At 40.1% G+C, this 72,089-nt stretch overlaps 1 protein-coding gene across 1 annotated transcript; it reads right to left on the minus strand.

Moving 5' to 3' along the window:
* Window positions 1-25,294: 25,294 nt before the first annotated feature.
* Window positions 25,295-41,772, minus strand: LOC119005684 (piggyBac transposable element-derived protein 4-like). The gene is made up of 3 exons (XM_037073544.1): window positions 41,706-41,772; window positions 26,206-27,455; window positions 25,295-25,955 (listed from the first exon to the last, which is right to left on the minus strand). The coding sequence occupies exons 1-3, from the start codon at window positions 41,770-41,772 to the stop codon at window positions 25,533-25,535; spliced, it is 1,740 nt and encodes a 579-aa protein (XP_036929439.1). The 3' UTR covers window positions 25,295-25,532.
* Window positions 41,773-72,089: the final 30,317 nt, after the last annotated feature.

Consider the following 72,089-nt stretch of genomic DNA (forward strand, 5'->3'; position numbering starts at 1 on the left):
TAAAAGGTGAACCCAAAAGCAGACACACAGGAGGCCAGATAGAGGAGAACAAAGAGCGAGCTTTAATTTTTATGAGTTTACCATGTTTCAGCATATTTTTTGAGCATGCAGTACCTCTGAGGTTATTCTTGAGAATAGCATGGACAGTATCTGTCATTGGTTTTGATTGTTGCAATAATAAACATACATTTGCATAAAGAAATCATATTTGTCCTCTCCCATGTGTGATTAATTTATGAAAATTCACAACGATTAAATGTTTTAATTGATTAACAGTGCTACTTTAGATATTAATTTAAATTGTACTCATTACTCAGTGGTGCTTAAAGGGGTCTAACAGTGAGTGGACAAACTTTGTTGGTTAATGTTTGATGGCATCCTCTCGTCCATAAACTGCATGATTAAGTAGAGTTTGGGCTATTTTGGGTAGTTATTGCTATATTATCCTGATTGATTGATTGATTGATTGATTGATTGATTGATTGATTGATTGATTGATTTATTGATTGATTGATTTTTGGAGACAGAAAACATAATCCAAAGGACATCATGTTAAAGTGATAACACTTATTTCCAACAAATTTCCAACACATTTCCAAGAAATAAGTGTTATCACTTTAACATGATGTCCTTTGGATTATGTTTTCTGTCTTCAAATCCAAAATCAACCAGTCAATCAATCAATCAATCAAGCAATCAATCAGGATAATATAGCAATAACTACCCAAAATAGCCCAAATTCTTGTAAGACACGTAAGACGAAAAAGACGCCGAAACACACTGACATACTATCAGACACAATCCAAAGAAAAAAACACATTTCTAAAAGTTATGAAAAAATAAAATACATATCAAGTAAAAACATAAATAGGGCAAGGATAGACATGACTTAACATGCAGGTGCAGGGAAGGTTTCACTGTTTCAGTTGGTAATATTTTGCACTGCAACAAATATAAAATCACAAAAAAAAAAAAAAAAAAAACAGAACATTCTGCGATTAATCATTCAAATCCACTGATTAGCATGATTGCATATGCTACCTTTCCAGAGCTGCAGCTCTCAGCTGTAGCTGGGAGACTTCTTTTTTATGCTGTTGTAATTTGCTTCAAGCTGACTCTTAACTGTTGACTAGCTTTTTAACAGTCCAGATCAACTCTGCCATAAAGAATACAGAAAGAAGCCGTAGTAACAGTAAATGAATGACATTAAATCATGATGTTTTTGACCAAGTAGGCTACTAAGTCTTCAGTTAATTATTAAGTTGACTTTCGTCTTGTAACAAACAGCTTTGACAAACACTAGTTTGGTTGGCAGTAACAATTCCTGGGCTGAACAATATGTTTCCTCTCAACAGTGCAAACCATTTTGCAGCATATGTTTGAAGGAATAAAAACCCCTTAAGAGCAGCAACTGAATATGCACACTACAGTGCTCCAATCATCCATCGGTGCGCTGATGTGCAACACACACCCCAAAATTCTGAACTTTAACCTTTCATTGATCTCTTGAGAATTACTAGAGAATGACACTCCTTTCACAAAAAAAACATACAACAGCACATACTGTATAGGAAATGATCCACTAACTGTGTCCAGTTCGTTTGGAATAAGCATGAAAAATAAAAGAAGTGCTTATACACTATGAGCAGAGACAAGAAAAGAGTGGCACCCACAGAAACTCAAACCTTATTGACACACCAACAGATCATTACAGAAGTGATTATGGAGGCAAAATAAAAGAGGAACAAAGCAGAAATTATGACTGTGACAGAGCTGTCTACATGTACAAACATGATGGATTGCCACTTAATTTAGCTATATCATTGCAAATCGATCAGCTTTACAAATCCTCGCGATGTGGTTTCTTTCTAGAGAAACTGCTGGCAAGACAAAGCTGTGCAGATAGTTGGCGACAGCACATTAAAGGTCTCTGTGGTTCAGTGGTTAGCATTAATGGGCTGTCTTTTCTTCTATCAGGTTCCTCCACAAGGCTACATCATTACGACGGAGCTCCCAGCTACAGAGCACCAGGTCAGACTTTTATAGGAAATGGAATTGGTTTCAAACAAAGATATTATAGTTACTCACAACATCAAAGGTGGACTGTTTCAGTTTCATGTCATACTTACTAGGCCCTGCTTTCTCTAAAGGGAAGAAATTGCCCTGTGTATATGTCCTTCATTTGGAATTCTTTTCATCTGCCTCGTGCTTTTACTGGATTTCTATAAGTGACTCTCTGTAAGATGCCTGCTTAAATAACGCTCCACCACTGCCATGTCCATGGCACACCAATCAAACACTCTCCAATAACAGGGAACATTCGAATGTTGGCAGATGAGGTGTTTTTACTGTCCATGGCACATCAATCAGATTAATCAGTTTCTACAAAACAGCTGACCAAACTTAACAGGTGAAACAGTTGACTTCAAAAATGACCTTGCAATGGAGAGTGAAGAAGCCAACTACTGTAAGTAAGAAACACTCTCAATAGAAGTGCTATTATGTTTCAATTTTAATATTGTTTCAATATCAAGAAGACAACATAAGGCAGCTTTTTATATTTGTCATGAGCTGGAAATAGAAGACAGATTTGTAACTTGCTCCTGAATTGCAATAGCACAGTGCTACAGGCTGAAAAACAGTTACATCACTGAAAGAGTAAAGCACTGTGATGTGAAGGCAGTGTGTCCTCTCAGTGTTGTCTTTAAGGCAACAGTTGCATGTTAGCTCACCACTGTATTCTCTGCTGTTTCCCACCATTGCTCTGACACGAGTCTCCGACTGTCTCACCATGCAGAGGAAACTGTCTCCCATTACCATTGTCATTAATCCCTGTGTTAGGTTCCAAGTCCTCGTCTCTGCACCAAATGTCTGTAACTAGGCTTTGTTCAGCCTCATATGTATAAAACAACATTGGCCAACTAGCCGAAGAAGCTATGCTTAGGAAAACTGTGTATAAAAATGGCATGACAGAGAAACACTGCTACCACAGATTTAACCGAGTGTCTTGGCTTCACCTAACAGAGCTGGTTTAAAAGAAATAAATAAAAAATCAACAGGACATGGAAATGTAATGTTTATGCACTGAGCAACAACATACATTTCCTCTCCCCACATATCACAAACATTGACAACTTTTTTGCCCTACAGCAACTCTGAACGGACGCGCCAATTAATTGTGCTCTCCGGTGAGGAGCCTTTTAAATCAAAATGTTACGATGGTCTGGGATTAGTAGTTCATAGCTGTCAGCAATCAGCCCAACCCTAGTACATACCTATTCATTGTCTAACAGGCAAACATGTGACTAAATGTTTTAATCTATTGACAGCCCTATTAGATAGAAAACCCAAAGGGTTCAAAATGAGTCAGCAGCTCCCAGACAGTCCACAGTGGGATATATAAAGCTAGGTTTCTGACGAGACAACAGGCAAGGCTGGGCGGGACTGTACAGGCTAGTGTGTGTGGCAGGTCTGCAGCACAGAAGGGGAAAAAGGCAGGTTTCAGACAGGTGAAAAAACAACATTTACACAAAATCTTCTCCAGCATGGCCTTTGTGTTACCATGGAGGGTTTCACAACCAACTGGCGAAGGCTGGAGAGGAAGACAGGCTTAAAACAGGTAACTGGTGATCAGTGTTGATGGACCACAGGTGAGTGGAGCAGGAGGTGAGAGGAGTCTGGCTGATGATCAGGAAGTAGGTCAGCCATGCCCAGAGACAAAACAGTGACAGACAGAGGTAGACAAACATACAACAAGAAGGCAGGGGAAAACACAGGAGAAACAAGGGGAAATTGACAAAGCTCAGCAGATCCTAACGCCGTTAAAAATAACTGCTGCATGTTGCCATGAACATGGCAAGTCCCAAGTTTTTTCTGCTTTTTACCTCATGGATGAATCTCGTGTGTCAGCACAGCCAAAATATTTGCACGTGTCTTTCAACGTACTGGGACAACCCTGAATTTATTTAACTTTCATTGTACAGCATACTTTGATTTTATACCTTGTAGTCAGCACTTCTTCTATATAGTACATTTCATGTGACAGCACTTTTTAGCGGCACCTTTGTCGTACCCTTCAGGATTGCGCTTGAGAAATGCTTCTGTTTAACGAGAGAGGCAAATTATCTGATTATGCAGGATGACAGTTACTCATCAGTTTCTACAACTTCATGTATAGAGCCTTGAAAAAACAACTATTGACATCAACTTGTAAACTGCTCCATATACACTTAAAGCATCATCCAAGCGTGGGGTCAGTTAAGGTCGTCACACGGCGGGGATCTTGTCGTAAGAGCAGAGCAGAGCAGTCGTCTTTAACAAGAAGCGTTTGCTCTAACACAGGACTACAGCCAGGCTAATCAAACACCTGACAAGCCAAATCACATCTGAACACAGAGAGACCAGCTCTTATTGATGGTCCCCTGAACGCTGGTGGCATTGATTGTTTGTGTGGAGTCGTTCCATAGTGTTGACAGAGATGTTTGAGTTGTATATATGTTTGTGTGTTTGCGAGTGAGCCCGCACAGGAGCTCTGCTGACAAGACGCCTCTCGCAGTTGACATCTGGATAAATGCCTCTCATAGCTCCCCTGCTCCTCTCAGGCAACCCACCGCCTCCTAAAGAGCACCAAAATGTCACATATCCAAATACACACACTGATTTATGGACTCAACAACTGTAGCTGACTTGAGGCTGTTAAGCCAAATGAACATGTACAACCAGTGACAGTATCATGAGACTGGGCTTTGTGTCCTTTCTATGTGGCAAGGTTATGCAAACAGGGCTAATCCACCATTGTTGAATCCAGAGCTTGTTTGAGTAAATGCTAGAGACTACTTTCACTATACTGCCATGCAGATTTGAAATTAAAAGAAAAAAAAAAAAAAATGTCTGAAAAAAATCTAAATGAATAAAGAAAGCAGGAATGAAAGACAGACTAATATGATAGTAGATGTTAAACAAGACTAAGAATCTACAGGCACACTAGCAACTCAGTGAGGCTGTCATTTGGGCTTAATGCTCACATCAGAACACACATGCTTACAATAACAATATTAATGTGCTGATATTTGGTAGTTTAGCAGTTTTAATTTTAATCATTGTTCCAATCTCTGTTGTTTACCTGCGTTAAGAATATCAGCAAAAGGCCCAATAATTCCATTCCTAGAGCTGTGCTGCCAGCATGTCTAAACAGTAAACAAAAGCTGTATGGGATGATAGTAAACTCCAGAAATTAGTTCTGAAGATCAGTATTTCCTTTAATAAAGTTAATGTATTTTGCCTACTTTTGTACGTATTACAGTTTACCACACAACACTAACAAGTTAGAACATGGCCACATATTTGCCTTCAGAAACATTATAACTGTAGAGGTAAAAGGGGAAGTTAAAAAAAAAAAAAAAACTAAACAAGCAAACAACACAGAGTCACACAAATACAAAATGATGATTAAATTATGGCCTTAACTATACAACAGGTGTTAATGTCGTCCTGAGATGTGGATGATGTTAGCTGGCTAGTCATAGAACTAAAACAAAAACTGAGTGAGGTTTTTTATTTATTTTTTTTTCTAGTTCACACAGTTGTTTATCGATTGTAAATATTCTATGTAAAGTAGTGTATGCCAGATGCTCCCTGTCACTTAATGTTTGGGTCACCCTGTGTTAGAGAACTGAGGCCCACATATGCGGAGCCTTTGAATTGACCAGCTTTCTAAAATGTTTTACAGAAATCTATATTTATCTTACCCTGCTGTGTTTGCTTGTGTCTCCATGTTTTGTTGTTGTTGTTGTTTTGTTTTCCTCTATTTTCACTGTGCAGTTTTGTGCGATGCAATCAAATTAAGAAGCCCTGGGAGTCCTTAGAGAAGTGCAATGAAACCCCTTAAACTCTAATTAAAGCCAAAGGGAGTCATCAACATCCCTCCTCCACCTCTCTACAAGAAGATAAAAACACAATAACAATACCATAGCACTGCATATGTAACCCTTATTGCTACCAGCATACCTATAAAAAGTTATATCTTGTATGCTATGTTGATAGTATTTTATGTGTGTAGTCAGCGGTCACATTTTGTGCTCTATACTGAAATGTCACTGCATGGGCTCTCGTTACATTCCTCATCTCAGCTTCGTTGCCTCCCCCCTGCTAGCCATTCTGCAGAAACCCCCATCACACAACTTAATGATGTGGAAGATTCATCTCAACGCTCAAAATAACCCTTTATCTAACTGGCAATAGACACATTTTGAAGCCACGACACTCTGTCATGCTGTCACCCTGTCCACTGATGCTCTGGCTTCTCCCTGGATGCAAAATGCTGCTGGGTTGCGTCTCCCTGGTTGCTAAATAAGAGCCCTGCCTGAAATGGAACGTTGTTCAGAAACAGCAGGAGGACGGTGTGAAGAATGAGAGGGCATTGCACTTGATTACCTTTGAATTGGCCTCTTGGAGAGCCACACCAGGAACAAGAAGTCATGCCATGCTTAATTGGCGGAAGAGATTGCTGGTAACCAGGATATTTTGTTCCTTCTCTCGATGTTGAATTGTGACATCAACAGTGAGTCAGAGTTAACATGTACATGATGTCCAAAAAGGTGAGAGCACCTGAGAGCCACGACACTCTGTCATGCTGTGAGAAAAACACAAGAATGATCTGGCAGTGGGGCGGTGTTTAGCTCAGTGGGTAGAGTGGGCGTCACATGTACTGAGGCTCTGTCCTCACTGCAGCGGCCGCAGGTTTGAGTCCCGACCACGGGCCCTTTGCTGAGTGTCACTGCCCGTCTCTCTCATCCTGTTTCCTGTTGGTCTTCAGCCGTTCTGTCAATAAAGCCAAGCCAAAACAAAAAAATGTGGGAAAAAAAGAATCATCTGACAGTGACACTAGGAGGTAACTGAAGTATAGGGCTGGTTTAATCAGCTGTAACACATACTCAGAGGTACACCAGGACATGTGAAAATTATGTTTCAACTGCTCATTGAAGATTTCTGCAAATGGCACCTCGCATAAAGTAGTATATCTAACATGTATGAGCACATCTGACAAGGACATGGACACGTCTGTCGAGTGCTGCATGCGTGAACAAGCATTTGTTGACAATATCCTGATCTGATTCTCTGGAAATTATCCGGATTGCATATGTGAAAGGGGCTTGAGTCTGTTTCATAGGATAAGGTCACTGGAACTTACCACACAAGAATCAATATCATCTGATATTAGTATCAGTTAAAGTGCATTGTATAGGCATCTTCCCCAGCATCACTGAGGTTACATACAATACCAATCAAAAGTTTGGACACACATTCTCATTCAGTGTTTTTATACATTCATTATTTTCTACATTGTAAATCTATACTGATGACATCAAAAGTACGAGGGAACACATATGGAATTATATGAATGAATTGTGTTAAACAAGAGCAAGGCTATGATTTAGATTTTTCAAAGACGCCACCTTTTGTTTTGATGTTTTGATGCTTTCCACACTCTTGGCATTCCCTCAGTCAGCTTCATGAGCCCCAAAGGATACTAAAAGACGACACACACATAATTATGAAATAATGACATTAGAAAACAACATGGAAAAATAATATAGAGATCGTAAATTAAATTGTGGCTTCAGTGTATCTAGCAAGGAATACCAATTTAATATAGTCAAGAAACAGCTGCCAGACCCCATAAAATTCCTGCATTGATCCACTGGCTGAACATTTCAGCTTCGCAAGTTAAAATGTGCCTTCACATTCCTAATTTAGCACGTGTGTGTTGGAGGAGTAGCCAACTGCCTATTAAGTAAAATAAGGTGCTGAGCCAATATTGATGAAAAAGCTATGGCATCTGACTGGGCAACAGATACTGCAGCCCCATTAGGGACCACACCAAAGATTGCAGTTGTCTCAATAATAGAAGACCAAAATTGTATCAGAGTTGGACAAGACCAGGACATATGACAGAGAATGGCTAGGGCCTGGTGGCATCAGGAGCAGGTTGGATCCAGGTCAGGATATATCCTGGAAAACTTGCCTCTAGAGCAATGGAGTCCATGAGAAACTTTAAATTGAAGCAAGCCATGTCTGATAGAGATATAAGTTGATGTATTCTCTTATTTGACAGTTGCCATGAGCTGTCCAAGATCTCACAGCCAACGCCACTCTAGTATAGTATAGTATGACAATGTCCAATTGTTCATCCGCCCAACTGTTTGTTGGGAGCAATGGAAAGGAGGAGAAATGTTTCTCAGCAAGGGCATGAACCTGTAAATACCTGAAAAAATGTGAGCAGGGAATACTACACTCATTCACAAACTGCTCAATAGACATAGGGCCTATTTAGACAGTTTATGGTGCTAGTGAATTTAGGGCATGTCCAAGTCCATTTGCTAGTAAAACAGCAGATGATCTGGGGTAAAGTGAGTCACACAGCACAAAGGGATGGTATTCAGACTCTGAGGGGTTTGTTTTGGGCAGATCATAAATTAAACCAATCAGTGTTTTCTGACATTCCCTTTATGATCCAGGTGTGCCAGGACTGGAGCATTCAAAGATTGGCACTCATCTTCTCTGAGGGACAGGGAAGTGGCCCTCAGCTGCTGGACCCTCTGCCCTGCTGTTTCACAATGATGTATCCCATCAACAAGACTGAAAATATATATATTGATATTTAACTGAGGAAGGGGAGGAGAGGGGTCCTCGGTGTGTGCACAGATCCCAGTCTGTGGATCAGGCAGGGCACGTTATAAAAAGTATCATCAAAATCAATAACGGGTGGAATGAGAGGGGAGAAATACATCTTTAATGAGGAAAATATTAATGACATTACTTGCGGCGATCCTCCAGCAGAAGAAATGATGTGTATCTCTACATTAATTAACATTTGTGCACAAGGAACAGCTGATGAACTCGACTGATAGCTAAAACTCATGCCTGGCTGACAGGATCGGCTGGTATTTCATGTTAATCAATGATCTGTGTTCCTCCTCACATGTAAAGGTCACACACACCAGATCCATACAGTAAAAATACTTATTTCAGAAGCTTAAAGTGCCACTATATATATATATATATATATATATATATATATATATATATATATATATATATATATATATATATATATATATATATATATATATATATATATATATATATATATATATATACAGTGACATCACTTCATGCATGGAAGCAGGCTCTCAAATGATTAAACCAGAGGGTACGTACGGTGTGAAACCACTTGTGTAGGTGCATCTTACTTGCTGAATAATGTGCTCTTCATTATTTATTTATTTATTTATTTTGAATTTTACTCAGTGATGTAAGTCATTTCAGACAAGACACAAGTAAGCATCGGAAATAACTTCTTAAGCCTCAGGAAGAATTATGTTAGGGTCAGACAAATAACTAAACCACTAATCTAAACCACTGGCAACAAAAGTGAGTACACAATTAGCCATTTTCCCTTGCCAGTGTCATGTGACTTGTAGTGTGTTTCCTGTTCCAGGCTACCGTGAGTCGTCTTGGTCAGCACAACACACACAGTGGTCGATTTAAGCCTTTACTGCTCAAATCTCCTACACACAATAATTAACAGTGTGGTGAATGCGGCTTGTGCGTCTCGCTCCACGACGTCTCTCCTGCACATCTCCCAGGCTCCCTCCATCTGAGGTCCAGTACGGTACTGCATATAAAGGGAGAGAGTGATTAGTAACTGTGTGCCAGCTCTGCTAATCACTCACCTGGCACTGCTCTCCTGAGCGCTCTCCAGCCCTCTCTCTCCTGCAGCCGGGCCTCGACCACACTCAGCTCCACACAGTGTTACAAGGTCTCAGGAGTGAATGGGGAGCAGTTGTGTTACATTTGGTGTTATCGCTCTCACACTCTCTCATACTGGTCACTGGAAGTTCAGTATGGCACCTCATGGCAAAGAACTCTCTGAGGATCTGAAAAAAAAGGATTGTTGCTCCACATATAGATGGCCTAGGCTATAAGAAAATTGGCGACATCCTGAAACTGAACTGCAGCATGGTGGCCAAGTTCTGGCTCACCTTTGGGCAGGAAGTGGAATGGGACTCTGCATGGCGCTGTCAGGGACTATGGCACTCTCCATCAGCTTACAGTAAAATTTTAACTTGATCACAGTTAAGCAAGCCTATGTCTCTGAACATGACTGTGTTGATGCCATCAACTATCTTGACCAAACCTTTTTGGCAAAGGATACATTGGTTTGACAATGGCAATATTTTTGATTTGCAAATAGCAAGTTCTAACTAGACTGTTCATGTGTAGATTGAAGTTGAGACGGTGATCAAAAACAAGGCCCAAGTTCTTAGCTGATTGTTTTGTGTTAGTTGTTAATAGTTCAAGGTGAGCAGTGACCATCAGACCAATAACCAAAGTGGATAAAAGAGATAAAAGCGCATACATAAAACAACATAGTAGTAGAGAACTTTATAATTCAAAGCAGGCTCAAAATGCAAAAACATAAAAATAATAATAATGTTATTCATGTAATTAATGCCGGTGCTTCTGAAAGGCACTGACAATGACGCCCTGTGCCAATTTTAAATTCCACAGTGCTGCTATTTATAGGTAACTCCTCCAGCCACTCATCATTTGAATCAGGCTGTTCAATTATTGCTGGTATATCTTCAGTCACTACTCCGAGAAAAAAACACATCTTTATCTGTTGCACTACTGGATGCTACAGCCACTTTTTCGGTGTCCAAAATGTCACCTCCTGAAAGTCTTGTTCGTAGCTGAGCTGTTTTTCCATGATTTCTATTGCAGCGGGAACAGGCAACAGTGTGGTTGACTCATTGTGTCCTTGTTTACACCACCACTGACTGTCATTGTCAGGCTTTTTAGCTTGAAACTGCTGCCTCCCTTGATTCACAATGTCTACTGTGTCCGCACCCAAACTCATGCTCTGCCGCTTGGTTTGCTCACTCTGATGTGCCTAACTTATTGTCTGATACCCCAATAATAATCCAGTCTCTGATTTGTTAGGCTTTTGTCCCTCTGAACTCACAATTTTATACCAGCTTATACAGGCTTTGGACACAAGCCTCCACAGACTCTGTGGGCTTCTGCACGGGGTTATGAAAGCATACTCTTATGTATCACATTGTACTTGGGTACAGAATTTTTCAATCACTGTTGTATAGTCAAGCTCCACAAAAGAGTTGTAGATAGCTTCTGCCTCTCTTCATATGGCGCAGAGAGGCATGTTGAGTTGGACTTCCCTGCTGTCTTTGTTGTGCTAACCTTGGGTCACCCACATACTGTCTATAGCTGTAACTACAGTATGGCTGCAAGCCCTCGCATTATGACACTTGTTCATGTCCACTTTATGCGAAAAGTGACTGCCACTGACATTCTTAAACAAACCAATTGACGTCATGTGGAAACATGACCCCTCTGACTCAAAATGACAAATACAATTAAGTGACAACTTAGATGTATTCACCTTTTTGTTGGCTGTCAGTGGAAAATGTTTAACTTAAACAAAGTTTTAATGCTATTAGAGATTAGTTCAACATATCCCCATATGCCAATTGGAAGCGTAACAAAAAAAAAGGATGTCGTGGGCCATTGTCACACTCTCTATCCGTGTATTTCAAGTTATTCATTATGAAGTATTTGGAATGGTTGGGATCCTTAAAGCTTGCATGCTAGCCATCCGGCGTTAAGATCCTCAGCTCCACCCGGTACCACAGGCCTTAGTGAATTCCCTCGCAGTCTCAGTGTGCCCGGCAGACAGCTTCTCTGCTTTGATGATTAGCACAGTCCTCGCTCAGGACTGGGACTGGTTGCCAAAAAGAGACTAAAAATTGGACATTTATCAGCCTGAAGATGACTCCAAATTAATGCTAATGTTGCTCTGTCCTCACTGGATGTATTTGCTACATCAAAGATAAAAGATGACAATAAGTCAGTGTTGTCTTGTTTTGCCTCCAAGTAGCTAAAAAATGCTGTAAAAAATCAGTTGGTCCAAGTTTAAAGATATAACATGAAACATTTGTGCATTTAATGTCTAAATGACTTACCCTTTGTTTTATATTTTATTGAGTTGTATGCTTACATTATCGTAAAGGTTTCAGTGCTCAAAATCTCAAAATGGTTTTCAAAGTAACGATCTGTTTCATGTCATTGCCATGAATAACTTCCAGGAGAGGATGACGAAAGAAGTTGGTGAACAACACTCAACATACATTAAATAAAACTTTAATACATTACCTCATCTGTGAACATTTCTGTCTGAGTCATGTCTAGTAGATTTTTATTTCATCTTTTTAGTGAGACCCTTAGTGGCAGAAATAACATATTGTGCCTTTAATATTCCAGGACTGCAGTTCTATTGGTTCAAAAACCAAGAGCCAGGTAGCTGCCTCATAGAAAGAACCCAGCAGTAATTAAAAACACAATAACAGACTTTTTTAAGAACACAGAATAAAGAGTCAGCAGGGAGTTGTTTCTGTTTGTTCATTAGGCCAGAACTTGACATTTACTAATCATGCAGCCAATACACATTGGTGATTACACTCTGACATTTACACTGTGGTGGCTTGCGTGTTTGATTCTGTGTATCTCTTTTTGTCATTCCATCACATATATTCTGGCACACTGTAATTTCACAAACCTACTGGACTCTACCAGCTTCACAAGCCTTTCTGTATATTTAGATAATAATTTATGAGTTTTAAGTAGTCAAATCATTTTAGCGGCTAATTGGGATGAATGGTTTGGATTATATACTTTACTAATGGCTATTTCTTTTTTCAGATTTACAACATAGTTATATCTTATTAATGCTTATAGCATAGCTGTATGAAAGCAGAAGGACAAATGCAGTAGTAGGGCAGTAATAGTATAACACAGTGCAAAGTGAAGCAGCATGACTTGTGCAACACAGGTCGCTCATGCATAATGCATCTGTACTCTCGCCCCTTTAAAACAGGGAACTGTCACTCCTGGTTAGACCCAGCTCTGAACCATATTACACTGTGTCCCACTCAGCCCTCGCCCTGGCCCGTCTGCAAATTAACATGTCTGTTTTCATCACAACGCCGCACCACTTGGCCTCTGCTCGAGACAGTCTTAGAGGAATGACTCTATTTAATATGTGAGGACAACAGCACACAATGCACGGCTAATCATGGCTACAAATCTCTAGAATTCTCTTTACTCATCATATAAACACAGCAGTATTTCCTGTGTGTTGTATAGATCTGTGTTGTTTAGTTTAGAGCAGTAATGGTTCTGGGTAAATTCATTTAGTGTTAGCTCCTTTTCTGAGTTCTCAAGCTAGTAGGTTCTGGATCAGAGCAGAATGTGATGTGTTCATTCCTCCAGAAGGTCTGGCTCTGTACCCAGCCCTGTCCTCCAGACATGATCCATTCAGAGAAGCATCTCTTCCCAGTCCTCCTGACATAACACTTTAATAATAAATGTATTTTGTTTTGTTCTGATAGAGAGACCCCTAGCGGCAGAAACTTCACACTGTGTGTTCAAGTACTGCCAGTAGTACTGCATTCAAACATTTAAAAACCTATTGACAACATAATTTACATGACGTATCAAAAATCGAAGTGCATCTCGAATCACAGTTTTCTGAATATTTCTTTCTTTAAAGCTGCAGTCTGGAGTTTTGAGAAAAAAAGTAGACTTGGTCAGAATATTAGTATGATCCAGCTCCCAGGTCCCTCCTCCTTCCTCTCTGCTGCCTGCAGTCCTGCCTTCAAAGCTCCTCCCCTCAGAGGAGCCTGCTGTTCACGAGCAGGCTTGTAACCACGGTAACAGAGGATGCCAGATAACCAAGATGGTGCATTCTTAAAACCAACAACATAAGCCCTTCTATTTCTGACCAATACAACTAAATTACAATGACGAGTGCCTCATCCTGAGTCACAGTAGATGTCCTGAGTAACAACAATATTCCTCACATCGCGGTAGATGGAGTTACCAGCCAATCATTACCCGGTGTGACACCATGCTGCCTTTCTGAAGCATGAGTAACATTATTTCTCTAAACTAACTCAACCACGTAACGAACACAAACTAACAAAGACAAAGCTAAACACCGGAGTTAGCATACAAGCTAACAAGCTAGATTTACCAACAGGCTACGTAGCTCGACTGTAACATCATAAGGTGCAATGCACTATTGCGAGTATTATTGTAACCACTGCCACCATAGCCCCGTGGTTAAAACATAGAATGAAACATATATCAAGCAGGGGTCCTTACTTGTCTAAGCCCTCGTTGCTCCTTTCAAATCCTGGAGCTCCCTCCACCTCTGAAATTACGCACCAATTTTTATCCTAGTTTTCTCTCTGGCATTGTCCAGTTTATTCTTTTTACACTGCTTTTATTCATCAGTCTTCTTATTTGATGTGGGCAGTGGTGGAGAATGTTTCTGCTCTGTTGCCTCTCCACCATTGTTCACAGTTTGAGTTTGAACTTGAACCAGGTGAGAGCAGACACTGCACCTGTGTGGGGGAGGAGCACTGCCCAGTACACACTTCGAGAGGGAGGGGGGCTGCCAACAGTGTATGCAATGATTGACACTCCTCAGATACTCCCCTTGGCTCTGATTGGTTGTGTTGATTTGGGAGCGGTGGATTCTTGCAAATCAACCAGCAGCCACTGGGTGGAGCCACAGACAGTGGATTTATACACAGCTGACCTGTATCTTATTCTACCATCATAATGACAATTTTAGCAAATACAACAAAAAAATAGTTACAGACAGTAGTCGATTTGAGGTGGGATGAGGGGGGATGTTGTCCCCCCGTTGGCAAAATTACCAAAAAGCATCCTCCTTGTTAACCTGTCATCACTCTCTATCTCCTAGTAGCAGATAGTGTGTAACATATCGCAAGCGGTCGCGATCAGCTCGGGCGCACAGTGAAGTCATGCCAGGCGCAGCTGCTCTGTGATCCCGCTGCCTGGTTTATTTTTGACAAAAGCACAACAAGCTGCACAGAGCAGATCGCACCGGCCGGAAGTCAGAGACTCGGGAAAGGCATAGAGCATCCAGTCAATTTTCAAGATAAATCACCCTGTACAGACTCCTGACTGTATAAAAATGAAAAAAATGACCAGATCAACAAAAGTTTGCTATTCATGTTCTAAAAGCAAAATGTTACTTTTTGTTAGCATTTCAGAACATGGTGGCTTATGTTATGCTGCCAACTGTCATTTTTGTGCTGGTTTATAGTTTAACCATTAGTGAGGTAGCTGCTACATTTCCTGACACCAGCTGTTTTATCCCCCATTGAAACACACTCTGCTGGCCAAACTATGTCATTACACCACTTTTTAATTACCCCAACCATGTTGCATTCCACTTTTTAAACATAAGGTTGTGAAACCTTATAAATCAGCTGATAAATCGCTAAAGGCAAATACTGACAAGTCGGTTGGGCTCTGATATTTTACACAATGTTCAATGTGTGTCCTTCAAGGAATTTAAACAGTAAAAAAATCTAAGGGGTCATGCATACCTGTCAAGTATCCAGGTAGCTCGCGGTAGCCTGCTACAGGTACTGTAGGTGGCAGTTGTCACGAGTTTAGTGTGTGACATCAGATGATGAGTGACAACACGCAAAAAAAAAGAAAAAAAACACAGATGGATGATGGACGCCACGACAGAGAAGGCACTCCTCCTGCCAAAAAAACAAAACCCGCATGTAAATACTGCGATCAGTGGGACAGCAAATGTACTTTTCTGAAGAGGAGCAGGGTGGGGGCAGTCGCGCGTTTTGTGGATTTGTAACTGCTGCAGAATAGGATGTCATTAGACAACAGAACTGTTTGCGCTCTACCCTCATGTAAAATTAACCACTCTGGCCCAGCCCACAAATACACTCCTTCCAAAACAGTCTTAAACAATGCAAAGTATGCAACAAATGTGTAGAACAAGTCACTAAAGGAGTAAAGAAAAGTTATGTGACATGAAAAGAAAAATTGTAAAAGAAAAGCGATGTTAAATGAAAAGAATGTGTGGAATGAAAACAAAATGTAAATGTGAAGTCAAGCAATGTTAAATGAACAGAAAATATGCAAATAAGCCTTTAAATAAATGCTCTTCATATATACTATTTTTTTGTTTTGATTTCGGCTACATTGAATGTTCACAGCATGTCAGTGTCAACAAAGGTAGGCCACATTACTAGGAACACTTGGCCCACTAATAATTCTCTGAGGTACACTGTCTATGCAGTGTGTGTCTATTGTGCGCAGTGAATGAATAGTTTGTGTGCATTAAGCAGAATGCTGGCAGTGCTAAACTGTTAAGCACTGTGATTTGTTTTCCTCTTATCTGAATGCAAGCTGAGCTGTTGCAGAACCTGGCTCATGTGCCTTTTTTCCTGCTGGATGCCATTTGTTGCCCGACAGTGATGATATTCACCAGAGAGATCTTACCACCCCAAATTTACTCCCAGCCTGAGCAAGAGTCAGAATGGTTTCTACTGAGAGGTGATGAAGTCGACTCTACACAGCCTTCTTCCTCTCACATTTTCTTTTGAACATCCGTCAGAGTGGCACAGATTTTGGTTGTTGCACATAAGCCCCATCCTCCTGGTCTGTGCATTTTGGAAGCAGGATGACATTCTGTCATTGGTTGGTGAAGGGGAGCGATGCCAGGGCAGACAGGATGAGGACTAGGCTGTCACAGTAAGCAGTCAAGCGCTTATTCATGAAATGAAATTACTCTCTGACAATGGCACTGCTTTGCTGTTGAAGCAGCCTGTCTTTTCTGAACTGTAAATCCTTTGGCTCGCACCTATTTCCCAGCTGCCCCTCCCAGCTCTTTGCCCCCACTAACTGCAGAAGTGTGATTGAAAGAGGAAAACCTTTCTTACCTCCACACAAAGAAACAGGATTTGTCATCAACATTTTCACACTCTTATGAAAAACCTGAAGGGATAAAGCAAACACTGATTAGGTGATAGTTCCAATTCCTCCCCCCCTTAATGCATTTATATTGAGAGGTGGGTGACTTCAAGTTCTACTCTGGTCTAATTTCCATTGCAAAAGAGAGGGCATTCCACAGAGTGCTGCTGGTGACCGGCCTCTGCCATTGGCTGAAAGGCCTGCTAACTGTCAGCAGAGTGGAAGTAAGCATCATGAATGTCAGTGCTGCAGCCTGTCTTTGACAAGACTCATTATAAGGAACTGAAAGGAAGGTAGTCAGATATTATTACATTTGAATATTAATAGCTAGAAATAGGAAACATTTTGTATCTGAATGACATTACTTGCATATCTGGTTTAGTCAAGTTATTCTAAAATAATCATCAGTGATAAAATAATCAAGCAGTTTTTATTTTGAATACCGCTCAGTTATTTAGTAATAATCTGGCTCTGCTCTCCCGGGCCCTCTCCACCACGCCTCAACCACGCTCACCTCCACAACCCAGTTCACTGAGGTCCAGTGAAGACAGATTCAGCTCAGAGCGACAACAGGTGTGTGTTTTTTTTTTATACACTGAGGCATAAACAGATTAACTGTAGAACACCAACAGTGGGTGATTTTCACCCACGTGCTTTTCATTGCGCCGCTGCTATCTGAGTTGCGTGGGTCGTTGGGTAGCTTCACCCTGCTCACTGACGTCATTGAAGGGAGGTGTCTTTCCCTGCTCCCATCCCTGTTGTTTTTTTCAACAGGCACATGTTCAGGTAATTTTCACCCAACATTGGTAATAAAGGGTCAAATATATTTTAGTTTTTTTTTTTGTTTTTTTTTATCAAACTTTAGAGACTGTACCTGACAAGGCTCACGTGTCCTAGGAACAGGTGGACTGAAGAACAAGTTTTTGTACTTCAGTTTCTGTATGTATTCATGCATTGTTGAACTTTGATATATTTCAATGGGAAGTATGTTTTATCAGGTATATTATATTGGGTAAAACATACCCGATGTTAGTGGTGGTGTTACAAAACTGCACGTTAGCATTCTAGGGTAAAGATAAAGATATACATAATAGTAAGAAAAATACATAGGATTCCCTTGTCTTCCCTGGTCTTATAGAATATATATTTGAAGGTAAGCAATGCCACTTTTAAAGAATTGTTTTATTCTAATTTATAGTAGAGAAACAGTCATCCATTGCCTTTATCTACCTGGTCTCTCCACCACTTCAGCGCTAGATCGTTGGGTCCAATACGGTGGTTTCATGGTGCTGATACTTGGTGTTGTCTGATTTTTTGCCTTTGTGCTCATGCACTTCTCTTTGTTGTCCTCTACAGTGATCTCCAGCAACATTCTGCTCTGCCCTCTGCTCACCTGTTCACCTGGGTTCCTTGGCACCGGCTCGTCTCAACCTTCCCTGCCTTCCTGCCTGCATCCCCCGTCATCTCGTTCACATCACCCTCCAGCTCAGTTTGTTAGATGAATCTTCACGTCACTACTCCCTGTCTCCATTGTCTGCATTTGGGTCCTAAGATATAACCTCAACCATCATAGCACATGTATCTAGATACATCTTATGAGGGACAGATGCTCGACCCTAGTGCCTACAGATGAAACAAGCTGCTGCTGATTCTGGTGTGAAATATGACAAAATTTCAACCAGGACCTGATCTGTACACTAGCATACATTATGACTAAGCAACAGCCTACAACATGTGCAAGATAACAATTATTGTTGAACGATAGATTAGCAATGAGCTGCTGAATGATCAGTATACTGTATACTGTTCTGATCAATTCTCCTGGAATCTTGACATCACAAGAAGTTTGAAATCCTCAAATTTTAAAGGATTGCAGAGTCATCTATAAATTTAGGCTGAAACATCAATTTCAGATTTGTTTTCCCTTCTTAAAGGAATCAGATGATTAAATATGTACTATTTCAGGCTTCTCACATGTAGGGATTCCCTTGTTTCCCAGTTTCAAATCACTTTTACCTGAAAAAAGCATTGAAAAACAATTAAAATCTACACTCACTATGCAGGATGTGTGGCTGCAATTAAACACAGCATTCAAAGCTGGTCCCTACTCCATTCACAGGGGGTGAGACATAGAGAGAGCAGCAGTGGTAGAACAAGGTCAAGAGTAAATTGTACACAGACATACATTTCAGTTAAACTGCCACTTCAAATTCTTCAGTATTCATTTTCAGTTAAACTTTTTAATTTTACATATACAGGCCCTGGAAGCTAGATGTTGCAATGTTTTCTTCCTTAAAAAATAATGTGTAACTTTAGAGCCATTATTATTAATAGTTATTTGTGTTTAGTTATGTGGGTTTACTTTGCATGAGTATATACTCATTCACTCGTTTTTGGTTTTAATTTAGAAAAATCCCAAATAAAGGTGGTACATGATCACACTAAATGGCTCTTTTATGAAATAAAACACATCAATTGATAATCAATATAATGTTTTTCTACCATGGCTACCAGGCTAATAAAGGACAACAATGTGTAAACATATGTAGTCACATGAAATCCTTTTTAGAGCTGGCAGCATGTCAGCTTAAGGACTTGCTTGGGAATCGTGAGTATATCACACACTGGTCACATTGTACTGAAGTGCACTACTTCATCACTGCAGCAAGGTGAGAAGCTTAACAACTGGAGCTCAGTTTCTGTTACATAGACATGATTGTCCAACTCTTGTATCCTTTTTGGATTTAAATCTTTTTTTGAAGCGTCCCTAAAGTTGATAATTACATTTTAATGTCCATGTATGTAAACATAACTCCACTGCTGTGGTGACCTACCATCCATCACAAAAACAAATTTGCTCAGACATTTATTGCTGCAGTACATTTGTAACTTTAACACTGTGTGGGTAAGGGCAGCGTCAGTGTGGAGTGAAGCTCCCTGCTGTATAGTTAGCATCTGTCCTGTGATGAGTGCAATACTGCTTCAGTGAACAGGTACCACCTGTCAAGAGTCACCGGCCTTTTACTGCCCCCGTCTCCTCTGAGTGTTCCCCCTTTACTGAATCCCAGAGGCTGTGTAAAAGCTTTGACTCATGTCTCTGTGTAGCCTATTGCTTTGAAAAATGATCAAAGTGCTGCAAGCTAGTGAGGGCCATGAAACAGACAGCGAGCCAAACATCAATTTGTATGAATCAAGCAGCCCATTCCCTCGGGGTCAGAAAAGTTGTCCTTTTTGTGCTTCAAAGGGAGAACTAATGAAGCCAAAAGTCACTGCTTTGTGAGACCGACTTGGTGTGAGGTCAATTACTGTGACCTAAAGCCCAAACTAAACCAATTAGACATAAGTACCAGGCTCAGACTGTTGATGAGGGTTGCATTCAACCACCCATGAGGAAAGAGTTCAAAATCTATGTTCAACCTGAGGTACATGGTATGGTTTTCAGTGTGGCTGTATTTATTTAGCAGACGCTTTTGTCCAAAGCGACTTACAGTAAGTATATTTGTCACAAGAGAGAGATCACAACATATCACTCTCGATAGAGTAAAAACCAAGAAAAAAATATAGAAACAACTGTCAAGCTCTTATCTTAGGATCACAGCTGCTATTTATCAGGGATACTTTAAGTGCATAAGTGCTATCTTTGAAGTGCTAATGATAAGAACATACAAGTGCATCGCTGGGTTGGGAGGGAGTCATGCTATGCAGGGTCAAGGTGAAGTCAGAACAAATGAGTCTTGAGTCTTTTGCGGTAGATGGAGAGTGACTCTGCTGTCCTGACATTGGTCAGGAGTTCGTTCCACCACTGAAGTGCCAAAACAGAGAAGAGTGGTGACTGTGCTGAGCTGGCTTTGTTTGCTCTCAGTGATGGCGGTACCAGCCGGCCAGCTGACGTAATGGAGCGCTCATGCTGGGCATGTGGTCTGACCAGTGTTTGAAAGGAGATGGGTGCAGTTACGTTGACGGCCTTAAAGGCCATCATCATTGTCTTGAACTGAATGCGGGCTGCAACAGGAAGCCAGTGAAGATCAAGGAGGAGGGGGGTCACATGGGAGGATTTGGGTAGATTGTAAATGAGGCGCGCTGCAGCGTTCTGGATACGTTGCAACAGTTTAGTCAGGAGGCTGGGAGTCCAGCCAAGAGTGAGATGCAGTAGTCCAGGCAGGAGATGACCAGCACTTGGACCAGGAGTTGCGTTGCGTCCTTTGTGAGGAAAGACCAGATCCTGCTGATGTTTTAAAGGGAAAATTTGCAGGATCGGGCCACTGCAGTGATGTTGGGGGTGCAGGAAAGTCCGTTGCCGAGGATTACGGACAGTATTTCCCCATTTGCTCACTTTAAGTGTCATAAACAACATAGGATGAACTCAACTGGGACAACTAGGATGAACTGACTTCAAATTAGTCCAATATAATGCTTAATTTCTATTTTGAGATTTTCAGTTAAATTATCCTTTTAATTTTTCAGTTTCAATTCAACTTGTTATCCATTTTTTATTCACTTGCGCTGGAAGCTAGATGTTGTAATGTTTGTTTCCTCTTAAGGTAATTTGCTACTTTAGAATCATTTTTTGGCATTTGTGTTAAAAAAACAAATCTCTGAATATCCCAACAGTAATCAATAAATCAAATGTTTTGAGGAAAAAAAAAAAGAAAAGAAAAACTGAGGAAAGAACTCCTCTGGCTGTACAGGCCTTTAAGCCCATGCATCCGTATCAATCAGATCAAGTGAAATGATTGGATGGCCTACCTGCTATTAATGATGCAGTCAAACAAAAAGGTCAGAGGAAGTGCAGCCACAATTTTGTCATACATAACATGACATACACAACATGTCAACATATATGATTTCGGCATTAATTATATTATATAATTTATATAGCTGTTTATTCATTGATTTTTTGATTAAGAAAGGTAAGACAGATTGATCAATTCAGCTTGCTCATGTTGGTTTCTAAAATATTGCCAACCCCAGCCTTAATCTCAGATGAAGGCATACTGGTAAAGAAATATCGATAATAGATAAATATAGATAAATAATACAGATAAATAAAGTGTAAACTTACAGCCATTCTGAAGTGCTCCTGCTTTCTTGTTTGTATGCGTGTTTCTTACCTAAGTTTAGGCAGTGCTGTGAGTGTGATAACATTGTCACAGTGATTAAATACACACTTGCTAGTACAATCACTCATTGTCTTTGTTGATACAGCTGATCACACAGGCATTCATGTTGATCTTTATATGTGCTCATATTTATTAGATTTATTTTACTCAAAGTACTGATTAATAATATTGATGGTTGCATATATGACCTGTGATTCAATCATGTAAATCACAGAAATAAGAACAATATCTTACTGTCCAGTTGTGGGTTTGACTTTATTGAAACACAGGTTCATAGAGAGGGACACAGACAGCCTGTCTCTGCCCTACTACTCAATAAATGGTGATGGCTTGAATGTTTTCTAACCTAAACAAGAGAGAGAAGGGGGTTGATTACTGCAGAATTTTCAAACATGAGCAAATTCTTTATCATTGACTCAAAAGATTAGTTCTCAGCAACATCAATATATAATAATCTTCCTGTCCTGTTTTAATCCTGCTGCAAACAAAAGCCTCACAATTAAAGCACAGTCCACAAATACTACCGGGTTTAGCTTTTTTTGGCTGCCGAGAGTGTATTTTTGATTTTTGAAAGAAGCGCAAAAACCACCGTGTTCTGGACTTGGCAAAGGCAGACTTGCCAAATTGCTAATGGGTTTTGGTTGAGTAATCAACAGAAAATAATTAAAATGCACATGATCGATCTTGGAATTACAGCACTTGTGTCTCTAGTCGGGATAATTATCTCTCTCTTGTGGCACACTGCCAAGTGAGTCAGCCATAGAAAAGCTTAAGTCAGGCTCACAACACTCCTGAGCTCTCAAATTGAATGATTTAATATGAATAATGATGTCTGATATATAGATTTTGAAGAAATGTTAGCTATTACATCTCCAGAAGTGTTGAAATCACCTCATAACAAAAGCATTGGGCAGTTGACCAAAAGTGCCCACCATATGCTGCACATGGTTTACTATCTGTTCTCACTGTCCCAAGCAACAGTCCCTGCATTTGACACCTGTATACTGCGACACACCACAGTATCTGGCAGTAATAGCACAACGGTCGATCACAGTAGGCTATTACCCAGCCTCATTACCAGGCAGCTAGATATAAGTCAACAGCGGCAGGGAAAAAAACATTCAGGTCCACAAGACAGAGAGCCCCACCCGCCCCTGAGCAAACACTGCCATCCATTTTAATAAAGTTGTCCTCTATGGCAACCAGGGGAAGATGAGAGAGAAAAAAAAAAAGGATTGATAAGGGGAGGTGATCTGAAAATGGATGGAGGAAAAAAGAGATCATGAACCGCTGCAACTGCATCGATGTATGCAAAAGTCCACATAGTGTAATCAGCAACATTACCAGGTGAATAACATTGATCACCATGTTACAGTGCAGTGTTCTGTAGGGAAACTGTGGGTCCTGCCACTGATGTGGATGGCACTTGTCACGTGCCATTCACCCAAACACTGTTTCCTACCAAGTAATCCCTTAACCCCGCCCCATGGCGACGTCACTCAATGATCCGACATTTAGAATTCCTTTTTTACTCCAGTCGAATCTAAGTTCCATAGATCATCAAAGTATGTCTAGAGTGCTGTCGACAGTGTTCAGACAACAACCTTTGGCGCATATGACCAAACTGAAAACAACTGATAGATACAGAGTGAAATAAGTAAGATTTTACACAGATTTACCAATGAGTGACACATTCAAACACTCTATAGGAGGACCCTGCTCTATGCTCTCCACAAATACATTCATAGACTGTTTGTTCATCCTGACTGGTGATGGGAACAAGACAGGCAGATTATTTGGTATCTAACTGTATACTAAAAAATTATAATGAACCCCATGTCATTTTTAATGAGTTTTATTTTTCTCCAACAGATGATGCAGCTATCATAGGCCTCTCCAGGATCCTGACAGCAACTCCCAACTCATGAGCTCAGTCATCTGACCAAAAGATGGCTAAAGCTGCCACACATGTAATCAATCATCAGTGGATAAAATTGTTCCCAACAGGCATTCAACCATCCCCTGTGGGGGTCCCTCCTGTCTGGTACGAAATGTACAGTCATGAAGGAAAGTGAATGTCCCTGCACTGAACAGTCAGTCAGAGCTGGATGAATCAGTCTTTAATTAAAGTTGTAATAATTAAGACTGTGTTCAAAAGGAGCAGGGCTTTGATAGCATTAATGTAATCACAGAAGAGCTCACAGAGTGATGTTGTACAGCAGCTGAATGCTGATAGCATCTCAAACTAAACACAGAGGAGTTTTGTCTAATTCAATTCTGTTAAATTGGTTACAGGGCGATGACTGCATGTAAAGCTGCATGTTGTGCAATGTGAGATCGTCTTTTAAATGGGCTTTTCATTTACAAGGAATCAGGTTGAAATGTTATGGGTTGCATTGGTAATCGGCCTTTCAGTAAACTACAGACAGGTGACAAATTTAAGTGGAAAACAGCATAAACTAAAGAAGGTGTCAGGCCGCCATGTGGTGACTGCTGCAGACTGCTTATCTGGAGGGATCCACAGAGATCTGCAGTGGTCCGATTTCACTTCTTCTGCACAGCCTTATCTCTGTCAGTCTTGTCAGTTATATACCTATTGTTGGGACCATTCTGACATCCGGTGGCATGCGTGAAGCCCACTGCTCAAATACGGGCTCATTCCACTAACAAAGCTTTGCCTATTTTCTCAGTGCCCATGTCGACCACACTGTTTAAACAGCAAATGCAGGATGCTGCAACCTCCTTTAATCCACGACGAAGAAGCGAGCTGGAAAAAGGAAAACACGACTACAAGTGAGGCATAATTAGCATGTGGGCAGATTCTTAGCATGTATAGTATCCTTGTGAGCTACAATGATTTGTGAGTTTGTGTTCTTTTTCCTCTCCTAGCCCTCATGTTGTGTTCGTTTCATGTTAAACAATTTTGTGTTCCCGGTCAAAAATGACCATTCCATTTAAACTCATCATAAAAACTGTAATAATACATATATTATCACTACTTGTTGTGTTAGATCTTTTTATCAACTTCAGTTCTTGTGAACATTACAAGTTTTGAACTTTTGTTTGTTATTTATGGCCTGTATACCTCACTGATCTGAGTGTATACATCTTGAATTCGAGTTCTAAAAAACATCATTTCTGGATTATTTTGACTATAAAATATAATCAGATGAAACATAGTATATTGTTTATTACAGACTACTTAGGGTCAAAGTTACCAAGAATATTTGTTTTGAAACCATTTAATTTTTTTATACAATCACATAAAGTAACACTAGTCGTGTTCCCGGTCAAAAGTGACCGGAATATTTTATTTGTGTACAAAGGAAATTATCCCAAAACAATTTCCCAATATTACAAGATCGATGTCTTAATACATTAAAGAACAACTAACAAGAACAATAACATTACAATATTCATCACTCTATCAGATTTGTTTTTGCCTAATAACAGAAAAACAACTGAAAACTGTTAAAAATCAGGCTTCTAAACTTGGAGTGGGTTGACTCAAACTTCTCATGCACATTTTGGACAATATGTGCAAGATGTTGCATGTGCCTTGCACACATATGCATTGCATTTTTGGCACGTCATGCTTGTTTTTACATCTCTTGGCGCACATAGACTGCACCTCTTCCTTTTGTCACCTCTCTCTCTTGCAGCAGGTGATCTCGCTTCTCCGCCTTGTATCTCTCTCACCAATCCTGCAGAGGCTGGCGTTCGGGGAAGGTGTTGGCGTTGTTGAATGGAGGGTGCTAGCATGGCTTTCCCCAACTCTTCCAGGAATAGCCTCCTCTTGAAACATTTCCCCTGCTTCCATCTTGGATTCACCTCCATCCACAGCACGAATGCGTTGTACGCTGACACATCTAACATGTTGAAAAACACCACCATGGGCCAACGTGCTGTCTTCCTCTGACAAGAATATGTGCCAGTAACCTGCAAAAGTGCACAAAGTAGATAAAATCATGAATACATGCAAATGATACGTCATGATTTGCATGAAGCATCCAGGCATTGTTTGAACTAATCATCTAAAACATGTTTACATATTCAAATACATAGAACTGACTCAGTGTTGTTCATAAATGTAATGTGTACTCCACCAAAACCAAGTCTTACTTTTATAGTGCAGTTCAAACAATCTGATGATAGAGAAGAAGTACATGAAAAATAAAAATCAACATACCTTATCAAGGTTGTCAACTCCGCCTTTGTTCCTGTTGCAATCCAGGATGGCATTGGGTTTCTTGTCCTCCCTGGTGCTCACAGCGGCATCCCTGTGCAGAGTTGTCATCAGGAGCACATTTTTCCTCTTCTTTGGACAGTAGGACACAAGAGTGTGAGTATCGGTGAAGGCAAATCTGGAGGAAAAACGATCCCTGTCCTGAGTAGCAAGTAAGGCTGGAGGCAGCTCAGGCTTGTTTCTTCTGATCGTTCCCACCATGGTCAATTTTTTTTGGAGCAGTTCCTGACCAAGAGTGTAGGAGGTGAAGAAGTTATCACACGTTATGTTGTGTCCCTTGAGACCTGCAGTCATCTCCAGAACCACACGCTTCCCTTGGTTCTTTTCAGGAACACCGTCCGCAGATTTCCCAGTATAAACTTGCATTTTCCAGGCATAACTTGTACTGGCATCACATGTTGCCCATATCTTTATGCCATATTTAGACGGCTTGCTTGGCATGTACTGTTTGAAAGGGCAGCGTCCCCTAAAAGCGACAAGGCGCTCATCCACTGTGACGTTTGGACTTGGGTTGTAGATGAGTGGCAGGCGCTCTACCCACTTGTCCCAAACCTCTCTGATTGCTGCCAGTTTGTCTTGTTGACGAGGGCCTGGTCTTGTATCACGGTTGTCAAAGCGAATCACCCGTGACAGCATGTGAAATTTCTGGAGTGACATGGTGGCCCGAAAAATTGTCCGACCAGACTCGTTTCTGGATCTGTACACACCAGCCAAAATCAAAACACCCATGTATGCGTTCATGTCTGTCTGGGTTACCTCCTTCCAGTTGTCTTTGTAGACCCGTTTCCCTTCCAAGTTGGTCATGTTTACCACTATGTTTTTGATGGAGTCAGTCAGGAACAGTTCAAAGCAGGATTTGATGTCATCAATTCGGGATACGGCATATTTTGTTGGTCCTGGGGTCATCCTGATGACATTTTCAGCTGAAAGCCTACCTTGATTCTCAGGTGGGGATGAAGACCAGGACAAGTTCCCGTTCTTTGACCTGAATGTGACAGCAGCCTCAGCATTGCCATCCTCTTCATCACTGGATTCCTCTCCATCAGTTGATTCTTGGTCTGGATTGTATTCTGTGTCATCTTCATCTTCTGACACTTCCTCCTCTAATCCATCCTCACTGTCAGTTTCCTGGCCTCTCTCCTCCTCATCAGTGTGGTATATCGACGTGCCATGGTGCTGCCACACAATGAACTCTGAGCACCGCCTCAAAAAAACATTTATATAGGCTACCAAAGCTGCGAGATTATCAATATTACTGAAACAATGTTGCAACTTTCTAAGAACAGGTGTTGTTCCCGCGGGAGAGAGACTCTACTGGGCTAAGGTTCCCGTGGTGGTTGCCTGGGACCCAAGGTGTGAGCGTGTGTGTGTGTGTGTGTGCGCGCGCGCGTGCATGTGTGTGTGTGTGCATGTGTCTGTGTCAATATGAGACAGACACATGCACACACAAATGAGGATGTTCCTGAGATCAGTTTTTTACAATTGTAGTCTCCCCCATTCATTTCTAATGACTGGTCATTTTTGACCGGGAACACCAAGAGTGTACAAAAGTTGAAAACAATACACAAAATTGTATGTAAATAAATACTATTTATTTTGTGTGTTGAAATCCTCTTTGTGGACAAAGTCATGGATTCTTAGGTCAGTCTTATCAAATTAAATACATTTTTCAGATATAAAACTTTTAAATCGGTCAGATTTGACTGGAACACAACATAAGGGCTAGTAATGTCCGCCCATTGTTGTAGAACGTGACTTCCCCAAGTCATATGTGGCCATTTTTGTAGTCCTTTCACGGAACACTCTGTGACTGCTATCTTGGCTCACTGCTATCTTGTGTCTTTAGCTACAGCTGCCATCTTGGCTCGCTTTCTTTTTCTCTCTGACACACACACACACGTGCACACACACAACATGCTATTTTGTTATTTGCGCTTGAGTTTGTTTGTTGTTTTAGTTTCATAGTTTAGCTGCTTTAGTCGAGTGATGGATTTTGTTTATTGAAAGTGTTACTGATTTGATTTTATATGTGATCTTATATTGTACATAGCAGTTTTGGGTGGTTGTTTTGTACATATATTAGTGATAATTACTGGTTGTGATGGTCAGTGCTCGGATTCATTTCCTTTACTTTACAAATATTTTACATTTAAAGTGGACCCTTCTTTTGAAACTATTTTGGTCTGGTTATTGATCGCTGATTCCAGGGTGGCGCCCTGTTTGATGACTCAATCCTAATTATTGATTTAATTAAAATAATTATTATCAATAATGATTCATTTCTAATAACCACACCTGCCTTAACATCAATTCCCAACACTATGATTTGTGCTTTTATTGTTCATTGTTTTAAGCCCTGAAATACCTTGAAGCATTTGTAGCAGGTATTTGAGTATGTAACTTGCTAGGGAACTCTTCCATCTAATTAAATGGTCTCTGCTGAGTAACCAAGACATAATGATAAGCCCTTTCCCTTCTTAGGCAGGGGTGTTTTGGGTTTTATGCTGTTTTATTACTGGAATCTGTGTTCATCATTGTTTTTTATGGGTTCCTCAGGTGCCGAGAATATGCAACAGGCTAAGACTCTTTCAATGCTATGGGTGATCTTAACATTTCTATAATCACTGTTGTTGCTCGCACATATTCCAAGCCACCTTAAACATTCAAAAACAGAAAGGCCGAGCAAAGGTTAACTGTTACTACACAACTAACACACATTTATGACCTTTATCTTCCATGTACAAAGCAAGATGGATCCTATTTCTTTACAGAACAACCAACCTGCCAACCAACTGTTCTCCTTAGCTGTATAAAGCCATGGGTTGCTAGTTCTCTGCAGCCAACCAATGTTACATTCATCCCTGAGTAAATAAGATAAATCTCAGCTCAGCTGGGTATGCACTACACTGAATTAGGTAGTACGACCACACATGATACATGCTGGCATCTCTAAGATGATGCTTTATGGGCATCTGCAACAGGCTTGCTGCTACGCATTGATACTTCACATGATTGGTGAATGGCGTCTTGCATGATACATGTTTATATCTTTAATCAGATAATTTGGGGGATTTTCTGCAGTGTCTTCCCTGTTTTGGCTTAGCATGGTGCTTGGTCAACTGAGGGAGCATCTTAAGAGCAGAGCCACCAGCACTAACCATACATATGTTTAATGTGTTGCATTAAATGGTTAAACCTATGAAAACAGTGTTCCTAACTGAACTAGCTTTTTCGCATCTTTTGACTGTATCTAATGACTTTCATCTGCAGATGTTTAGAAACTAGCCCAGGTTTGTTGAAAGAGCATGGATTACCAGAATCTTTAGGCAAAGGCTTTAAGTGGCTTGAGTTTAACAATATGTTATCATAGATATGTGTTCATGTTTAAATACTTGCAATATTCTTTGTATTTACCCTTTGACTACGGAGTGTGTCAAAATGCTTCTTTTATGTTCACTGATAGAAAAGGTGTGTAACTTTGAGCGGTTGACCAAGATGAGTTTAATTAAAGCTTTATAGAACACAACTGTTAGATCTGTGTGCACTGCAATATAGTAAACCTGATAAGGCCAACAAAGGCCAGAAAACAAATATATAAAACCAATATAATTTAAACTTGACTTTTAAACAATACGTTTCCTCTGTAGTTTTATGACTTAAAAACTTGAATGAAATGTCTAGTAAAATTATCACCCAGGTTTAATCAAAGGCACTTGCATAATGTATGCAATGATTAATTTCTTGGAGCAAACAAAACAATAGAGAATAAAGACAAACAACCAGACTAAACAAAATGGGATATTCATTACTTTGTGTGATTCAATTACAAAAGGGGACGTATGTGAATTTGCAGTCTAACAAATTGCCTCCCATAGTTTAATAAACACCAGACATAAATCATTTGTCATATTTCATTATAACACAATCCAGGGATGGATATGCTCTGATTTCCATGCTTCCCCTGATTACTATTCCAACATTTTGTCTTCTGCTGCTGCTGTTGCAATGGTGTTGGTGGGTGGTGTATGTTTTCTGCAGTTGTTTACTTGTTTGATTTTGTTAAATCCAACAGCAGATTATTCAAAAATGATCATTCATTCATACAGTACTCTGTCACCAGTGCTGTGTCATTAATTCTCTAATTAAGAAAAATCCTTTTGGCAGTTTACTCTTGCATCTGTTCCCTCTAATCTGTTGCAATGGGAGGTTCATTTCCTGAAGTCTTGTAATATATCTAACTTCACTCCTTCTGCCTTGTCTAGTTCCTGTGTAGTGACTTCCTCAAGTCTGAAAAAGAATGATGATTTTTTTTTTTTTTTTAAATTAATCAATTTAGTTTGTCGTCCCTGTCAGGGAAAAGTATGATGCACCATTTACCACTGCATCACTTGGCATTGACATTTGGTGCAATTGTGGGTGGGTGATCAATGGATTTGTCCTTATATTTATTTATCATTTATTTACTTCTGTTGAAAATCTGAGAAAATATGTTTGTCCTATCAGGACAAGCCCATACCTTTCATTCTCCCTACACATTTAAGATCAAGACAATATCTTCTGCTGTCAGACAGCACTGGAAATATCCAGTCTGTCTTCATATTATCTATTTTACTTGTTGTTGTCATTTAAACTGTCTCGGTGTTTAAATTCGCAAACCCCAAAATGCTGTGTCATAAAAGTGACATTTCACACAGCAGGTGCACATTAAGAAAACAGAAAACATCAACATCTTGCAAACCAAATCAACCAAAAACCTTGCAAAAAATAAAAAATCAAGTACTGAAGTAAACTTGTTTATGTTTATGGAATAAAACAGACATGAAGATTGTCTTGAAAAACACATCAATCCCAAGAAATATCCAAATTGAATGAAATAAGTTTTATATGTCAATGTTTTATTTTTCAGTGTAGTAATTTCAGTGCCAAATACTTGTATCAGTGATAGTACAACATTTTTAAATACAGTGGTTCAATGCCATGTTTCCTTTATTAAGTTTTGTTTTCACTGACACATTTTTTTTTTTTTTCAATGCCAAAATTAATTGTCGCTGTTCTGGCTCCATAGGAAAAAGACAAGCAAAAGACACCACAAAAACCCAGAAAACACATTAAACACAGGTAAAGAAGTAATGGTTACCATGGTCACAATGATGTATAACATGTTAACATTTGCTAATTAGCAACAAACTCAAAGTCATCCTCTTGGGACCATGAATAACTGTACCTAATGCAATCCATCTGCTGTAGTGGTTCAGATATTTCAGTTTTAAATAAGTTGGTATAAAAAAGTGGTGAACCCACAGACGAAATTGCCATCCTATGTGTTTTAAGCATTGCTAAAATCAGTTTGATTAACAAAGAGCCAAAATCAGTTTTTAACATGTTTAAGTTATCTCAATGCATGCATTGCTTTGTAAGTCAATAGCAAACAAACAGAAATATCATGCAAGTTACCTAGAATTTCTGTTTACTGGAAACAGGCCTTATCTCGATATTTTCATGATGTAATTGTGTTATACATTTAAAGCCCTTTACAGCCAATTATATTTGGTATTATTAAAACAGTCTCATATACAACTGCTTATAATTACGTCCCAATTTAGACTGCTCTATTTTGAACAATACACAGTTATTAATGTCCCAATGAACCTTTTGGAAAAACAGAAATTAAATAAAACAATTCTATTCCATCATTTGGAATTGCAAATGTCACATTTGCATACCAATTACATAAAAAAGGATACCTGTTACTAAAATTGAAGATAATTACAAACAAAAGGATTAGTCAGGCGTATTATTTTGGTCTAAATTCAACCACATCAGCATCTTGACTATCGTCCTTGCATTTTGCAAAGCTTCATTTGACATAGAAATGGACATTCATCATTGTTATCAGTAACACATGTGCTGCTCATGTCAAGGGGTACTCCGAGTTGTGTTGGAGTTGACTCGTGGCCAGTGTTATACTCTGGAACAGCTGGACACATCTTCAACAGTGTGCCCTTGCATCACTGGGTGTCTCTGCCTTTAAAAACTATACACTCTGTAAGGGTGGCCCACTGCAGGATGATCAGCTCTCAGCTTGTGTCCTATGCTCAACCACTTCCAAAATTCACATTGTTGCCTTCTGGCTGGTTGGTTGCTCTGGTGGCAAGGAGTTGGTCTTGCTTTACTTGCTTTCCATATGGATGTAATGCCCCATCTGGCCATTGATACTTTGTGGTGCTGTAACCGATTGACTTTGTTTTTCTCTTCAACTCTGAAAAATCATTCAGTTGTCTGCAGATGGAGAAGAACTTAGGCAAAATCGAGCTCATCACTTTGTGTAGATGTTTAAGCTTGAACTCATTTTGGCTAGTTTAATGGAATGCATGTTCATGTTCAGTAAGATCATCATATGTTTGTAGTGTTTCTTTCCTGTGGGAAACATTTCTAAAGTCAACTTTCCATTAGTTTACGAAAACAGCTGACAATGCATTTTCTATTGTTTTAGTCTATTTAGCTCAAGAAGTAGGAAAGCAACACTTGTGCTTATCATCAACAAAATAAACACATCTGGAGATGTTGGTATCACAAAGCAAAAGTTGCATTGAATTAAGGTTTCTTGGAAACAACATGAATATTAACTCACTCACATTAAATATTACCTATTACCGGTGCCCCTTCCCTCTTAACTGCAATCACATGTGGTCACCTTAACAGAATACAAAATGACAGAAGACTCTAAGTGACATTGCGAGGAAGTGTGACATGCCAGTCTTTCGGTGCCTATGATGATGCAGATGGGTTGTGTGGAGTCTTTAGTCTTTTACTAACTATTGCCTTATGGAGGAATCCTGGCACCAAGTGCCAGCCATCATAAAACTACTCCAGGATCCTTGCAGTCTTGCTGTTTGACTACTCCAGGAAGTTGGCATGAAAAGTGACCTTGTCACTTTCACCTATTCAGAGGAGGCTCATCCATAGAGGTAGAGGAGGTTGGTCCTCCTCTATTTTTTTTTTTTTTTTTTTAAGAAAGAGTAACTGGTTGAAATAAATCATTTATAAAATAGAAGCTCTGTCACCCAGGAGGAGCTCGGAGTAGAACTGCTCCTCCACGTCGAGAGGAGCCAGCTAAGGTGGCTCTGGCATCTGTTTCAGATGCTCCCTGGGCGGCCTCCTCGGGAGGTGTTCCTGGCATGCCCCACTGGGAGGAGACCCCGAGGAAGACCCAGGACATGCTAGAGTGACTATATCGCTCGGCTGGTCTGGGAAAGCCTTGGGATCCTCCCGGAGGAGCTAGAAGAAGTGTCCGGGGTGAGGGAAGTCTGGGCATCAAGTATGTTTAGCAAGGCCTATTGTTTAGGGGACATCAAGTGTCAGTGCCTCCACAGCTGATGATAAAGCAGGTGAGGTTTTTCTTAATGGCAAATGGTTACATAGCCTGTTAGTATGACATGACACATTTAACACAGCTTTTTATTTATTTATTTATTTATGTATGTATGTATGTATGTATGTATGTATGTATGTATGTATGTATGTATGTATGTATTTATTTATTTATTTATTTATTTGGTGGATCCCTGTATTAATATAGTTGTTATTTACACCAAACCAGTCACCTTTTAACCTTAGATGGCACTGAAATCACAAATGTATTTTAAACGTTGATATTCAGGGTGCCAGAGGTCTTGAGGGGCCAGGAACCCAGTTGCGGTTCTACACAGGGGCCTACAGGGGCCAGTGCCTCTGTAAACGTGTCCCTGGCCCCTGTTCTTCACTCCAGTAAGCAAATCTAGTTTGTAAATGTCTGGTCTCACTATACTTAAATATCGAGCCAATTCACTGAAGCAGAAGCAAGTATCCGAATGTCAGTATCCTAGCTAGTTCTACACAATGTTGTGACGTTAACCATGTAACTTTATCAGTCTTGGCTGTTGCATTTCGATAAATAATGCTATATTGAGTAAAGTAATCAATAGTATCAACCCGTGTAAAGTCGGGAGGGATGGTTACTTGTACAATGAGATGTTTGCCTCTACGTTGTGTTTCTACTTCTCGTAGTTATCATGAAATGAGGAAGGGACATTGCAGCCTGTTTTGCCCCAGTGAATATAAAAGTGAGAGAAACATGTCAAGGTACTGAGAGGGCTGAGGAGTTGGAGGTGTGTCCATAAAATGGTGCTTTCTGCCATACATTCTTGTTTGCGTCATTGATGTGTGATTCTTATGTTAAAAAAATGAACAAATTCTTGGCCTCCATTTTAAAATAAATGCATACAACAGTAAATACATGTTATATCAGCAACACATATCAGCAAGTCCAAGAACGATGTGGCAGTGCAGCCCAAGTTGAACATATTCCCAACCACTCTGATGGAGCTTTAGGCCAAACTGGTATGAGGGGGTCAGGGGTCCATGCCCACCTTTTACAGCTGTGAGTCCTATTCCTAAACTGTGTTTATTAAGCTACTGAGTCTGAAATGTGTGTCAATAAGCGTTCATACAATGATCACTGTTGATGTTTTTATTGTCAATGCTGTTAGTACACTGGATCAGAGTATAACAATGACATATTTTTTCTGTATAAAATACCGTTAAATTTGAGTTCATATAGCCATAATTCAGGTGGATGTAAAAGTGCTAAAAAGACAAGTTCATACTGTTATACATGCTGGAGCTAAGGTAAACACATATTATGTTTTACTTATTGTTTTCAGGTAACTGCTGGATCTGTGTATATCTGAGCAGAAGAGTAATTTACAGCCAATGACCAAATATTACTTTACTGTAATTCCTGTGAGCAGAAGAGATGTAATTGAGAGACTAATATATTTAAGTACAAGCATTGTGCGAAAGTGTGTGAATAGCCATCACGCCTCACAGGTAGACCTTCAAAAGGAAGAAGAGGAATAAAATGATGAAGTAAATTGGGAGCTACAGTCTGCAGAATGGAGGATGAGCAAATGGGATGGGGCAGATAGTCAATAAAGGGGGAAGTCTCACAGCAAGTCAACTGAAATTTGGAAGTTTATTTCTCCCTCTTGTCAACCATTTCACCCATTTTCAGCAGCAAACTAAGTGGAGTGGAGGGCTTGAGTAAGCACAGGGACAATCGATGCACGCCGGCAGGGTCGTTCGCACATGCTCACTTGTGCCATCTACCACCACACATGTCCAGCACAGAAGCTGAGAAAAGATTGTTTATTTCCTTTGATCCTCTGACAAAATTAAAGCAATCCTGATTCTGATTCTCTATGAAATCAGAGAGAAACAGGAGAAAAATTGAATTGGGAGCACACAGGGGGAAAGGTTAAAACCCTACTCCAGCGAATGTCACCAGTGTTGACAGGCACTGTATGGCACAATGTTCAGTCGTATTAAAGTTGTGGGTTTTTTTTTTTGAGAAAACAGTAAAGAAAAAAAACGTTCATACCAAACAGCATCAGACATATTTAGCAATTAGGTGGGGAGCATAGTGAAACATTTAGCAGCTGCAGTAAGCTAAAACAGAGCTTAACAGGATCTATAAAGCACCGCCACTCATGTGGGCAGGCATGTGGGCAGGCAGACATGATCCAAATGAATGCAAATGTTGCTCTGAATCTGCTGGAGTAAAATGACAATACAATATGTCAATGTTGTGTTTACACCATATTTCCTCTGGCCCCAAGTGGGCAAAAAAATGAACTGATGAACAGGTGTATATGCTTTGTAGTGCTGATGTCCAAACACTCTTTAGACACAAACAAAATTACTGAATCATTGATTACCTTCTTGACATTTGATAGTGATGAGTGGGGTATCACTGATTGCTGATGATGATTAACATGTACATGTGATGAATTAATGATCGTAGCGGTGCTATGATGTAATGAACAAAACACAGTGAAGTTGATTTTCTCTGCCCTTTTCGTTCATGGACAGACTGATATGTTGACAAGCATACAGCTGAGAAAGAGTGTGTTTATGGCTATGGGAGTGGAAATCAGCCTTGCACATGCAGGTCCTGCTTCACAACAATTGAATTATAAGACCATAATAGATCTGAGAATGGATACGCATATTCATCTGCATTCACATTTTGTTATTGTTGTTTTGTTTTTGTTTTCTCTGATGGAAACAGTCTACTATTGATATAAATATTAACATTAATTGTGTTAATTTGTACCTGAAAATGATCCTCCTCAAAATGTATTTTTCTTGTCACCAAGCTCCATTGTCTCACTGTTGTACTGCATGACATGTCATCATTACTGTGAACTGCAGTTTATTTTTTATCACAGACTGTCCTGCTGCCCAAATTCCTCACTAGAGCATCACTGTTGTGTTTATCTTTCTTTCTTCCTTGAAGCTCCCTGTCTTTATTTTTATGTCTCCTATGCTGTTGGCATGCAAAGCTTCACCATCCTCAGTATCGCTGCTGTCCTCTGATTCGCTTCTATTAACCCAGAGGTGGGAGAGGAGGAGCAAATAAAACAAGATCTAAAAAGAATCGATAAATGTTTCATCAGATTTAAAAGACGGTGTTAGCCTCAGTTTTATGGGTGCTACGCTACAGTTTCTGGGTCGCCAAGTCCTTGGGTTTAAAAGAAAGGTTTATGGTGCTGTAAACATAGCCCAATTCTCTTTTCCATTTCAACCACATAAAGTCGTGACAGATCAGTAAATCTACACGCAAGAGTGGAAGCTCTTTGCCCCTGTGCTTTCTCCTCTGCAGGTTTCTCCCAACTTTCTAATATCTTTGCAGTCAAGAGCACATGAAGGGTAAATGCTGGGATCAGTCTTCTAGTTAGTATTAAAGAGGCAAATTGTAGCAAAGAGGAACCATTGTCAGGGATGATAGAACCAGAATTGTGCTGAATACAAACCATGGACCACACAATTCTCAGCATCAACCACAAAAAGCTGTAAGACTTCAGTAGATTGTATAGATAAGTAAGTATTATTTTTAAGAACACAAAGAACATTCATGAATGAAAAGTTTAAACATTACGCTATACACAGTCATAATGCAGTCTGAATCATTTGAAATGAAAACGATTGTTGATCTGACCAAAATCTCTCTCTATTTCTGCTTGCAAATTTGATATATTCAACAAATATAGATATATGAAACATGTACCAAAATAATCTGAGCTAAATGTGTTTGTCAGTATGAAATACTACTCTGTATGAGGATGGTTGAAGCTATGTTCATGTTTTTTTTTGTTTTTTTTTTTCATTTTTTTATTTAAAGATCAAATCAATGTAAAATTGACAATATTTTACTCTAATCGTAGGACAAGCTTGTACGACGTGTAAATCACCAAAAATAAGCACTACATTTAAAAAAGGCTGATTTACTGTTTGATTTAGGCAGTGGCTCCAAGAGGCAGTTGTCTACGTCTGGGTATGATATCTGTGCCTACTAATGTGTTATGGTAAAGCTATTTAGCCATGCCCCTGCACAAGACTCAGATCAGGTGTAAATTTTAAACATGGCTAATATGTGTCAAGTTTGGTGAGTTTTCGTGAATGTTTAGCACCCTCAGGATGTGTTTGTATTTGCAGAAGAAGAAGAAGAACAAGAGAAATAATAACTCCTTTAGTTTCAATAAGGTCCCTGCAGGGTTCAAGGCTGGGCTATAAAAAGTGCATCCACTGAGACAATCTTTTTTTTTTTTTTCTTTTTTTTTCGACAAAAACAAGTTCTGATAGATAAAGTAAGACTCAAATGATTTCCCTGTTCACTCTAATATAGCTTAAATAGAGTTGTCAAATAAATTGCAATATATTGTAACCCCATTTTCTATCATTTATTTGCCTGTGGCTAAAAGTTGCAGAGATTGTGTTTGCCTTTAACTCAGCATCTGTGTCACACTGCTGCTAAATGTCTGGGTGAAACCACATTGATTCAGCACTCATTCATTCAGCACTCATAAACACAAGAAAACCCTATTCCCTGTTCCCTCGGTCCCCCTGGACCACATAAGTAGCAGAGTGTAGAGTTAGATTTAGGTCAGCACTTTATTAAGTGTAACACATGCCTCGGTCGGTCTACCCCAAGGTTAGGGAATTGCATTTGTGGTCTGCTCTGGCAGAATAGCAGACAGTCATGATAAGGGAGCGGCAGGGTGGAATCCGTTTAACCTCCAACCACTGCAGATGGAAGTCAGCATGGCCAGTGTTATCCTCTACAGGCATGCTACGAGAGAAGGCTGAGACAGAGCGAACAGGTGGTGGTGGTTGAGTTTTCCCAGGCCAGGGGGATGCATCACTCTCTGACTCATTACCCCAGTTTCTACATCACTAACCTCACTCAAAAACTGCAATGCTTGGTTAATAGTAGTTAGTAATATTTCTTTGATTGGTCGAGTCACCTAAACCTATGTAATGTAATCATTAGCATGCCAGCTATTGGAGGAATGCACACTCAGTCATATGAGATTCTGCCCTGATCTGAAGCCCTTCATTTGTAGGAGGAGGAGCTCACAGTTTTATTTTTTTAATTAATTATTATTATTATTATTATTATTATTATTATTATTATTATTATTATTATTATTATGTTTTATTTATGTGTTTGTTTTGGGAACAAAGGTGATTTTATCTTAACTCCAGCCTCTCAACCTGCCTGCAGCAACATGCCACTGAGATGCAGTCCCTGTTGACTGCTGACTGCACTAAACTTAATGAATGTCCAGATAGGGAAGGGGAAAAAACTAGTCAAAAAAGAGAAATGACAAAACAAACTGGAGTCTCTGGTCAGTGCTAAGTTTAGTCAGAGGCTGAACTGAGCACAGAAACACAGACACAAACACCTTGGGTGCCTACCATTGCTTGCTAACTTATGGCTAAGACACACTTAGTGTTAAACAAATAATTCCAAGGTAAGCTGTACGAGTAATGCAAAGTGAAAACCCACCCTGCCCTCTGCCCTCGCTGCAGTCTCCATAACTGCAGCGAGGGTCGACAGTATTACACAGAGGGACTCGCGTGCACAAATGTCATAATTGGAACGTTTACCTGTTTTACTATAATTCTCTGTTCACATCCACCATTTTGCTTTCTTAGGAGCAAGCCATCATGCAGGCAAGTGTAATGGTTGCAGTTAATGCTTAAGTAGATCAAAGTAAGTGTTAGTTGAAGAGTGTGAAGTCCACAACCTGTGCAGCTTTTCTGACTATTTTTTTAAATGGAATTATATGGATGGCTTAGCCAGGTATGAATGAACATGACACACATATTCTGCATATATCTATTAAAATACAGTCAAAGATGATTTATTCAGAATTTTTCAAGAACGTGCTGTCTTAAAGCTGTGGTTGGTAACAGGGAAAAACCTTCAAACCCAGGTTAGAATTTGAAAGTACCCAGCCAGTAAATCCACTCCTGCACTCAAACCTCTTTTGAAAGCTACTCCCCCTAAAGCACATCATCACGACAGCGAGGACGACAGTAGCGTTCCAGGAAGTGGAGGACGAGGCCGTGATGCGACAGGTCCTGGAGCAGATATTCTTGGAAAACATGACATATTTTGAGTAGATGATCTTCAAGCTCAAAGGATTGCGCATGAGCAGGTATCTAAAGTAAAAAATTACTGGTGCTTTGTTTCCTGATAAACACTACTTATAACTAAACTACTTGTGTTTGTACAGTATATTGACCTGGCATGTAACTTGGACACACAAGTGCCCTGATCAGAATCACATTTCTTGCCAAGTTTTTCACAATCTGAATTTGTGTTTCGTGCATAACAATAAACACAGTGAGGCAAAAAAAAAAAATGTAAAGAAAGATAAAGGGCTGGTACTTCAAGTCAAAATCATGAACAGATAAAATGAAAAAAAAATATTCACCATTGAAAGTGTATATGTTCACAGTATGCCAAGGACAGTTCACTAAACATATCTAACCATTTTGCTTATCTATTGCTTGACAGGCCAGAATCCAAGGACTATGTCTGGAGCGATCTCTGCCTGACACCTACTGTACCTATATACCTTGTTTTGGTCTGTAACTTGTTTGAATAAAGTTTTGAAAATGATAAATGTCTTTTCTTCTTCCAACTTCCAGCATAAACAACCATCCCATTACAGTCCTTATACTTGATGCATTGCACTAATAATAACAACAACTGAATTAGGTAAGACTCTTGCATATTTTGTATTTTTTTGGAACACAATAAATAACACTACAAAAATAGTATACCCTTTATCATTTAAACAATAAAGCGTATAAGTAGCATAAACAACTATATACAGGAAGGACGTCTAGAGGTTTATTGACTGATTATAAACACAGGTCAGTGTTGGCATAAAGGTTAGACTGTTCATGTCGGTGATGTCACAGTATTCTACTGTTTTGGCAGTGATTGTCCTGTAGAAAGAATCGCACAATTACTTATCTGACAATAAATAAATACAGCTTTCCAAAGACCTTGAGATATCACAATCCTTTACAACTTTATTTATCCAACTACTGTGACTGAAAAGTCATCATCTCTGCAAAAATTATGATAATTACAGAAATCTGGATAAGGGGAACTAAATGTATTTACTGGAAATGAAGTTACATCTGAATGTGTTTATGGGGCATACAAATCTTGTTTAGTCTCTCAAAGACAACAAAGGACTGTTGCTTTGAAAAAAAAAGTAAGAAAAAGCAGTCTGTGGTTGTCAGGTGGGTGATGGGAAGCTTATGTGATGGGTGGCAAGCGATTACTTGAAGGGAGTGGTAGGTGCATTGTGTGGTTCCCACATTCTGCTGTGGTCAGCTGACATTTTCCTGGTGCAGCTAATGAAATGATGCCATTCCTTTTTTGTATTGTGTCCCTGCGAAGGAGCGCATCCATGCACATAAAGCAAACCAACTTGGTATGAAAGAAGAACACGTGTATATATGAAATGTATCCATCAGAGACATGTAGTGCATGAATAACAGTGGTCTGATCCATAGCACTATCAGGAATCAAGTTACACTCACTTGTTAGAGAGAGGCCCTGCAGAAATAGTAGAAACAGCAGGGCACTGTTATGTGGTGAACTGACACTTAGAGCGCTGGAAGCTGATCTGACCATCTCAAAACTATAGGACACAGAAAAAGGGTACATCAGCACATTTGTAAAATGTCCAGTTCAAAGGCCATATGAACGAACGTCACAAAAATACCATCTAACATCTGCTTACAACTACAATGCAAACTATACATACAGATGACCTCCTAACAGTGGACTTGCCCTCTCACAAGAATGTGCATATGTATACACTGCTATATGGATTAGATCCACAGTATGTGTAAATATGTTTCATACGGCAGAAGTCTATCATAGCTAGCTAGATAACATTAACTACAATCTGAAGAGATTAGTGTTGGGCTAATACACATGACAGCAACATAAGGAGCTAACATTAGCTACATTGATTACATAATGCAGAGCAATAATACATTTACCCAACCAAAACAAACCGGCTCATTACCTGAGAACAGAGCTGCAGTTACCATGGCGTCTGTTTTCAGGTCCTTAACTCCATCAGTTGTCTCCATGGTTGAACGGCCACTCCTCATTTGACTCTTGTTTCACCTCTTGGGCTTTCTGTCACCTTTTTTTTTTTTTTTTTTTTTTTTTTTTTTTTTTGTAGCCTTCTTTAGTTCAGTCTTTCTTTTTCTTGCTCTGATTAGCAGTACGAGCTGCTGTGGATTGGATTGGAATTATTACAGTGGGTTAGGGTTAGACTTACACTGCCACAGATTTTTTTTTTCCTTTTTTGCCAAATCATTTTATATTTTGATTGCTGTGGGGATGTTAAGAGATGTTATACTAATATAATAAAACCAGAGCGACTGATAGGTTGATTAATGATGTTTGATATTAAAGAAAAATGCAATCAAGTTGTTTGTAAGTTTCATTTAATAATGCCATTCATATATAACATATTTGAACACGTTTTAACTGATGATGTGCTGCTTTGCCTTTGGCAGAATAATGTGGCAACAATTAAACAGATCCCTAATTATTTTAAACTAAGACTGCACAACACAGAGACAAATGTGCATTTATTCTATTTTCATTTTTTAGGCTTGTTTTTTTTTTTTTTTTTTTTTTTTTTTATTTAAAGTACATCCTCATTAGCAAATTGTCACAGCAACAATAGCTCCCTGGCTGTCACATGTCACAAAATAAAATAGGAGGTAACGTCTAGAGGTTCTTTCCTCACTACCATCCACAGATCAATTCACTCTAATGTCTACTGAGGGATCCTCCTCCACTCTGTTATCCTCCCTCCATTCCTCTTTAGATGCTCTCTGTCCACTCACCTCCACGATCATCTCCCCCTGCTCCCCGGCTGTCTGAATCTCTATGAACCAATAGATCGGTGCTACAAGCAGCAGAGAGAAAATGGAGAAAATCACATCATCTTGATGACCTTGCTCACTACCACCACCCCTCTCTTATTTCACCTCAACTGTATTAGCAGCCAAATACGCCTTCTGTCTGTCAAAGATCAAGTCCAACCTCAAAAAAACTTTTCTCCTTATTCTGTTTTCTCCTTACCACTCTAAACCCTCCCCCTCCTCCCTCCTTCACTGCTGATGAATTTGCAACTTACTTTACCAAGAAAATAAAAGACGTCAGCTCCTCATTTACTCAAAGACCGTGCCAGAGCCTGCGCAAGAGCATGTCCCTTCTATGTTTTGGCACCTCAAGGGGGTGGAAAGCACCCCTGACCAATGTCAGGACAGCTGAATCACTTTCCATCTTCCTCAAAAGACTCAAGACTCATTTGTTCAGACTTCACCTCGACCTCGTAAAGCAGGACTCGCCCCCAACCCCCCCCCAAAAAATTAAAAATATTTGCACTTGTATGTTCTTATCATTAGCACTTCAATAATATCAGTTAAGCACTTAAGGTATCCTTAATAAGTCGCTGCTACGATCCTCAGATGAGGACTTGACTTGAATTCTTTCTTTTATACTCTATCTATAGTGATATGTGATTACTTTCTCATGACGAATGTACTTATTGTAAGGTGCTTTGGACAAAAGCATCTGCTAGATGCCTAAATGTAATTGTAAATGTATACACATCTTACATTTCAAAACCGCTAATGATGAAACAGCACAATAATTCAAAATCTGTCCGGTAGAATAGATGGCTTTACTTATCATACTATTTTAGATCCAGTCAGACTTGTTTTGAGGATGGATTGGACTATCCGGCACTGGCTATGTAAAGGGTTAAAAAAAAAAAAAAAAAAGTGTGGATGGTGGATCGGTTGTAAATATGTCTGAGTAGATTCATACTGCTGGACTAATGGAACAAGAAGGAGCTGTCAGATGAAGGGCTGCTATCAGAAAGGTAACAAGCTCCCTTTTCTTCATTAACATTATCATTTTCTCTATTACCATTGAGTTTAAAGATGAATTATTTACAAATTTGTCCATTTGCTTTTTGCTTTGATAAAAAAATCAAATGAAAAAGAATTGGAATTTATTGTGAAAAGTGTGTCAAAGTACAGACTAAAAATTCACAACAATATCACTGTGATATTCAGACAGGTATGCAGTTCTTTATTAATATCACACACTGTTGTTTTTCCTGCAGAACAGGAGAAGACACAAAATTAAGGCAGGTACAGGCAGACGTGGACACACTTCTCAAGATTAGGTTAGAGTAGAACACACAGCAGGCAGTACTAGCTAAAATCCAGCAGGAGTGGGCAAGACCGGGATTAAGAAAATAGTCCAGGACAAGCCTCTAATACAGGCACACATCTGTTACAAGGTCTCTGGAATATTTCATCTCTGAATATGCAGAGTCTTATAGTTGGATATCCTGATCCATTTGTAAAAGCTTCTTGAAAGGCAGCCACAGTGGCTTGGTGAAGCAAAAAGTACTTTGTTGGTTGGTTTGACAGCAGAATGACACAAAAACTACAGGGCAGATTTTCCAGAAACTTGGACGGAGGATTGGTCTCAACCAAGAATAGACTCCATTAACTTCAGGTGTGGATTCAGATTTCATTCATTTTTCAGGGAAATGCATGGATCTAGATGAATTAAAGATCAGCCGTACTAAGGTGGCTGTTATCTCTGAGTGAGTACAATTCACAAGGATCAAAAAAAATCTAGTGGGATTAAAAATATTTCACTTGATATTGGATAAGGCTTGATTGAATTAAATGGGATGGTTGGGCCTCGTGAGTGTAACGACAGTGTTTTCACTAAGATTTGATTTTCAATTGCATTTTAGTAGCGTATTGATATTTTGCAACGAATCACCAAGTTCAGTGAAGAAGGGCTTCATCATCGTATTTAAGGCTTCTTGGCATTTTGATTCCATCAGTGTCAACTTTTCTGGATGATTTCCAAGATAGACTGATAGTTTGGAAACAGAGCCACCCTTTTCCTTTAAGGTATGTCTATTGCCCGCCTGCCTTCAGGATGTCCTGCAGTCAGATATTCATGTGACCACTTGAAACGACCACATGAGTCAATGGATTCCTACACTGAGCCGCTGACTGCTGTTCGGATTCACAAGCGGGGCGATTGACTGCGGCTCAGATTCATAATCTTCGTGATTGACTGCTGTTGGCACAATAGCTGCCAGCAGCGCAAGTGGTGGCTGACAAACGACAGAGTTAAGTTGGCGACAAGGGAAATTACCTCGGCTCTCTGCGAAGCCAAACGGCAATCATCCCACATTCCCGTGTCTCTCTCAGTGCCTTTTTACTGCCATACTCAATCACTGCCAAACAGATAATACAGCCAAAACTCTAACAAACACATTTTCACGACACCGAGAAAAGCCTGCCTGGTGCACAAACATAGAGCATCTAAGACACCTAGATGATTATGAACATCTGTATGCTATTCATTGTAACAAGTGACATGCCATTAACTACAACAAAATTAATGTGACAGCGGGAAATGAAGAACAAAAAAAAATATGATTCTCTCCTTTCTTTCTTAAATGTAATTGTCTTGAGGAAACCTAATCACTGAGTGCTGACTGCTTAAGTCAATTTTATTATGTTTTAATTGACTGTACAGCAGTGAGGTGGCAGCCATTATGAAGAGTGGGAGAGGAAAACAGCACATTATGGTGCCTTAAAGTCAATTAATTGGAAATGTCCTCCGTGAGGGGCTGTGCTCCTTCACTGCCACTGCTCCTTCCCTCTAATTATTTTTTATACACTTGCACTTATGCAGTATCTTCGCAAATAAATGTTTTATAATGGCAAGACCGCGAAGACTGGGGATGCAAAGGATGCAGTGTTCTTCAGTGACAGTTTAATCTTGGAGGAAAACCTGACTCTGATTAATGGCCTTTGTTCATTGTTGCTCAACACAGTCCCAGGAGTCTTCTTTGTGCTCTCTCAAGTCTTTGCATAAATACAGAAGAAGTGGCAAGTAGGATTCTGCTCTGCAAAGGCTCGATTGCTGCACGGACAGAGGACATCAATGGTGTTTTTTTGTAGTCTGACATTGCATTGACCATTTTCTGTCAAAGCAATGTAAAGGCATTAGTGTAGGCTACTCTTTATAGTCTGTTATAATCTTAGCTTCCCTAAATATGAGATCTTTATGTTGTAATCATGAGGAAAATAAAGAAAAGAAAGGAGAGGGTCAAGTGAGAGACAAGCTATAAGTCGAAGTGCGGGACTGAGTGTAATTTTATCCAAACAAATTTAACATCTCTGTGTAAAACTCACTGACATTGTTGTCATTATTAATATGGCCATGGTGGAAAAAAAACTCTTTACTTTCTTACTTTTTCTCCAATAGAGAGCCGGAGTCATGCTCCTTGTGGAGGACCACCGTTGAATGTATGGCAGTGAATGGAGGAAAATTCACAGTTTTTCTGTAATCCTGTTCGAACTGGCCATGAATTACACATATGCTGTTTGTTTTGTTTTCAATTCAAAGAAGTTGCAGTTTGTCAGAAAACTAATGAAATACAGGACTGTGAAAATACACAATAATAATCTCAATACAATATGACTTTTAAAATAACACTTCAGAACACAAAGTGATCTAAAAAGAATGGGGAGAAGATCGAATCAAATTCAGTGTAGAAGAGTCTAGGGAGTGGGAGTCATTTTACCAGGAGTGGGATGAGACAGGATTTTTTTTTTTTTTTCTCTGGCCTGGGATTGGGATGGGACAAGACTTTTTTCTGTGGGAGTGGGATGGGACAGGAGTGAAAATCCACTCCCGTGTCACCATCTAGTAGCCACTGTTATTTTGCATAAGCCTTTTTATTTTGTAGCATTGTTTTTTTTGTTTGTTTTGATTGATTGATTGATTGATTGATTGATTGATTGATTGATTGATTGATTGATTGATTGATTGATTGATTGATTGATTGACGCTAGCTTTGTCTCAGTTTTTTTTTTTTATTTATTTTTTTATAGGGAATCACAAGTAGATCCAACCTGTAGTTTTCTCTATTAAGCGCACCATGGGTGATAGCTGCTTATTTAACTAGCAGTGGTAGCTCTTAAAACTGTCAGTCGACTGCTGTCATGGGAAATATTCTGTAATGTTTTACATGAACAGACTCTTGAGAGCACTTGTCTGTTCTGATATTTTCCTCTTTTTTTCATAAGAGCTACATAGTTTTTGCAAAGACAATCCTGTTTCGGTGAGTTTGATTTTGTTCATGTTGAGTATAATGAGGTGTGTTTTAGGATGAATTAGCAGCAGACATCTCTGCAACTCAATATTGTTAGGTTTTGGTACCTGCAGACCCAAAATCAGAGAGACGAGGCTTTGTGCAAAATAAAAAGCTTTATTTTAACAACAAAGGGGAGCGACGAAGAGGAGGGCAGGCAGGTGAGCAGGAGGAGATGAGATGCAACCGAAAAGAAAACAAACACAAACAAAGCTGACACAGCACACGCTGTGAAAGGATACTTTCTGTTGATATGGTGAGTTGACTTTTCCAGTGTTTACATGGTTTGCCCCCTTAAAGGACCCTAACGTTGTGTTTACAAGGTTAAGCTGATTTACTTTAAATCATATACAGTATTAGATTTTTTGCATGTAAACTAATGTAGAGCAGAGGGAGAATCTGCTAATTGATGTTCATACTGTGTGTAAATGAATAGTAACCAAGTAATGATGGTGTATAATTAAGACATTCCAAACTCTATAAGACAGCAGCATACTTTTCAAAGGGTTGGCTCTGATATGAAGTGCATAGACTTAACCAAGGAAACAAGTGACAGTCATTTTCAAATGATTTGAATATGTTCTAATTATGTACATCCTACTAAGAAAGACTATAAAATACCACATGCAAGATAAAATTGTTATCATTCATTAATCCTTACCATAAGAGATGACCATCTCCAAGCTGTGTAAATGACAAGATTCTGAATTCAGAAATATGAGTTAATACAAGAAAATGTCTGTTTTTGTCTTCTTTAGTATTTGCTGTGAGTTTCCATAGATCCCTGAATAATCGAACAACTATTATAATAGTTGTCCACTCATTAAAGTCAAAATCATTATGTATGACCTATGGTCAAAGCTGAGGGTGGCCGACCCTTCAGATCCATGAAGATCGTAGAGAATATAAAGGATTGCCAGAATTTGACTTATGGTTTCATTTGGTGGTAAAACATGGCGAGTCTGTGGGAGTCTAGACTTACCAGTGGATGCTGGCTGTAGCTAATTATTGTTTCACTTTTTAATGAGGCTCCCTTGAGGCCTTCTCATTAAAAGAGTTGTCAGTGGTGGTAATCTAAGCGTGACCCATAAACCCATATCACACTGTTGCAACATAAACTGTTGTTGTTGGACTCCAGGCCAAGATAATATAATATGATGTAAATGAACACAGTGTGCTTGTTTTTACCATCTTTGCTAACATTCAGCATGTATTCATCTTCCATCCATAACCTCTATTACAAAGCCATGAACACTAGATAGGATCAATATGATTGAGTCCTTTTATCCATGTATTACTTCTCTTTTCTTGGTTGTGGCAGCCATTTAAACAGATGTAGTAAAGCTGCAAAGGCCTGACTCATATTTTAATGTTGTCTTAACGGTGCACCATTTTTTTTTTTTAATAAAGAGAATGAGCCTCTAGCCGATGTCGTGTCTCGACTTCTCTTTTCTTGTTTGCTCAAAAAAATGTCAAAGGTCAAAAATTCACCAGGAGTCTTCAAGGCTGGGTGCAGTAGAGCTTGATTTGTTGGCAGACAAAGCACGAGATCATAAACAGACAAAGTCCATGAACAACTGATCTGAGGTTCTGAGCATTGAGTGTCTTCTTTTAAGCCCAAATAACTGGGAATGTCTTCCCATGGCCTCATGGGTCTTAACCAATACTCTTCCTCACCTCTGCTGACACAGGTATTTTTGTCTGGAAGCCCCCGTTCTTCCCTCTGCACATGTTCGTACCTTGGTTTACGTGACACTAGTACCTCCTGCCTTTGTACGTGCCTCGCTGCGCTCTGCTGTGCCTGACAACAGCAGCTCCTGGTCTCACTCCTTTGGTATTTTTTTTAAAAAAAAGAGCTGCTTTCCTCTGCATACACCATTAGCTCTTAGTAACTATGGCCTCAGGCTTTTAAACAACCACATTTCTTTTGTGATATATCCCATTATATCTCATCACTGTATTTTTTTTTTTTTTTAAGTAATAAAAATGTAATATATTTGGGTACATTTTTTCGTTCTTACACTTGTGGTCACATTTTCACACTTGACATCATCACAATACAGTAGTTTAATCAGTAGGTGCACATTCAGTCAACAGATGTAGAGTAATATGTTTCAACACCTCCTTCACGCCTGATTATCCTTCATTCTTTCTTTTGTAAAACAGTTATTATCAGTTATCATTAGTCTGGTGTTTGTCCCGAAGTGTCGCAGCCTGGTTGTTTTTCTGTTTTCTGTGCTCTACCTTTCACCCCCCTACCTACCTGCATCCCCAGTCATCTCATCCACGCTACCCTTGAGAGCACCATTTGTAGAATAAATCATTTACTCACTACTTCCTGTCGCCATTCTTTGCATTTGGGTCCTGAGAGCAGCAGTGGTACAGAGGGCAGGGCGCTTGAGGGAGCAAAGGAAGAAGGGAGGGGATTTTTCAGTCTAACTTGCTGGTGCTGAACTGCGACTACTAGTGGTGCTCAGCTTGGCATTTGGGACCGTTGACGTTGCAGGCCACACGAGTAATAGTCAATCAACACTGATGGCTTAGTGACACTGACAGACGCAGAGACAAAGCAGAGGAGGGGAGAAGCGTCAGCGAGCTGGTGGAGCTGCATTAGGAGGGTAAAGCAGCCAACATCACAATCCTCTACAGTGAAGTGTCAAAAATACCACATTCTTACAATCTGTTTCTGTTGTGACAAGCACGCCATGTCTCCCAGTTACACCACTGAGAATGCTTGAATTTGTTGTAATGATAACATTAGCCTGTCTATGGCCCGTCTGAAAGCATCATCTAACACATGAGTTGGTGTTTTTAAATGTTACACATAACGTTAGCCAATTATAACATATGCTAATGAGTCTCTTTGAGCTAATCTGAATGCGTTAGTACAAGTGCATCTGCATGAGCTGGTCCGTTATATAGCCTGTCAATTAGCAAATGAATTATATGCTAAGGCGTTATTTGTTGCACCTTGGCTCAGTGTCAAAAAATTAACTGTTGCAACATTAGTAAAGTATGTGTTGGAGCACCTGACTCTGACTTTTTCTGAAATAATTATTTACATCTAAGCCAGGTACTGTACAAAGACACTTTTAAAGTACTTGACAGGTACTTTAGTTGAGTATTTTAATTTTCTGATTATTGATACTTGTACTCTGTCAAACTAAGGAGGCAAATATTTTAGAAAAAAATAAAATACCACTAAATTTATTTGAAAACTGCATTTACCATTTGCAGATTCAGATTATTCATATAAAATAAAAATCAACAAATACATTGATAAACTGTTTGATTAAGCTATCGAGCAGTATGAAAGCAATTAATATCAGAGCTCCCTTAATCAGGCAAGGCAATGAACATGTTGGTGTATTAGTAAATATTTTACAGTAGTATATTTTTTCTGAAGTGCACTTTTATATTTTGGAAAACCAAATTTTAAAAGAGGAAGTTTTTTAATAAAGCCTTTGATGCTCTCATCCTTTGGGACACAGGCAGAGGAGGATGGCTCATCTGTGTGTGTTCAGCTGAGTGTAGCAGGAGAATCCACACATATTGTCACAGTGCTGCTGTGGCAGCCTGGCTGTGTTTCTGTTTTCTGTGTTCTGCATTTAACCCTCCTTTCTCCCTCACCTGCTCCTTCCCTGTGTGTGTGTGTGTGTGTGTGTGTGTGTGTGTGTGTGTGTGTGTGTGTGTGTGTGTGTGTGTGTGTGTGTGTGTCCGTGAGTGTGGTGGCAACAGCAGCAGCAGAGTGGCACACCTGAGGAGGATCAACTCATCACCCACTGGCTTTATTTACCTGAACTCTCCACCACTCCCGTGCCAGATTATGGTGTCCCATACAAAATCTCCAGTGCTGTTCTGCTCTGTTGCCTGCCTGCCCACCTACTTGCAACCCCGGCCATCTCATCCACATTGCCCTCTGGAGAGTACCAGCTGTAAATAATTTGCTCACTACTTCCTGTCTCCATTCTCTGCATTTGGTACTCCCACTGTAACAGAGTAATCTACTCATAAATTTGTACCCAGCAGTTACCGGCCTGAAAATGATTTACTGGTTTCAGGACTTACCTGTGAACCTCAATAGCAGTGACTCTCAGGCGGCTGCTAGCCACCAGCCTGCTGGCCTACAAGATACCCCCCTCCAAGAAAGCGATTTTCCCGGCCACATCCTGGCTCTCTGTGTTTTAGCTCCCTGCCGCAACTCTGGGCGTCGTCTTCGCAGCGGCCCGGGGCATTGTCTTCGCTGCTGCCCAGCGTTCCAGCCCAAACCCACGTCTCAGCTCAAGCCCCGCCACCAACCCAGACCAAACCCTCACCTCAGCCCAAGGTGCTCCCCTCTTAAGAGTCTTAGCCTTCGCTGTCGGCCTCCAGAGGGTGTCATCTTTCATTGTCCGAACTGACTTTGGCCCTCTTCCAGACGCCCCTCCACAGTGGGTCCACAGTACCCTAAAACCAAAAACTTGGTACTTTGGGTATTGCGGAGGTACCTGCAACCCCAGTCATTTCATGAAATTTGGGTACTAGAAATACACTCCCACCATAACATATATGTTCACATTGAATATCTATCACACTGTCTGTTTTTTGGAGTGGCACTAAAACTAAAAGACTTATTAATACTATAATAACTCATATAAATAGTGTGTTGAAATTCACATTGAGAACACATTTATTACCCCCACAGCAAGAAGCCATTATTAGTGTCCTGCTGTAGCTTGTGTATGCTGGGTGTGTTTCCTTCCTCTCCGTGACTGGATGAGGCCAGTACAATAACTGACTGTATCCACTGACATGTCTTTCATTGTGAGCACCAAACAGAAGAGAAAAGACACATTCGTCCTTCCCCTGAATGACTGTGTGCGCTATGAGACTTTGCAGGCAAGCATAACTGATTGCACAGAACTCAAGCAGACCAAACACACATTTAGGTCATATTGTAATGTAGCATTGCAAACTGAGCTTCTCTTCTGCACCATGGGCTGTTTGATGTCATTAGACTTGGTTCAAGGGAAGGATGAGGACAGCAGACCAATTATGAAAGGGTTTGGGTTTACAAGGAGCTGTACTACAATTCAGATTTTTTTTCACTTGGGCAGACACACAAGACATGAATCAAGTAGTATGTAACTATATATCCATCATTTTCACTACCATGATTAGTGATGATTCCAAACTGTAAGTATAGATGAAGTGTGATTCTTTACCTGAAATTGATACAAAATGCGTATTGCTAGTCTTTTTAAAGGACAAGCATCTCCCGAGTGAAGAAAAATTGTAAACAAGTGTCTGAGGGAGTTGAGAGGATGACTCACTGCACAGTGGGAGTGAAGACTGGAACACCCATCACTGATCTCAACCATTTCTACTGGAACTAGTGTGGAATCTACAGGCCACTCGCCATTGTCCAGTGTGATGGCTCTTAGCATCACTACATCCCCATCTGCTGGTGGACTCTTTCAAATCTGTCAAATCTTGGCCACCTTTTAAATTACTACATGACCATGGGTTAACTGGGATTTTTTCACAACAAAATAAAGACGTTGATGGCTCGTTCCAGATGCCATTTGTCACTTTGGTGGATAAAGTATAACTGAGCTCTGTTAGATTTGTATGTGGAGTAATAACGCATCAAGTCAAGAGGAAGTTGAGCAGATAGACTAATGATGCAGGTTTAGGAAAAGCAGCCTGAAAACTGAACAAGCAAAAGGAGCCAGCATAGGACAACTGGACTGGTCAGCTTGATGCTGTTTCCAGCAAGGAACTCAGCGACCAATCACAGGCTCAAGCAACCCTGCAGGCAGCTAGTCAAGCAGTGCACAGGGCAGGACATATTTCATGGAGGGGCATGAGGTAAGGAAGCATGTCTGCACTGAAATCTTGTGTCATGACTTTATCATCGTATAGATACATAAATGGCTCCGTGATTGTCATGACTTTATTATCATTGACATGTTAGCTAGATAGACTAGTTTGCTACTCATATTTCTGAGTTATCAAAGTCAAATGTATTTCTTAATTATGAAGTGAAAAAATAGTCCAGCAAATCAGAAAAGACCATAACACAGACATGATGGTGAGCAAGAGTGAGCGGGACAAACAGCAAGTTGTTAATTAAAGCCTGAAATTGATATAGGTTTATCAGATTTACTTTATTCATTATTTATGAGATAAAGTATTTGTAGAACAGCCTTATAATTGAGCTTCAGATCAATGCCTTTGATCACAGGAAAAAGAGAATCATTTACAGATCATGTTTATATAAACTTGATTGAACAAACTTCAGTCAGCTAATCCAATTTGCTTTTTACTCGGATGACGCTCGGATGTTACCTATCTGTAACGCATAGTTTTTGCAAGATTACACAAAACTATTTAACAGATTTCTACAAAATTTGGAAAGAGGATGGAATAGACCCTAGGATTCTTGTTCTGGATAAAAGGACAGATCCAGGAACTTTTCCTACGTTCTTTGACATTGTGAGATGGGGTACTTTTCAATTTTTGTTCCCTTATTTTCTCAGTGAATAATGCATGGACATATGGTGTATTTGGGTGCCTTGTACATGACAATCTAGTTTGTCATTTGATTTGTAGGATTTCTTATGCAATACCCATTTAGAACTTCTGAACGCGAACTTTACAAACTCTGAGCTGTTCCTAGCGAGGCCTGTGGATTAACCAAAGCAATGGCAACACTGTTGAGCTGTTAAGTTTGATAAAAGATCTGACCGTATCACTGCGGTGATTACTTAAAGTTTTACAAGCCTGCATGAAAGTATGAAAATGTACTGTACTTTTTTGAATAATGGTTTGGATTTATCGGCCTTGTAATTATTAGTGTCTACTTTTATTGGTTTAATCAATATCACTTTTTTTTATTTTGTATTAATCTAGAGTATGTTGAGGTCCGTAGGACACATGGACATCGTGGCTGAAAGGAAATGACACCAACATATGAATGAAAGCTTTCTCTTATGGAACACAACGATATTATTGTTGTTGTTATTGTGATATTATTCCTGTCCCCATAGGTAGTTGTCCACTGCATTAGTGCAGTAAAACAATAATAATGATATTCCAGTAATCTTCTTCCACAGTAGCCTGCTCCTGTCACTGTTCCAACAGATCAGCTGTGGTGACCACTCAATGTGCACATACCCTTTGAAGGTTTTGCTGATCCCATTGAAGGATGGCTTTTCGCATGAATACATTTATGTTCCCTCTCTGCAATCTCAGCTGGAGGTCTTGTTTCTCCCCAGTCCTCATCTGCTCAGAGAGGCATTTAAGTGATTGGAACATCCTCGATTGGCGGACCCCGGGCGACGTATGGGTCACGAGGAGGAGGATGGAGGAGGGAAGATACAAGGAAGCATAATTAGATAAAAGGAGAGCATGCACTGAATCTGAAAAGAGAAAAAAAAACAAAAAAAAAACAATATGTTTGTCTCACAATTCTCTTTGACATCTTTGTTAGTGGCACTCAGCTCCAAACCCATTGGTTTGTACTGATGAAGTAATCTTGCAAATGGCTCAAAAATACATGGGCACTGTTTTTTCTTTTTTTTTTTTTTTTTTCAAATGCTACTCTAATAGTGGTATATTTCTTGGAGACTATATTTACAGATAAATCCACATGTGGTGCTTTTGTGAGTGTTATTAGGTAGCAGGACAATGTATGTGGGTGTGACACCCCTACTACTCTGGTAATGATAACCTGTGTTTTCACCTGTTCCAGTACTGAGGCAGGATGTCAGGACACTGTGTCACACCCGAAGTAACATCCTCTGATCGCTGCACCTGCTATAAGAATGCTGGGATCGCTCTCTCTTGCACTCCCTACTTGCAGGTTTTATTTTGGTTTTGTTCATTTGGATTTGCTTTACATTTGGCCTAATTTGGTTTCAGTTCAATTTCATAAAAATATAGTTCAAATGTTTGCGATCTTCTGAGCTGGTTGTAACACTGATTCAAGTCATTAAACTATAGTGTGTGTGTTCATGTTAATGAAGGAACATGTCAGTCAGTTTGACTCCCTGTTCTATCTTATATTGCCATATAGGTGTTGTTCCTGGAACACGGTCATTAACGATGGTTCAGGACACTATTTCAACCAACAAAATGGTGACATAAAACTTTGGCCAGGAGAATGGGGTTTGTATCCCATTTGGGGATTTAAATACTATTCACTTCTTATTTATACACTTGGGTCACTTTTTATTTTCAGTTTCTTTACAATGCACTGTTATAGTTTGGTAAGGTTTAGGCAACTAAACCATTTTAGCAAATCATTGTTTGGGTTAAAATAGACCATGTCACATAGATAAACAGATGTTCAGGCATGAAAACAGGTCGGGGTGAAAAAGGTGAGAGGGATACGGCAAAAGAAAATTTTGAATATTTCATATTTAAAAGGATCAATCTGATGCATGTTGAGAGAAAAATCTAGCAGAATTACATGACAGTATGAATGTATAATAAAGTATCTATCTATACATGGTCACATTATGCTATGTAAGAAATGAGACTGACCACTTCTCTCATGAAATGCGCAACAACACAACTTTAATACCGCAATCTGCTGCAGAATGAAAAAAAGAAAGCCTTTAAAGAGTGTGTTTTGACAAGATGAATATGGGTGGGAAGGGGTAGGGGTTAGGGGGGTCTCATTATTTCTTCTTCGCATCACCGCATTATCTCCGCAGTGTTGGTTCGCCAATTCTTCGCCTTTGGTGATTCACAAAGAGCGAAGCGTCTCAGCCTTAAAGACAAACCGCTGTGTAATTCACACAGAAATCCGGGCACTGCGGCTCCTAAAGAGGGGTGACGGTATAGGTCACGCATTGACGTCAGTGTGTGTTTTCAAGGTGTTTCCCAGGTATCCCCCCTGTCAATCTAAACCTGCGGACAGTTTATAATCATGTGGATGCTGTTATAATGTGTAGTGATTGAGATCCTGACCCATCAAACATCCTGGAAAGTGACAAAGTTACATAATTACATAATCACCATCAGTAAACTGGTTGTTGTCTGCATCACTTGCGAGGCTCTTTACCGGGGAAAGTTCACTGAAGTCTCAGTCTGGAGGGCTGACAGTCACAATGATTTATTTTCAAAACAAACACTCGGTGAGTAAAATTTTTTTTGCCCGTCAAAGACGCTGTTTTTCTGGCTAAAATATGAGGAAGAGCAGGTAGGACGGGCGCTGCTCCACATACAGCTGTGGTATTTTTTTCTCATGTAAGTTGCTAAAGACAGCTACAGATACTACGTTACTTTTGTTTGGTCATTTAACCTTGCTTTGTGGGAAATTTCTCTGTGTTAAGTTGAGTCAGATATCAGACTGTCAGAGCAACATTCCCCTGCTCCGCGCCGCCGGCTTATCCGTTCACACTGGTTCAGTTCACCAAAAATACGGCCCTGATACTAGTGCCTGTCTCCATGGCCCGCTTTCGCTGTTTTACCACATGTCTAAGCCTTGCCCTCTTCTCTTCTTCAGCTGTCTGTCTTTTGGTCTGCTGAGCACTGCCAGATGCTTGGGAGCCATACTTGCTCTGCCACTGCTGCTTTTCTTTCTGATTCATCTGCTGTTGGCGTTTGTACGTGGCTGCTGCAGAGCTGATGTTCCTGCATAGTGTTCGGTACCCCCCCCCACAAAAAAAAAAATAACAATAATAATAATAAAGTATAATGGTGCATTCCTTTTACCTTGGAAGTCAGAGCTGGGAATGACTTCATACCTGTACAGTACAACAAGTCGGAAAACCAGTTCTGGTCAAATTAGCCATTGTTCGCACCTGTTGATAACAATGTATTACACATAGTGCTTAATTTGTGACAGATCCTGCCGGAACAGGATCCTGTATCTTCCTAGTGTGTGTGTGTGTGTGTGTGTGTGTGTGTGTGTGTGTGTGTGTGTGTGTGTGTCTGGTTGTGGGTGGGTGGGTGTGTGTGGGTGCATGCTTTGAAATGGACTAGAAGAGATTGACAGACAGACAGACAGACAGACAGACAGACAGACAGACAGGACATGTCACTTTGTTAAGTAACACACAGCATTGTATCGTTCCTGGAGCAACATTCATTCTGATGTTCCAGGAACAACACCAGTGGGGGTATATCAGCTATATCAGATGTGTTTTTAAATGTTTGTGGACAACAATGGAGCCTTATGGCATAGAGGATAGAATTATTACTGTTATTTAGTGACATGACGAAAAGAAACTACATTATATCACCCTACTTATCAATTAAGCAGAAATACATAATCTTTTTCATGTAAATTCAGTCAACAAAAATGACACGTTAGTGTGTGCGGGCTGCCTAGATGCATGTCAGTGTAAAGTCTGATGGTCTCCCATAAGGGCCTGATGAGGAGCTTTGTAAAGCCACACAGTTGCTGCACAACAAGATGTATTTTTAAAGAGGAGCACTGTGTTTGAATGTGTCGCAGAAAATGTTACTGTCACTTACAATCCTGCTTTATTCCGTCCCACAGTCCCACCACACCTCGCACACAACTGTTCCAACCAGACTCTTTAATTATGGAGGCAGGTTGGTGTTTTAATGGATGGTGCGTGACGGAGACTGCCTCTATGTGTTCATGTTTTAGTATGTGTATGTTACTATGTGTCCTCTCTCTATCTAGAAGAATGGGAAACTGTGACCTTCTGTCACTAGTTTAAAAAGACCATCCAGCAAAACCCTTTTAATAACACCCAGAACTCTCACTATCTACAAGTTGTGCAACTGGCAAACATGTGGCACAATTAAGTATCTAGAGTGAAAACTGGCTAAATTCCTCTGGAAGTAGTTTCAATTGGTTATGATAACAATGTGCTCACTGAGGTAACTGCTGAGATTGAGAATGGCCCTATTAGATACCAGGAGTCTGCCTGGATTGCAACCTTGGATGATGGGCGGACTTACTGCAGTCAATGGGGCTAATTTAACCAGGTTCAGCTGTCTCCGAGAAAACATGACTGAACACCGGACTGAACTGAACACAGCGTCTGACACCAACGGATGCTAGTTTGGAGACAGGGGATACTGTGCAGAGGTACTCTGACCAGTACTGCAACTCTGGGGACGAGAAGACACAGCAGGCGGAGACAGGATAGGCATGATAACAGGGTATCTCACTTGCTGAACTGAGGATTTATTTTGACCAAACCAGAGATTACTGTGGAAAGACAAACCAAGACTGTTTTGGTGAGATTTATCTTGTTTGGGTCCAGTTTAAATATAGTGTGTTTTACAATGAGTTAACACATTAAATTAAGCTTGTCTTAGTTAAAATAGAAACTTGAATTCATCTGGTGTACAGTTGTACATTTCTGCTTGGTAAGGAAAACGGATGTAGAAGTGTCACCCCTTTCTTGTATTTTTTTTTTGTTTGTTTACTTATTAGACTAAGTAGAAAAATGACTGTTTTTATATTCCCAGTGCGTCAGTACACCATGATGTCACTAGTGGTTGGGTTGTAACAGATGTAACAGAGCTTTCTGTAAAGAGATAAAAATAGACTTGAGACTCTGAACCAGAGAGAGCAGTGTAACACTGCTTTTCAGCTAACTTGGTGTAGAAAACAATGAAACAATGTAACCAATTTTGGCAGAATATCTGTCCATCATGTAGTTTCATCAGTTGCTTTGCCCCGACTGGACCTACGATTATGATGTTAGCCACGAATCTCGTGGACAAATTAATGGTCCAGTGAAATTGTCTTTAGTTTTCATGATCACGGAGAACCAGGCCAAAATTTGTATTTATTCATAAAAATATCTGAAGCTTAAAAAGACAATTGCATTACTTAGTGCCCCCATTTACAGGGGTGACACAGTGAAGCTGCGGTTAGCATTGTCACTGCAAGAGGGCTCTAGGTTAGAATTTCTCTGAGGAGTTTGGATTTTCTCCCTGTGTCTGCACGGCTTTCCTTCAGCTACTCAGGCCTCCTTTGACAGTACAAGGACACAGAGGTTAGACTCTAAATTCCCCATATTGTGAATGTTTTTTTTGTCTCCATATGTAAGCCCTGGGTTGAACTGACAACCTGTCAAGGGTGTACCCTGCTGCTTACTCAGTTTCACCTAAATTCAACTTCAGCCCCCTCAGATCCTATAATCAGTTATAGACAATGAATGGATGGATGGACATATATAAGTTATGATCAGAATGGTGGCTCTTCTGTCAGCATTTTTTGTATTGTCTATTATAATGACAGATAAAATGACTAGCCGCCAATAGCAGGGCTTTTAAGGGCTGTCACTCAAAGCCCAGTCACCAATGCTTTTACATTGTTGGTTTTTTATGGCCTCAAACCTAATTTGACTTGTTTCTCAGCAGCCTCTTTTTTGATAGGAAAAAAGCTGAAAAACCAACTGTACCTGCACAGCACCAAACAGCAGCCAGAAAAATGGCAAGCTGGCCAACAAAGTGGTGCTTATACCAGTTAAAGCAAGATTTGATTTGATTTTTCTCAGGAATTGGTTGAAACCAAATAGAGCTGCAAGAAAAGTGATACACTTGTTGGGTGGCCACAAACACAACTCCAAATGAATGCTAATGATGTGTTTTAGCCTGTTCTGCTGGTATAGATATATACAGAAGAAATGCAAGTTTAATTAATAGTTCACTCATTTGTTTGTATGATAATGCAGGACCCTGACATTACGAAAAAAAGAGACCATGTGGTGTTGAGTAGAAACCAATCACATTTGAACATGCATTGTGTGATGAAACCATCCTGCGTGTCTCATTACCACACAGCAGACGAGGTTGAGGCTCAGTACCTTTTGGCTTGATGCAGTCTGTGGTAATGTTCTACATTTGATCAATAAGTAGTGGATTGTAATGGCTTTAATCTATTAACCGTGTAAGACAAAAAAAAAAGTCCCCAGCATGTATCCTGCATTCACACTCGTTCAGTTTAGAAATTCGTTGTGCAACCCTCCCTCAAAGCGCAACATGAGACGCTCTGAGCTTGATTAATCAAGTATTAAACAGGAGTTATTTAAGCTAATGGTCCATTAGTAGCAACTTGACACACTGCTTACTCTCTCCCTCTCTCACTTTGGTCTTGCCATTGATGGACAGTGAAGGAAGCAGCACAATCCTATTAAAACAGAGGAACTCTCTCCAGGAAAGAAACAAAAAGTTTACTGATTAAAATATAGCATTTACACAAAACTTACAACAAACATATTTGTTACAGACCTAGTGTTGTAGGTGTGTTTGTGTTGTGTTCTAGTGTCACTCTCGTTCTCCCACTCCTCCTTGCCAATGTGTGGCAGTCCAAACCTACTTCTACTTGCAACTCAGGCCCAATGATATAAAGTGCTGCTGGTGCCAGTGAGCTGGGCAGCTGTGGTGTGACGGAGCCAGAGTGACAGAGCTGTAGATCGCACAGTTTCTTCTGGAGAAATCTATCATTGTTGATTGGTGTTATTTTTTGTAAATAGACTATCTTCTAGACTGACAACTACATCCTGTTATTTGTCCCTCCTTTATGCTCGGTTTTATTTTTAGTATGTTACTCCCTAATTCCCTGGCCTTACCCAGATGTAACATATTTGGGAGCTTGTCCATGATTGTGAAAGGAGCCTGGGAAACTGTTGGCGGAAGTTGTCCATCTGCAGTAGCTGCTGTGGTAAGAACTGGTTGTTCATTTTGCCAGTGTGCTACCTTTTGTGAGCGACTGCTCCTGAGGTAAGATAGGTCAGGTGAGACTCTTTTGTTAATTTGCCTTCTGTGTATTTGGAGTAATCCTTGGCCGGGATAACGTTCCCAGTCAGAGGCAGGTGTCTCAGGGCCTTGGCTGCTGATGGTAGCCATTAAAGTCGCCTTGAACCCAGCATGCTCTAGAAGATATACAGATAAAGTTTTAATATGTAGGATCTGAAGAGTTCGTTCTTGCACGGCTGGACAGTTGCATGCAGAGATTAAATTGGGCCGGAGCCCTCTGGAGCTCAGCTCCGCCTCCTCACCTTGTCAGTACAGCCAGCAGGAGCTGAGCTCCCTCTGCTTCAGTGTTTAATTGTAATCATGGGTGTAACTACCATTATATGACTTTTTAAAATCATTAATTTGGATCCCTGTCAATCCCTGTGTCAGAGCTTCATTAGTGAATCCGTTCTGCTCGTTTATTGAGATAAAACCTGAACCAATGAAACTCCAGTCCATGTTTTCACTGCTACCGGCATCTTCTCGCATACTGCGCAAGTGCACGCATGCATGCACGCACACGAAGCTGCTGACGCACAGCAGGGGGTGAAGTAAGCACAGCAGAATGTGAAAGAGGATCTTCCCTTATGAAACTATAATTTCACCTGTTCGTAATCGGCTTAAAATTCACACTCTATCCTGCTTGATGTTTATAAACCTAGTGGGTCAACCATTAGAAATGTGGAACCCTGGGGCGCCGCATAGCTCAGTCGGTAGCGCGTGCGACCCATGAGCCGAGGCTCTGCAGCGGACCCGGGTTCAACTCCCGGCCTCGGTCCCTTTGCTGCGTGTCACTCCCCGTCTCTTTCCCTGTTTCCTGTCCAACTCTTCAAGCTGTACTATCAAATAAAGCCAGAAAAAAGGCCAAAAAAATACTTTAAAAAAAAAAAGAAATGTGGAACCCAGAAAAACAATGGCCACTGAGTGGAGAAGGGCTCCCCCTCCTTACAAAAGCCAATTTAACCACTGATTGCGTGTGGCATTTGAACATTTGCTGCTGATAGATGTGATGATTGAGTTGTTTTATTTATTGATCAGCTGTAATATGCACATAATCATTGCAATGGCAGTTCACCAATTCTCCGCTGTTGTTTGTTCACACAGAGCCAAGTAACTTAGCCATAAAGACGAACCTCTGTGTAATTCACATAGAAAGCCGGTGCTATGGATCCAAAAGGGGTGTTTTGTTTTTTTTCAACGTGTTTCCCCGATGTCCTCCTGTTAATCTAAACATGTACCCACTGACTGTTCATAATCATATTGGTGCTGTTATAATGTGTTTGAGACCCGTTCAACATCCTGGAAATTGACAAAGTTAAGTTTTTTTGCTCTAAATTACATAAATAAATAATCATATAATTGATGTAATTACAAGCAACTAAACTAATTTGAAAGCAATGTGAAAGGTTAGATGCTTACTCAGTTACCTATTTAAACAAGAGCTTTGACAGTCATCACATCTCTACAATGGCATATCTGGCTCAATTCGAAGACCTACATGCACCCATAAGACATGAGAGGGTTTTTTGGGACCGCAGGGATCTTTTTATGGAGAGTGATGAGTGGCTATTAAGTTGCTTTCGTCTCCCAAAGCATCCTTTTGGAATTATGCCACAATTTGGTGCCTCAGTTAAGGAAAGAAAGCGCTTGAATGCCATACCTGTGCCAGTGCAGGTGCCCTCCACATTGGGGTTTTTGGCCATTGGGACCTTTCAGCAGGAGATGGGGGATGGGTCCGGTATGTCACAGCCAACCATTAGCAAACTGATGTCAGCAGTGTTGGTGGTTATCAAGTCCCTTTCTTGTCAGTACATTCAATTTCCTAACAATGATGCTCTGCAAAATTCTCCCTGTGATTAAGAGAGAATTTTGTGAGATTGCTGGGTTTCCTAATGTGATTGGTGCGACTGATTGTACCCATGTACGTCTGAAGCCACCATCTACGAATGATTACGCATTTATCAATTGCAAAAACTATCACTTCATGAACGTTCGGGTCATTTGTAATCCCAGGCTCTCTCTCTTAAATGTGGTAGCCCTGCAACAGAGCAGGAGTGCAGATTCAACCATGCACAAATACGCTGCAACAGAGCACTGCATTAGGTTGCTTAAGTGCAGATGGCTCTGTCTAGGATCCGCGGGGGGAACCCTATTGTACACGCCAGAGAAAGTTTGCAATATCATTTTGGCCTGTTGGGTTCTGCACAATATTGCGCAGGATAACATTTGATGTCCTGTTGCAGCCAGATGAACCTATACCCAGAGAGCTGTGACCAGCAGAGCTCCAGCTGGAGGCTGTCCAAAGGAGACCGCACCTCAGTCATCGCTTCTAAAATGTAAAGTGTTAAATACTTAAGTTTGGTAACTATTCAACACAGGGAAACAGACAATGCACAACGTTTAGTCAAACATTGTATTCATGTGATGCACCTTTCAGGTTTTCATTTATCTCTTTTAAAGTGTTGTTTATTGCTATAAGGGAGCAACAAACTGGTCAAGTTTGGCTTGAACAGTTTAGCGTGAGCAGTTCCAATCAATTTCAAATCAATTCATTCAATTTCAGAATCTATAATCAATCTCATATTCTTAAGCAGTGATTTCTTTACACAGATCCATCAGTTCTCCACATTAGAACTGTCTTGAACAGACAACAACAAACAATTATATATGTTTATTAACTAAATGATGCAGGGGAAAATAAATGAACTGACAGTTTAGAAGAACAACAACAGATAACAAAACAGGTATTGTAATGAGTAAAGTAATAAGATTATGTACTGTAGGCAGATGGTAAAATTATGGAGGACATACGAAGGCCATCCTTTACGGTTTGCAAAGTCCTTATAGCCATCACTCGGTGGCATTGTTGAAGGACCTGCGGGTCATGCAACAGTTGTCTTTCTACTCTTCATCATCAAATTCCTATAAAACCACTCTCTCCCACCAGTCTTTGCTTCTGACCCACATCCAGCATTTTTGTCGAGGCTTTCTATGCAGCAGGGAGGCTGCATAGAAAGCCTCGACAACAACAAATTGTAGTTGTCTGATTGAGTAGCATAGTCGAATTATGGTTGCAAAGCTGTGCACGTAAACATACTGACAGACACTAACGACAAGAGGAGGAACAGGTGAGGTGGCGCAGCAGCTGAGAATGGTCTGGCTGATGGGTAGCACACTGGTCAGCCTAACAAAAACATATGTACTAAGCATATACAGTATCCATCCTGTATGTGTGTGTGTGTGTGTGTGTGTGTGTGTGTGTGTGTGTGTGTGTAAGGAGAGAAGATGAAAAGGAGACGATCACTGGGTGCCCCTTTATCAGGTTGCTTGCGTCACCCAGGGCACATTGTTGGTATTATGTCTCGATCTGCCCATGCGCTTGATGCTTATCCAGGCATTTCATACCGTCTGGCGGTCAGGAAGAATGAAATAGAACAAGACACAAAACCCAATGGGAGAGGCGAGGCACCCATGGCCAAATGACCCTACTCCTGGTGTGGGGAAGGTGGGCCAGAGATGAAGCCATTTATGCGACCTCAGTTTGAACCACTCTCGGTCGAGTCTTTTGCAATTAGACCAACAGGAGGGCAGGGAGGAATGGGACCGGTTCCAGAGTTGTGATTTGGAGTATTCATTGTTATTCCCTTTGCCTTCACTCTGCTGCCCCCTGTAACCTCTCGCCACCTGCCATTCTGGAACCCAGTGTCCTTTCTTTAGTTACTTCAGCCTATCATAACCTGAGTTATTTGTTTAGCATGGATTGTGCTTGTTCACTACCTCCTCACGGGCCTCATGACTGCTCATGACTGCTTGCTGTTCCCGTCCTCCCTGCCAGTAGGTGTTTGATTCTTCTGCGGGGGCAAAGAAGGATGGCTCTCTCCGCCCTTGCATTGAATGCTGAGGTTTAAATGACATTACCATTAAGACCTTATACCCACTGCCCCTCATCGACTCTGCTTTCAGACTACTCCATCAAGCCACCATCTTCTCTAAAATGGATCTAGGTAATGCATATCAATTTGTGCATATCACAAATTGTTATGCAATATGTGCAGTTTTGGTGGCCAGCTATCTATTCTGACACCAAGGAGTTTGTCCTCACCTGCTCCGTCGGTGCCTCCAGTTGGATAAATGTTCGGTGAAGTGAACGGGCAAGTCAAATTAAGGACATGTTAAAACATTAAGGAAAAACGAATATGAATTTACACACACACACACGCATACATACACACACGTGCTTGCACACATATAGGGCCCATGACTGACAAAAATTTATGTACTAAGCATATACAGTATCCATCCTGTATGTGTGTGTGTGTGTGTGTGTGTGTGTGTGTGTGTGTGTGTGTGTGTGTGTGTGTGTGTGTGTGTGTGTTAGTTAAATTATAAAAACGTAGGGATCTGGTGTTTGAGGAGCTTGAGCGACTAAGGACCAAAAGAAAGAAAACCAAAAAATCGCAGTGGTTTATAAAAGATGACCCTGGCTCAACACTGTACTGCACTGTCCTGTCAATGTTTATGCAAGTATACATTTCTGATAGTATTTCAAACCACATTCTAATGTTATGGGGTAACATTACAGTTTAATTGAGGAAACGACTGTCACCAAGAAACCTTTTAAAGGACATAGTGATGTAAAGAGTGTCAGTGACCAGCCTTCAAACTTATTTTCATACCGAACTCACTATTTTTATTTCCTTTTTTATAATGCAGCAATATTGATCCTACGACAATAGATGGCACCTCAGTAATAAGATGTGGATCAGAGTTGCATTTCAATGGCAGACACAAATCCAATCAAACCTCTAGCATACATACATACCAATATACTATAGGCCATTAAACAATTCTGCAGTAATTGGAATTAATTAAAGAAAACCTAACATCCCCTTTATGACAGACTCTTGCCACAGAAACAGATTATGGTGGTTCTTTGTCAAATCACTCTTAAAGTGACATGTGCCTTTAATGTACCTTGTAATGTGATGGGCCTACTCATCAATCATTTTACACCACCCTTCAACCATACATTAAACACACACACACACACACACACACACACACACACACACACACACACACACACACACACACACACACACACACAGACACACACTCACACAGACATAGCCTCACGGCTTCCAGTGAAAAACTGAGGCAAACTGCACATCCAGGGATGTAATCTGAGGTAAACACTTAAATATGATTTGTGTAATAAATGTTGTGACCTTTTTAGGCTGACAGAAATATTTATGAGGTACCGCAAAGATTACAGCAAACAGTATCAAAGTGGCACTCTCATCTTGAATTTCTGTAGAGGGAAAGGAAAAAAAGAGCTCCAAAAATTCAAGGGAGTGTTTGATAAAGGAGCTTGTATGCTGGTTTTCTTTATCATAAGAAACAAGCCTGTTCACATACAAAAAAAAAAAACAGTACCATATTGGTGAACTGTGAAAGCTGCTTTTTATGACCCATATGAACATATCTCGTTAGGTGGCAACCTCTAACAGTAGCAAGGAAAAGTCAGGCGAAGTAGAATTAAGATCCTCAAGGTCCGCGGATGGAGTACTGTGGGCTGGTCAAACAGGAATAGGGTTATTTGGAATAATCATTTGTAGTATAATGGGACATCATGAACATACCGTAAGTTAATTATGTACGTAACATTTAACTCAGTTATTTTAACCCAAACCATGTTTTTTTTGTTTTGTTTTGTTTTTTTAAATCTAAGCCTGCACTTTTAGAGCCTGTGCCTAAACCCAACTGAACTGCAAGGAAACAGCAAATCCTGTCATATTTCAATCATTTAGGTATGAGGATATGTTGTTACTACACAAAGTTGTGCCTTGTGTATAAAGAATTCAGTATTGTATTTTAGGTTGGTATGATGACATGCACAATTTAAAAGCTGCCTTGATAAAGGGATGATGCAAAAAAACAAGATCAAGAAACAAAAACTCAATGTCCATCACTGATACACAACTAGAGCAATAGTGCATTTTGATGAGTAAGTAAAAAAACAGTTACTAACAATATCAGCAGTGCTATAGCTTCATTAATAGCTTCCTTTATTGTATTATGGCAGTACTTACAGCATATATCTGATAGCTAAATAGCTGACTATTTATCATTCATCATATTATTGGCCACTCTTTTAAATATTCAGCATTTACCAATGAGAGTTAATGTGAAAAGGAGCAAAGAGGGAGGCTCAAGCTTATTATTATTTTTAGATGCTTGCAAAATATACATAAAACACCATAACAAATATATTCATTTATAAAGGCAATACAGAAAGATTTTTTAGTTTTTTGTTTAGTTTTTATTGATTATTTCCTGTTCCTGGGCATTACTTTGTTCTGTGTGGTGATATATTTGGTACAAATTCTCCAAAAAGTTTTGTAATTCAATCATGTTTCAGCAGAAGCCACCAAAATATGTCTCACTGCAAAGTTCCTCTCTGCCATTTATTCAGTGTTGCTGCTTGTTAACATTATGATAAACGGCAACTGGATGTTTATACCTCCTTTTCATTTGGCAACACATCACTGAGCTCATCTTCCCCCTAACCATCATCACACTGCCTCTCTCCAAGCTCACTCATTTCATCTGTTCAGAGAGATGTGAAATCAAACCAATTTCATAACAAATACCTTTGTAGGAATGTGTTAGTGTATAAACAAATACAGGTTTGCTCTTCTACAGGGCCTACTGCCCAGAATCAAGGTCAACCTACAGATGATTGTGGAAATGGAATTCTAAAATCTGATAAATGCGAATTCCTTATAGAAACAAAGCTGCTGCATATTTGGAAAACAGGAGTCTGCTGAACACAGCAGCAATTTACTCAAACAGGGTGGAATAGATGAAGAGAAACAAGGCCAGCTGCTACCCGCCTCACTCTCAGCACGCCAGTGAAGAATATATACAATCTGACATGAATATAATCATAGCACATTTATTTGCTGTCATTAAAATGTGTGAATTAGACAAGAGGTCTATTATCTGCCTTTGACATAGAATGTTCACAGGTGAAATTCTTAGCTGAGGTGCAGGATAAAGAACTTTATGCAAATGAATGTTTGCATGTACATCGAATGGAAAGGATGAAAACATTAATTTTATAATGTGGTATTTAGCATTTTGTCAGCTATGTTATGCCATACTTGAGATAATTAACCACGTTAGTGACATGAATTTGATAATGGCAAAGGTCGGTCATTGAGATGGTCCACCACTGATTCTGACTGAATTATCTCATCAACTGTGCTGTTTGGTCCAAGGCAGACAGTGTACAGTGTTTTTTCAGTGCTTTTATCCTAAAAAGAGATGCCTGCTTTTGCTAGAAGCGATGTTCAGAACATGAGAGAAGGTTGAGAGAATTATCCAATGCTCCTGGGTATGCGGTACCAGGGCCATTGCTAAGACCCATTGCTCAACTGTCTAGAATGGAGCCAGCTGAAGTGGTTTAGACATCTGATTTCATTGCCCTTGATTAGGCACCTTCCCTTAGAGTTTTTTCTGGGCACTGAGGGGAGATCCCAATGTAGTACTCGCTGGGGGGATTACATATCTCATTTGGCCTGGGAACACCTCAGGGTCCTCCACAAGGAGCTGTAAAACACTGCTGAGGAGTGGGATGTCTGGCATATTCTGGTTTGTCTGCTGCCACTGCGACCCAACACCGGTTAATCAGAGGAGAATTAATGAATTGGATGGATGGATGGATGGATGGATGGATGATGGAAAATCTGGCACTGTCATGGCCCGCCAAGCTGACCACAGGTGTACTCTGCTAAAGATAATGGTGCTTTCAGATGTTCTTGAGTTTCTGGCATGCAAGCATAACCCATTTCCTCAACAAGGTTTCCTAAAAAGAAGTCTCCAAACTGTCTCATTCATCTAGTTGATTGAAGCAACATAATGGTGGCACTGAAATCAGCATATGAGATGTATGGAAGATTTTACAGACCCTTGATAAAAGGAAATAGAACACTTTTATATTTAATTCCTTATAGCTTTGCACTTTCTGTTTTACAGTGATTTGTACAGGAAACTTTGAGACAGAGAGAGATGTAATGGCAGAGAGAGAAAGAGGAAGACAGTGAGAGAGATGAATAGAGACCACTTCTCCTTTTTAAAGAGCTGCAAATGTCTTCAGAAGGAACATTCTTTTCTCATTTTGCTAATGCAGTTACATAACACATCAGTATATCAGCAGTGTGGAGCTGTGGAACAATTAGCCCTCCTGTGAAATCAGTCACAATGCTGCTAATGCCTCACATTCATCTGACTTTCAGATTAATATTTTTAATTAAAAGTGAACTGAAACAAATCAACTCAAAGCCTTCCTCACATGCTTTTGTGGTTTTCCTTTAGCCCATTATGGACTACAAGGTAATGCTAGGAGAAGATTGTGTTGACTTGAAGCTCTGTGCCTGTTCTGCAGAGATAGAGGTGAAGTCCAGAAACCCATCTCACTGCTATCTGTGCCCCACACACACATAGACAAACAGACAAATGCGCACCATGATGGGTTGTTGGAAGCAGCATTTACACATAGGCTGCCCTGGACACACAGTGAGATTGGGTGGGTCACAGGGAATCCAAATGAACGGGGGCAAAGGAAAATTGAAAAATGAGAGAAATGGTGGGGGGAGGCAGGGAGGCAGAGTGATGGTGTGTGATATGTGATAAGAGGTGCATGCTGAAAAGGCTTTGAATTGACCTATGTGAGGGCAGAGGAGGGTCTGGAGTGAAGGTTTCTGAATGGAGAAGGCCAAAGGATGGAGACTGAGGAGTGGCCTTATGATTACACAAGTGAAACAGTACAGCAAAGCATGAGGATGTGCTGAAAAGAGTCATTTAATGATGATGCCTGATTAATTGAAGGAGCTACGGTTGACATGGTTGAAAGCACTCACTCATTAGAAGCAAATTACTTGGTTTACAGAGTATAACAAAGCTCAGTATTGCAAGATAAAGCTGAGACACAAATGCCATGCAGGCAGCTCCAGCATCATCTCTCTGCTGCATTCTGGCCTATTGATATTATTGACTGCAGTTTATTTATTGGCAACTGACAGAGTGACTCTTTACTCGTCAACACCCTGGCTATAACCCCAGCACCTCGTGGCTCTGTGAACAGTGTCATGTTCCTAAGAACAAAAGCAAGCATGGCAACTGTCAGAGTCTGTTTCTCAGTCCCATGGCCACACTAACAGTTCCTATAAAAAAAAAAGAGAGAATTTATGTGGCTTTGCAGACAATAAGTTCTTTTCAAAAAAGGTAGTAGTTAGCTGGTAGGTAGTTAGCTGAGGTAGTTAGTCCAAGATGCTTTCCGCAACCTAGCCTAGTCATTGTTGTGCCAAAGCAAAACTAACCAGAGCTAGTCATATTATCAAAGGTTTATTTTTCAAAAAATGATATTCTGAAAGGCACAGATAGATTTAGCCCACCACTAACTTGAATAGAATGAAATCATGTAGAAATCAGGCCCTTCTAGACTTTGCAATTGTTATCAGACTGCATATTAAGTCCTGAGTCATTCTGCTGGGGTTGTGGTGCTCAAAAATATGAATCTACTATTTTACTGCCACTTCTTTCATTATTGTGTGCTGGATTCATGTTTCTGGGCTGCTGCTGGACAGGGAATTTGTAATTAAAATGTTTGTTTGCTATGTCAATATGTTCTCCAAGCCTGGTGCTGTTCCTGAATGCGTGCAAAGATGAACTTAAGCTTTTTCAGAGCTCCACATGAGTTGATAGCCAAGTATCAGGTCATCCAGTTACTTACTCGCACCTGTTTTGCTTAGTCACTGAGTGCCACCAAATCCAAGTGCCCACTCATTCACACAAAGATATATTTCTCTCTTCCACTCTATCACAGACATTCATTGAATTTCTCCTATGCTTCTGATTGATTAACAAATGTCAGAAATCAATTTTCTAAATGTCGATCATTAACGTGATGTTGACAGGATGAAAAAAGTTGAACTCAGCTGTGAGGGAGTGCAACAATTAACACATTCTAAATTTGCTTGTAGTTTTTGTTCATTTCACTTGCAGTTGAAAGCATTTAATGACTGATTGATTGATTGATTGATTGATTGATTGATTGATTGATTGATTGATTGATTGATTGATTGATTGATTGATTGATTGAATAGCTTTGCAAGGCAAACGTGAAGTTGTATAAGAATACTTTCTACACTATCACACAGAGTTTGGAGTGGGGCAGAGGACTGCAGTGCAAAAGTCAGACCAATACACACTACAGCACTCGGAGAGTGAGTAGTGAGTTAATGAGTGACTCATGAAAGTTTAAGAATAGATTGAGTGACACATGGACTCTTCCCTCGTCTTCACAATTAACACTAGCGCAGTGTAGCAGATAAAAGGGGTGAGTCAGTGAAAAAGTTAATCTAGATAAGGACTTGTCAATCTCAAGTCAGTGAGGGGAGTTGAGTGTTCCAGATGACTGACTAATGACTCAAAAGACAAATACAAAGGTTTGGTGATGTCACTGTGTCACAGGCTTGAAGTAGTTATTACAAGCTAAGATATTATTCACTATTATATATTGTAAGTCTTCCTGTTCCTATACTTTAGCTCACTTAAAAATGTGGTGGTCCGTTACAAGTGATACATACAAATATGGTACATCCCTGTATGGCCAGGGGATGAAGGGAGTATCATTGTTAAAATGAAACCTGATGTAAAGGAGCTAAAAGAAACAGTAGGTAGTGGTAACTCAAAAATGACTTTATTTATGCCAATGAAAAAACACTAATCAATCAAGATGGCTATTGTCATAAGAAAACTGCAGGCTGTATCTCAGACTCTCTGGCTCCTGCACATCATGGCCACCCCAGCCCACTGGCATCAGCAGCACCTTATACCACATAGACTCAGGTATGGCGCTCCACACACTGGCAAGGAGGAGGGTGGAGTACAAGGGTGGCACCAGAATAGAACAAACAAACACAAACACACCCACAGCACTGGGGCTGTAACACCCCCTCCCTTAAGAACAAACTTTTTTGTTCACACATACCCTACAAAATAATGAAGTTTTCTAACAGATCTAAATACCTTGAAATGAAAGCTGAAACGCTGTTCTCTTGTCTCATATCCATATTTTGATGTCAAACCCAAATGTTTTCAGTGTACAGCCAAATTAGAGTTATTGGCCTCGCCATTCCAATTGTTTTGGAGGGTACTGTGCATTAACTATGAAGTCCCACACAGTGATTATGTCCACTATGTGCAAAATCCATCGGATAAGGGGGGAGGAAATTCTGTCACGCTTTAAGCCATGAAGTGTTGATGTGAATTTAAAATACTGTGAGGCAATGAGGCCATGCCAAGGATCTATGTCCTCGGGGGCTAAGCTTTGCCTCGCTTCAAGAGCTATCATGTTGTGCCCGATGAAGGAGAAATAATGCCTTTACTTCCACTTCCTGT

The sequence above is a fragment of the Acanthopagrus latus genome, chromosome 17 (genome assembly GCF_904848185.1).
Source record: "Acanthopagrus latus isolate v.2019 chromosome 17, fAcaLat1.1, whole genome shotgun sequence".
NCBI classification, from domain to species: Eukaryota; Metazoa; Chordata; class Actinopteri; order Spariformes; family Sparidae; genus Acanthopagrus; species Acanthopagrus latus.

What these genes read in the sequence shown, in the direction of transcription:
- LOC119005684 (XM_037073544.1), bottom strand. Translation starts at nt 41,772, where the DNA reads ATGGAGACAACTGATGGAGTTAAGGACCTGAAAACAGACGCCATGGTA. An exon ending in AACTGCAGCTCTGTTCTCAG is followed by an intron (nt 27,456 to 41,705) that starts GTAATGAGCCGG and finishes GGCGGTGCTCAG; the next exon opens with AGTTCATTGTGTGGCAGCAC. An exon ending in GAGTTGACAACCTTGATAAG is followed by an intron (nt 25,956 to 26,205) that starts GTATGTTGATTT and finishes GCACTTTTGCAG; the next exon opens with GTTACTGGCACATATTCTTG.